The sequence below is a fragment of the Chrysoperla carnea genome, chromosome 3, assembly GCF_905475395.1.
Source record: "Chrysoperla carnea chromosome 3, inChrCarn1.1, whole genome shotgun sequence".
NCBI lineage: Eukaryota > Metazoa > Arthropoda > Insecta > Neuroptera > Chrysopidae > Chrysoperla > Chrysoperla carnea.
In genome coordinates, this window is record NC_058339.1 from 22,001,360 (window position 1) to 22,073,448 (window position 72,089).

General features: G+C 28.7%; 3 protein-coding genes across 3 annotated transcripts; 2 read left to right on the forward strand and 1 right to left on the reverse strand.

Annotated features, from left to right (window-relative positions):
- The first annotated feature begins 22,014 nt into the window (after nucleotides 1-22,014).
- On the forward strand, nucleotides 22,015-24,639 carry LOC123295440 (farnesol dehydrogenase-like). The gene is made up of 5 exons (XM_044876789.1): nucleotides 22,015-22,144; nucleotides 22,209-22,410; nucleotides 22,952-23,214; nucleotides 23,608-23,760; nucleotides 23,952-24,639. The coding sequence occupies exons 1-5, from the start codon at nucleotides 22,049-22,051 to the stop codon at nucleotides 23,991-23,993; spliced, it is 756 nt and encodes a 251-aa protein (XP_044732724.1). The 5' UTR covers nucleotides 22,015-22,048; the 3' UTR covers nucleotides 23,994-24,639.
- A 1,779-nt stretch (nucleotides 24,640-26,418) lies between these two features.
- On the forward strand, nucleotides 26,419-30,431 carry LOC123295922 (uncharacterized short-chain type dehydrogenase/reductase y4vI-like). The gene is made up of 10 exons (XM_044877384.1): nucleotides 26,419-26,618; nucleotides 26,688-26,892; nucleotides 27,368-27,624; nucleotides 27,694-27,852; nucleotides 28,203-28,236; nucleotides 28,868-29,004; nucleotides 29,061-29,268; nucleotides 29,738-30,000; nucleotides 30,066-30,221; nucleotides 30,346-30,431. The coding sequence occupies exons 1-10, from the start codon at nucleotides 26,523-26,525 to the stop codon at nucleotides 30,385-30,387; spliced, it is 1,557 nt and encodes a 518-aa protein (XP_044733319.1). The 5' UTR covers nucleotides 26,419-26,522; the 3' UTR covers nucleotides 30,388-30,431.
- Nucleotides 30,432-31,037: 606 nt separating this feature from the next.
- LOC123295768 (farnesol dehydrogenase-like) lies at nucleotides 31,038-33,383 on the reverse strand. The gene is made up of 4 exons (XM_044877216.1): nucleotides 33,240-33,383; nucleotides 32,569-33,036; nucleotides 31,614-31,769; nucleotides 31,038-31,525 (listed from the first exon to the last, which is right to left on the reverse strand). Exons 1-4 carry the CDS (start codon nucleotides 33,336-33,338, stop codon nucleotides 31,484-31,486), a joined length of 765 nt encoding a protein of 254 aa, XP_044733151.1. The 5' UTR covers nucleotides 33,339-33,383; the 3' UTR covers nucleotides 31,038-31,483.
- Between the last annotated feature and the right edge of the window lie 38,706 nt (nucleotides 33,384-72,089).

A 72,089-nucleotide genomic window follows, 5' to 3' on the forward strand; every position in this document is an offset into this window, starting at 1 on the left:
ACGGACTACAATCGATCCAAACATTGCGATATCTAAGAAACTCTACGCACCCACTTCGCTGGGCAATTGCAATTTTAAATATGAAGACTATTTCGTTGTAAAATTCACTTCATTTGCCATCACTTATTTCCGCTTTCGTGCACAATTTCGTTGTTTATATATATATATATATATATATATATATATATATATATATATATATATATATATATATATATATATATATATATTATATTTTATATATCCAAATTTTTTTTTTTAAATTTACCCGTCTTTGTTGTTCGCTGATAATGTAACTATTGGTAACAGTAATTGAGTTTGGATACCTAGGAAGCATATAGTATGCAATTATTATCCACAAGAATTCTCTTAATCATCTTCTTCTTGGATAAAAAAGAATACACTTTTCTATACCTTCCCAAACACTTGGTATATATAGCAGCTACCGTTGTATTCCCTATCTACTCTGCTTCTACTATTACTGACGATGTTGTTTTGTTTTATATAATAAACTGCTCTACTGATGGTGCTCTATGTTATATCAACGTATACTTTATAATGTCAACATCTCAAAGGTGGAAAGCAAATGCAGAGATATCCTCAGTTTAATTATTCATAATCTCGTTTAAAATGACATATAAACTTCTCATAAACACATATATAAGGTATATTATTATACTTATTGTAAAGTCCTTATGGTTGTTAAGGTGTATATGATAACTATTTAATAATCATATTATTTATCCTTCATGTACCTTTCATGTCTTCTTTACTTAACTCTTGTTTGGTTTTTGAATGTGTAAAGGATTAGTTTTGTTACCATTGTGTGTGTGTGTGTGTATGGATGGGTTTTGTATGTCTGTTGTGTATGAAATAAATTATATATTATTTTTTAACAAATGTTGATTTCAAACTAAGATTAAATCCTCTAATTATTTTTCTAAAACAAAAATGTTAATTAATTTTTAAATAGCTGTATCTTCAATAATAAAAATAAAAAAAGTTTTTCAAAATTAATTATAACAAGTGAAAACAAACATTGACTGAGTTAATTGATGAAATACCATGTATAGACAGTGTTGATTACTCTGTCACATTACACATACATACATGTCACACACATATGACTGATATAATCATATAATACATACTATATAATTTGCGAATTATTTGCGCTCTCACGGGTAAACAGTGATATTTACGATTAAATATTTCAAACAAAAGTTGTTTATTTTTTTATAAGAAACATTTTACATATGAATTTGTTCTATCTATAACGGTTTACAAGGTGGGTCCAACGGATTCAAGACCCAATTGACCTATGTTGCTCATTTACAAACACGGCCTAACCTTTTTACGTCCTTAGCACGCTATAAAAATTTCATCTTGATATCTCTTGTCGTTTTTGAGTAATGACAGACAAACAGACGACAGACAGACAGACAACCGGAAATGGAATAATAAGTTGATTTTATGAACACCTATACCAAAATTTTGTTCATAGCATCAATATTTTTAAGCGTAACAAACTCGGGACTAAACTTAGTATACCATGATATATTTCATATACATGGTATAAAGACACTTATTATATTTGCAATTACAGTGAATATTCGATGTCTCTGAGAGAAACCAATGCATAAACAGTAAAACATAAAAGACTTACTTTTAGATCTTTTTCTTTTTTTAGATTTCCTACTGGTATCAAAAATTCAAAAATATATACTGGTATCAGCAATACAAAAATTCAAGGGCCTCGAAGCAATGGTTCAGAGCACCTAGCCAAATAGACCCTTGGACTCTATCCCCGCTACGCTTTTCAGTGGCTATTATAACCAACTGATGTACTGAAACCCAGGATCTGCCTAGCGCTGAGTTTTCTAATTTCTTCTGGTTCGACTATGGCCGGACCAAACCATTTCCTTCGCTGCCTTATTTGATTTTGAGGCCCAGGTGTCTGAAAGAACATAATATGCATTTTTTTAATAAAATTATTTTTTTCTTAACAATGTATTTTTTTTTAAATTTATTTTCAACTTTTTAGTTTAGCTAGATCCAAAAGCGTGTTTTTAAGTTTTTATACTATTATTTAATAGTATTGCGCTTCCACCGTCAAAGATGATTGAGTAAATTGTTAATCCTGAAGATCCTGGTTTCTTGATAAGTGTCCGAAGTTTCAATTCCGACGTTTTGAAGTGGGTGAAAATGACGTTCAAAGATTCCATTTCATAGACACATATACTACATAAAAGCGTGTTAAAACAATGGTAATTGCTGTTTATCAGAAACTTATTTTTGAATATGTGTACAAAAAATATTGAATTATGAATTGAAATATCCTTTTAAAAAACATGTAAGAACGGCACAAATGGTTCAGACATGTTCCAATCACAAGTTTTTTTTTTCTTTTCTCCTATAAAGTTCAGTTTATTATTAAAGTATGTTAAATATTTATTAAAATCGATAATATACTGATCATGTCTTCTCGATATGAATGAGTGAATGACATAAGAAAAACTAACGAGTGTTAAACTAAAACATTTTTGTTTGTCACATCACGTTCTGATTTGAAACGTGTTCTCATGGGTCTACTTCACAAAACTTATGAAATAGATGAAAATCAAATCGAATAATAGAAAAATGTTGATTGGAATTGTATAGAACAAAATGACACAAATGGTGTATCCTACGTAAATACTTTTTATGTATGTGTAGCGTATGTGTGTGTGAATTATTTTTTTCTATACTTATTGCTTACTGGGTAAATATAGATAGAATTTACTATATTTCCCAATATTTTATTTTAATCAGAATTTTTTTTTTTTTGGAAATTTATGTGCTCAAATGAAACGAAATCTCTCAATTTATTTTGATTAAATTATAAAAACTTAATAGAATCTATCGATTATTTAAACAAATTATCAAATAACAATTTCCCCTCTGAGTTGTTTTCCCACTAGTTTGTCCCATTAAAAAATGATTCTGAAACTACTACTGAAAATTATTTGAACATATATCAAACAATTGAAGGTAAAAAATTGACCTAGATAATTGTTGAAATACTTTAAACTCACGTTTCGCGTCTTGAGCTTGCTTTCAACATTTCCTCTCTTTTTGTTTTTGAATTCTCATGACCACAGACCCACGGGCAGTTGCACAAACGGAAATAGACTAATCAGGTGATTTAATGAGCACCTAATTAAAGCCGTATAATTTTTGTAGTAATACAAATAATGTAAGCTTGCATTGTTTTAATGTGGTTTCAGATAAAAATCAAGTCGGTTCATTTTTTGACATTACGCCTTGGATTAATAATGTTTTGTTTATTTGAACAAAGTGAAAATAGGAAGTGCATTTGTTGCATTTCCCGTTCATATTTAACCATTTCTTGTATACAATAAAACAATAATAATATGGATAAATAAACTTTTAATCCTATAATCTAAGTACACTAAATTTGATCCCCTCTCCATTTTACAGTCACAATAGTATCACAAAACTGTTTATTTCCGTACTTGAACATGGTATAAATAATATTGTCAAATGTCTCATTAGTTATATGTGGTTCGGAAATGCATGATTAGGTATAGAGTTCAACAAGAGAGTTACTTATTTCAATGTAACAAAATTATTTTCCTTATTTACACCGAACGGTACATTGGTAATAATTTAAGTCCTCTTTAAATCATTTACCAACTTTATTTAATATTTACTTAAGATAGGTTGCAAATAGCTGTCTTTATTTTCAGTATTTAGATATACAGGATGATTCGTTAATATACAGACAAACTTTAGAAATGGATATCAAAAGAACCAAAATATTGTCTTAACAAAAAAATTATCTAAAACTTTTCTTTTCGGAGTACAAGTTGATAAAGTTTCAAAACAAAAATATAACGATGGTAACTTTGACACAAGTGCCAACAATCACTGAGCGAATACGCGAATACGAGCATTCAAACTTTTCAGGGTTATTTAAACTAAAAAAAGAGGTACGTTCAGGATTTTTTAAACTTCACTTTATTTTCTTGGGGTTGTATTACTCTCATCCTCGATCATATAAAATTGTTTTGTAATATTTATTAAAACCATTTTGTATAGGGAAGAGTGTAGTACCAGAAATTTATTTATTATTTGCTTATATATAAACTATAGAAATAGCCTCTATGAAGTTATAATCTTAACAGCTCCCTTCTAGGAAATAACATAATATAATGTGTGTAATTGAAACATTGGAAAATTCCTCTTTCAAGTAACCTTCTTTACTGAACGTCAAGAATAACATTAACCAGTATTTCTAATGAATACGGTGCAAATTATACTTTTAGACCATTTTTTCGACTTATACTACGTCTACTTGTACTAAGTAACGTATAAAAACGCGAAAGACAGGATTTCTTGTTCCAAAATATGGCATAACAGAATACCCTCAGTAATAGGATCAAATCCGTGATTGATCAGTGATTGGATCAAAAAAAAGGTATTTCTTTATTACTTGAAAACTAAATAACTGAGATCTGCCATTCTTTAGATGACTTGCCTTTTAAATTTTGTTTTTATATAGTTGCTATTTTATAGATAGCGATTTCAATCAAGAAACTATTAAGAGTATCAAAGTTAAATAATTCTGGGGTACTACACATTACCCTATTATGTAATATGTATCCATTTAACTTTATACTTAATACTGACGACTTATAGCTGTATGTTTGTATGAACCAGCATTAATAATAACACATTGCTATGTACATGCAACTACACATAAAATATACAGACACATATTATAGACCGGCAGCTATTAAGAGAAATTTGATGTTGATAGAACCACGTTAGTCCTTAAGAATTGGAAACTATTGGTTAATATTCACGGCAAAGTAATCGTTACCATGAGATATGAAGAGTACAATACATCTTCCTTTTCAATTTTCGTTTTCTGTTTTTATTGTGTGTTCACCAAGAACTTTAATTTTGATATTTCGTAGAATTGAAGAAAAACTTTCTGCCTCTAACCCTTTATGGAAAGAGGGGGCCCATAATTTTCTTATTTTTGCTTATACAGAAGAAATGAGGCTAAATTAATAAAAATTTCGAAAACATGAGTGACCCCAAATTAAACAAGTGAAAAGAATCAATTGACTGAGTTAATTGTTGAAATACCATGCATAGTCAGTGTTGATTTCTTTATCACATAACACATACAAAAATGTATAGACAGTGTTGATGCGCAATCGTTTGTTTTTTTGACGTCACGTAAATAACAAAAGATATTCACTTTTAAATAGACACACACACAACTGATATTCCTATATTCATACATACTATAAAATTTGCACCTAATTAACGCCCTCGTGGGTAAACAGTGATGTTTACAAAAAAATGTTTCAAACAAAAGTTTTTTATTATTTTATAAGGAACATTTTTTACATTTAAACTTTTTTTCTATCTCTAACGGTTTACAAGATGGGTCCTACGGACCCATGACCCAATTGACCTATGATGCTCATTTACGAACTTGACCTCACTTTTTACGTCCTGAGTACGCTGTAAAAATTTCAGCTCGATATCTTTTTTCGTTTTTGAGTTATCGTGTCCACAGACGGACGGACGGACGGAAACCGGAAATGGATGTATATTTCATATATGCATGGTATAAAAATTGTTCATGTTTTTTTGCAAACATGCTATTTAATATACCATTTTCAATGAAGTCATAACAAGTGAAAAGAAACAATTGACTGAGTTAATTGTTGAAATACCATGCATAGACAGTGTTGATTACTCTATGACATTACACATTAATAACTGATATCCCCATATAATAAATACTATACAATTTACGCCTAATTTGCGCCCTCACGAGTAAACAGTGATGTTTACGATAAAATATTTCAAACAAAAGTTGTTTCTTTTTTTATAAGGAAAATTTTTTACATGTTAACTTTTGTTCTATCTCTAACGGTTTACAAGATGGGCCCTATGGACCCAAGACCCAATTGCCCTATGTTTCTCATTTACGAACTCGACTTCACTTTTTACGTCCTGAGTACGCTGTAAATTTCAGCTTGATATCTTTTTTCGTTTTTGAGTTATCGTGTTGACAGACAGACGGACAGACAACCGAAAATGGAATAATTAGGTGATTTTATAAACACCTATACCAAAATTTTGTTCAAAGCATCAATATTTTCAAGCGTTACAAATTTGGGACTGAACTTAGTATACCTTGCATAATACATATATGCATGGTATAAATATGCAAGTCAATCAGCATATTACTGTTAGTAGCTGCCGGTCTATAATCATAATTTAATACATACATATAGTTAGAATTGTCTGTGACTATTAAATTTGAACAAATTATATTTGTAATTTTATTGCTTTAATGGTGGTTTTACTTTGTTATATTAATGTTGATATTTCAACAAACCTTATATCTAAATTTATGAATTACTTATCTGTTATGTTGTTTTACTAATTACCTGTATTATTAATAATCATGTAATTATTATTTGTTATCTCCAATGTGTAGTCCAGAATATGTCATAACAATATATGATAAAAAATTATAGGAACAAAGTTTATAAACCTCTATTATAAATTTATTTCTTTTAATATAAAATAATTTTTTATAATGAAATTTTATGAAATTAAAATTATATACCGATTGCTGGTTACAGAATTGGTATATAATCTACAAGATCTTATGTAGAAAATGACAAACTTGACGATGATTTCGAGGTTTAGACCAGCTTTGGTTTGCAAATCTTGGTTTGCATATTTTGCTCAAGAGTTGCACCAGAATGTTAATTATTTATGAATAAAAATTCGAACCAAAACCTTATTTCTATTGAATGTATTCTTTTCAGTTACACAATTTTCCGGATCTCTTGCAAGCAATCATTAGTTATTAGAATTGAGAGAAAAGAAACTCTCTTAAATTACTTTCGCCATAAAAACGTTTATATAACTAACTATATACGATTATTTGGTTAATTAAATTCATTTATTATATGAATAATTGCTATTTGAATTTAGTTGTCATGATTTTCATTCCCAGAATGAGGTCACATCTGCCTACAGAAAGTTTCCTCTTCCACTTTCTAGCTGGTTGAAAAATTAGCTTTTATTCAAAATAAATCAATTTATACACAACATTCCGAATCGGAGTATGAATATAAAGTATACCAAACTTAATTATAAACAAAACTTCGTCAACTTACACCATAAAAATTCCACAAATCACAGTCAGAAATATAATATGTATAATCTCTATTTCGAACACAAGAATGTTATCAAAATATGTTATTTATAACGTTTTCATAAAAATAAAAATAAGAAAAACATGAAGAACAAAAAATTGAATTATAAAACTATAAAAAAATCTTTCAATTTACGTTATCATAACAATAATAATCCATTGATAAGCTTTCCATTTTGTCCTTTTCTCTATTGGAAACTTATTTTATAAAATAATATGACTAACAGTCATAATTTAGTATTTGGTTGGACTCAGTCATCTGGAGCGAGCGATATTGGACGTGCTACTTACGAAAATAACGACAAGAGATAGGGCCCAACGGGACTGAAACTAAAACTATTGCTAGAAGTAAAGGGACTTCTGTTTACCTTATATATACGCTTCTTATATATATATATACATTATAATAACCAATATTGTAAAGCACAGCTCTATAGCTTGTATCACTGACCAATGTATAGATACTTATTTAAGTTATTATACTGCAAACATGTTGCAATCCACGATTGAGATTTTTTGCTTTTATGTTTGAAATATTCTTGTATCATGGGCTTTCATTGCTATATGTACATAGAAAGATAAGAAAAAGGAAAAATTTATTCATTTTATTAATGAAAATTATATTATCTTACCTCATTTTATAAAAAGAATTATGTGGTTTTAATTGATTGCAATTTCCGTGGCTGTTACGGTTCGTAGTAATTACTGTGATTTCCTAGTTTGGAATACAATTCTCACAGTCCTGACCAGTAATTTTCTTATTGAAGAAATAATTGTGTGTCTTTGTTGATTAATGATAGTAAAATGTACTGTTTACAAATTTACAGCAACTACTGCAAATTATTATCAGAAGTAATGCCGGGTTTTCACTAAACGGGCAAACAAAAATAAAACGAGCTCGTGTCGAAAAAAAACAAAACTGGAACTTTTTACAAACTTTCTGAAGACTGGCAATATTATGGTCCATTACAGTTTCAATTTTGTTTGAGTTTTGCTTTTGTATTTCAACAAAAACTTAACAAAAACTCAACTGTCCGTTTGGTGAAAAAAAGAGACATAAGTGATGATTATTAGATTAAACATAAAATTATTAATTTTCAATATTAAAAATCCTGGAAGAAATGATTTTGTTTGTATCCAATGTTTTCTTTGAAATTTGATCTGCGTAAAAACATGATTTTAGAGCACAGAATATAATATAGAAAAGATAATAGTTTAGTAAAATACAAAATATCTCTTTACTTCAACTATATTGTATTCTGATTGGTTATATAACGTGTATCGTACATTTGGCTTGTTGTTGTTGTTGTTGTTTGTGTTGTTAGGTGGACAATGTTTAAGCCTAGACATAAACAAAATACAATATCGTTTCGAATCAACTCATAAACTAGAGTGCTCTAGGGGTCATCGAAACCAAAGGGGAATTTTACTAAGGCTTACCATTTTCGGGAATAAGCAACATAAATTCATATTATATGGAAGATTGAATCACCTTTATTGTGGTCACATGTTTCAATATTTATTTTTAAACATATTATGTATGTATTTTATACCTTGTATCATATTATTCTTATCATTTTTATATAAACAATGCTATAATAGATATATTTTTATGAACATTATTTTCGATCGCAACCAACTGATATTATTATTACCTATGTTTTTTAATTAAAATTTTGTAATAAATTTATTCAATCTTAATCTGTTCATTCATTGTATCATCTGTTCATTTATATATATTTCATCGTTCCTGCTGCGTGCGCTAAAATAGTTTTTGCAAAAATATGGCAAACTATACAACCCCCGAACAAAAAAAGAAAAAGGGGGGGGGGGGTTATAAGTTTGCCCGCTATGCATGTGTGTCTGTCTGTCTGTCTGTGACATCGTAGCGCCTAGCGGATGAACCGATTTTAACGGAGAGTGTTCTTAGCTATATTTCTAGCTATTTCTATCAATTTTAGGGTTCAGTACCTGAAAAAAGGGAATATCTCCAAAATGCTTTAAGGAAAAAGGTAATTTAATGGAGATTTTTCTTAAAAACGTTTGATTTACAGCGTTTTTTGAAATTATACTATTTGAATTGAGGTTCAGCCTTTGGAAATGAATAGTATAAAAATGTATAGTATAAGTACTGACTAAATTCATGAGCCTGCAAAAACAATACCACAGAAAAACTTAGAATGCAATCAACTTTACACAATAGAAACACAGGTTATAGGGTAACACCACATCATTTCAGGGGTGATATGATGATAATAATGTTTGCGAGTTACACTCATCCTTCATTTAACTTATATTCAGCAAACAATACTCAGGCGGTTGAATGAATCCCTATCTATATCGAAAAGAAGTTGAGTAATGTCAAGAACGGAAAAAAACCTGTTAATTATGTCACAAAAGCTTACCACCGTACTCTTCAAAATTATCGGCCATAATGTATGCTCCCATATGTAAGTTTTTTGGCTAATCTTATTTGATTCATATAATTTATCTCAAATACTCGTCATTCTTACCTGTCTTCGTCTGTAGATCTTATACAAAACTGCTATTTGTTTTTTGAAAAAAAGGATATAATTCTGAATTGCTAAGCTGCTCTGTTATATAGGGTAATACGTTAATCAAAAATAAATCATGAAATTTGAAAAAAAGTTAAAATTTATATAAAAATAAACTTAAATATTCTGATTTCGAGTCATAAAAGCACATTTTTCTTTTAAAATATTAAACTTAAAAATCGTAATTTTTAAACTGTATATCACGTGACCTAAAACGCGGGTAAGCCCTGCTGTGATGCCATAATAGCAATATGAGTCATAGACCATCAGTTAGTTCAGTATAGACAGCTGGGTATAATATATACAAAGATAATAAGTATTTATATTTCTTATAATCAGATGTCTATGAATATATCTATCAAACTTATTTGTGTTATTTCAGTGATACCCATATTACGTCATCAAATTGGATGCCCACGTTTTTGACAGTTTAAAAAAAGTTTAAGTTTTTGGCAAGAAAGCGTGTGTATTTTTCCGAAATAAATTTTTGGTGGCTTTTAATTAGCAAAATCAACATTTTGAAGTACTTTTTCAAAAATAGTGTAATATCCTATTATAAATTTGGAAAACAATGTTTCAAGCATGAGAAATTGTATAACGTTATTGTATTTTCAATAAAGTTAATTAGTTAAAAGGGACCTTTCTCGTCTATCAGTCTTAGGAAAAATTGTCATTATCGAAACGTTATCTACCTATTGATGATGGCCTATTAGAACTAGAACTACTCTGTATTACAAGCTATAATTTGTATGGAATCGGAAACATTGAACCACATCTTGAAACTGTCCACATTTAATAAACGTTTTGTATACCTTTGTAATTTCACGAAACATCAAAAAAGTTAAATCAACATCCTAAAAATATTCAAATTAAATTTGGTTAGTTTGGTTATTCAAAGTAAATTGGGCTAGTACTAAAATCCTAGTACCGCAAGTTTTGAGAAGCGGTAAAAATTTTTTTCTGATTTGATTTACGCAGCTTCTTTTAGCTTTGTTTTTGTTAAAAATGAAAATGATAAGTTAAAACTTGAACTGTAATCGAACACACACAAATGAATCTTCATCGAGAATAAGAGAAAAGCGTCGGCTTTCACAACTAATTATGCCATTATTTAATATTGAATGATTGTCTGTAAGAACATGTGGTTCTTGTGGTTAATAATCAAACATCAATCTAAAAACTTCTCTATTTCAATTTTCTCTCATCTCATCTCAACTCATCATCTCCTTTATATAATAAACACAACAACAAACACATATATTTTCCATCTAAATAACAAACTTTTCTATTAATTTTCTTCTACACTTGTGAGTGAAATGAGAAAATTTATCATACACATATAAAAATAAATTTTTTTGTACCCACTTAGTTTATTTTTCTAATTAATTAATTATAAAAGTTGTTAATTATTTATGATGATTCTGTTGTTTTACTGTTAATTTCAAAAGAAAGTTTCATCTTCGCTTTTCAATGGGTATCTTGATTTTTTTGAGATTTTGCTGAGCTTGTACAAGCGTATAAATAATAAAGTTCAAATTATGAAGAACTTTTTTTTTCAATAATTACTACAAGTTAATCTTATCATAGGGGCTTAGTAATTTCAAGTTGGGCAGAATAAGAAATACTTTTCGTAATTCTGCGGACAAAAGCTAAATTGGTGCCAAACTGTTTATTTACAGTTACAGTTAGAATAACTAGTAATTCAATTACATATTAATATATTTTAATGAATCCAAGTCATTATAAAAGTCTTTTGAAAATTTTGACCATTGGAATCGTAATCGAGTAATAATTTTCTTACACTTTTTTTAAAGAGACGGTTAAAGAGACTCTAGTCATTTTTACCTTTCTTCCAATTTTAAAGTATTTTCCTAGTCTCATATCTAATTTTTATGAATTGGTTGAACCTCGAACCCTCGAACCAGAATCAAAACTTCAATTTAATTTCTGACAAAAGTTATCTTAACCAACCTTCAAAATACCATACAAAAAAGAAATTTCCCTTTTTGTGTGGGTTTACGGTCTCTGAAAGAATCGCAAGGCTTGAATGTATCCGTAACTGATAGTATATACATAAAAGACAAGGTATATACATAATAAACCTACATCTAGAAACATCACAACAGTGGTGAATTAAGTAGTTTAATACACAACAATTTGAGAGGTTTCTACGCACGTAATTCAAACTTATAAAATTAACTTTCTGTTATATAACAATGAATCTAAAAGGGATTTAATATTATTTTACTTCACATAGTAAGTGTATTTGTAATAAGTGGTAGTTTGAGAGATATGTTATATGCAAAACAAGTCCACTATGCTACACCACACTACCTAAATAATAACTGGTTAGGCAGAAGCTAAAATATACTTAAGTATATAATAAGCAGGTGTACAAGTTGATATTCTAATCCATAAAGAGACTTTGACTTTTCGTTGTCATTAACAAAACTGTTAAGTTTAAAGCAAATAATGTGTTTCACGTGAACAAATAATCTTGAGTCAAATTAAATATACACTTACCTCATATTCTTAACAATTACATTAGGACTTTAGTATTTTAGTTGCATTACATTGGCATAAAATTTCCGGTTTTGTTGTTTTTGATTTCAGCTATCTTGAATGAGAGAGTTTTGTCTATTAATCTTTGCGTGCACTTGTTGTACTCTAAATGCAACTTTAACAATTATTGCTGTAATGGTATTATTTTGTTACACCAATGTTGTTGATAAAACACAATGCTATTAAAGGTATCAACATCGCATCATAATATTTTGGTTTAACTTACAGATTATATGAATGTTAATATACAAAACACAAGTAATCTTATTCCAACTTTAAAAATGTTTGTAAACTTTCAATACTCTAAAACTTTTTATTATTTAGATCATGAATATGTTACCAAGCACAAACCTAAAAAGACACTTAATGTTAATATTTGTACTTTTTTTTAAATAAACTGTCCTAGCTACTACAATGTGAAGTAAAGGTTTTGCTATGGTAAGCCAGAATCAATATTAAAGTTTTTTTTATATTTTAATAGTCTTGCCTTTTTATATGTGTCTATGTGTCTGTAGATATAAGGAACAGAGAAGTTGTACACTTTGCTGGGTACTTTCTGCTTTCTAAAACGAAGACTATCACGTTATAGCCCTCACTTATCCTCCCTTTTGTTCACAATTTTATGGATTTTAATTTTCCGGTGGGGAACTCGTAACTTTTTTGAAAATTAAGTTTTGCACATGATACTTGCTGACATTGTGACTTTGTATCTCAAATTAACTGATTTTTATACTTTTTGGATCAAAATTGCGCTATCCACCGAGTTTCATGAAATTCCAACACAAAATTTTTTTTTGCGTTTTTCTCGATTTTTTCAAAGGGGTACGTACCCCTTAAAAAAATTGCAAAAAATCGAGAAATTTTTTTGATCTCCAATTTCGATAAAACTCAGTTTATAAGGTAATTTTGACCCAAAAAGTGCAAAAATCGAATGCATTTGTTGACTGGTTGAATAGTTTTTGAGATACGGACTAAAATCGATTCAATCTTAAAAAAAGCAGGTAGCAAATCAAGTTAACCCGAACCATGGAACCATGTAAACCGGATTAATACAGGTTAACAACAAAAGTTTTCGTGCCGGGATATTTTTTTACGAAATTTTCATTTCCAGGGATTTTTTACAAATACCACTTACTTTGGCTTGCACCATTTTGTACATGAGGGCTATCAGTAAAAATAGGAAATCATAATCTTACAGTATAAAGTTAGTTAGATATTCATATTAAAAAAAAATATAAAAAAATGTACAATATTAGATTCAAGTTGGTCCATCATAAACCGCATACCAAGTTGATGATTTGTGTTCTCATTTCTACATGGAAAGCGGGAAATTAGATGTTATAGGCATCGAAGAAGGTAAAGTACATAAAAATGATTTATAGATTTCAATATTAGGTAATACGAAATGTAAGAAACAAGAAATCATGTTTAATATTGACGTCACTTATCAATATAACGACCAAACGAAGTAGGTATATAAGCCATGTTGATAATAATAATAATATATTATCTTATATGTTCAAGTATTTTATAGGTAAGTATTACTCGGGTACAATATGTTAAAGGAATCATGGAATAATTTTGAAAATTGCACTAACAAAATTTTGTTAGAAATCATACTTAATTAACTGTAATTCTGTACCTAAAATACAACAGAAAGTACTTACAGATTTATTGTAAGAGATGGTCCGTCACAATATCCATTTCAAAAATTCCATTCTAAAAAGTGGATCCTAATAACCTAATAAACGCAAGTGTGATTTTCTCGTTAAAACATGTACTTGTATGGAAAAATAGTGGCAGACAGCGAAAACTGGTAGTATGACGCTAATTTGAAATCAAGCGGGGATAAATCCCGAAAACTGCTGTAAAAGAGTATAAAATAGGTGTAAACTGAAAAAAATTTCTGCCGCTTGCCAAATATATTCCATAACAAAAGCGCAATACTGGCAGACATTCGCAGCTTTGACATACCGTTTCTTCCAGGCGGCTCGGGTCTACTTTTTTCTCCAGATTTTTCACGGAAATGCAATCATTCGAAAATGTTTGTTTCTTTAATATTTTTCAGTATAATATTTACTGTAACATACTGTAATTAGATAAATTGGGGAGAGGGCGAAAATAATATTTATACCAAAAATGGTATGAAATGACTGTTAGATTTGTGTCGTCCATCACAACCGGAAAATCATCTACACGTCATGGGAATGTTATAAACGGTCACAAGTTGGGGATCCTACTTTCCAATCATATACAAAATTATTTATTATTGGCAGTTATTTCTATACATATGTATTTCCATCTATATAGGGTGTCTCATTAATATTGAGATAAAATTTCTTATATCTAAGGACTTTCCATTTTCCAGATATACTATCGCAAAGCTTTGAAACAAAATGTGAAATTGAATAGCAAATAGGTAATTTAAAAAACTCCTCTCTTTTTACAAAAATGTGATTTTATGAAATGTGGTTCTTATTTTTAACCCCCGAACTAAAAAAAGAAGATTTTGATTTTTTTGGTCTTGTTTGAAAGGTAATTTAATGAAGAGTGAGAAGTTCTTACCTAGGTTTTAAGTGCGATTTTAAGGTTCCGTACCCGAAAAAACTAAAAAATTGGCGTTGATGTTCAAAATCGGTTCAATTTGATAAAGGCTTTAAGCAAAACGGTAATTTAATGGAAAGAGTTCATAGATATGTTACAAGGGCGAGTTTATGGTTCCGTATCCGAAAAATTTTTCGGTAAATTTTTATTTTTTGAAAATTTCACTTATGATAGAAATTTCAAATTAAGTTAAGAGAAATGATTTTTTGTCATTTTTATCAAATATTGACAAATGTTTGCAAACATATATATCTTTTGGGGGTCTTAAACTTTCTTAAATATAATAGCTGATGAGTAAGACACCTTTAAAATACTAGACACACCTCAAGTCAATACATTGTGATGCAGTTTCTTTTCATAAATTATTTCTAATTTTTATACATTTATTTACATTAAGTATTGCAAAAAATAAGACTTAAAAGTTACCTTTTTGAATTTACTTCGCCAATTATCTTTTGTATTAATTAATCACTCGGAAATATTTATAATCCAATAGGTATCACTTTTGGCAGGAAATTGTACAACATTGAATTTAACGTTCAGTACAGTACGTTGTATGAATTGTAGGTATACGATTATCATTCATTCATTTGATGGCAGTTATTACCTTTAATTCGGAATAGCAGTAACTCACAATTCAATGATATTAAGTAATGTTGTAACAAGTGAGTATCATTTTATCAAAGCTCCAATATAGTTAAATAGTTACGTAAATAATACATAGAGCTGACGAATTATAACGCGTGCAGGAAAACAAGCAACAACAGGTAGTTTAGGAAAAATAACACATTTTTCTAAAAATAGAATATTGCATTTTTAATTTTACAGGAATTTTTATTTCGAAAACTAAGCGAGATATAAACTTTAACGATAGTCATTTTTGCCATCTTTAAGATAGGATCGATGAACATTTGAAGAAATTTTTCCAAAATTCCACAATTAGTACAAAAGAAATAGCTTCATTTTCTTCGGCAATTCGCTAATTGGACGACAACTTAAAAACAGCAAGATTAGAGGAAAAAGTCATTGTCCTACGATAAAAATTGTTTAGAAATGTCCAAAATATATGTTCAATTGTATGAATAAATAAAATTTATCAAGGTATACTAAGTTTAACCCCTAGTTTGTAACGCTTAAAAATAATGATGCTACGAACAAAATTTTAGTAAAAATTTTCATAAAATCACCCGGTTTGTCAGTCTGTCTATCTATCCTGTGATTCCGACAACTAAAAACGAAAAGAGAAATTAAGATGAAAATTTTATGGTTACTAAGCCGTTAGCGATAGAATAGAAGTTTAAATATAAAAAATATTTCTTATAAAAAAATAAACAACTTTTTGAAATTTTTTTTTTTTAAACAAGATTTTGGTGCCCATTCTCTCCAAAACAATAAAAGATAAGGAGTTGAAAATTTGCATAAATAAGACATGTTTTATAAAGGTAAAAATTTTATGGTGATTCATCCAATGAATATAATCAAACTCTAATACAACAATACTAGCTTGTAGCCATTCAATTTATTTGTACGAACACATAAATAGATAATGGATGTTGATTCGAGAAGAAGGTAAGCAAGGAATGTTAATTAAAAGCTGATGTTATTTTCTACCGTCCGCCCATTTTCAATATCATGTCTAATTAGTCCCAACACATAGATCATTCTATATAGCATATATTTATCTAACGTTGATAGTTGAAAACGACTGAAATAAATTATTGACAGAAATTTAATCTTTAGGCTGCCATCAAGAATAAGTAAGATGATTTTGTAAAATTTTATAACACTCTTTTGAATGAAATATTCAAAATGTTTATATTTTTATCATGGGAATTAAAACTTTGACAAAAGATGCTTAGAACCTATTTGTTCATAAAATGTTTACCTAACTATCCAATCGTCATCGCCGAAAAGCAGCCCATTAGTCATAATAAATACTAATATTAGAAATAAGTTATTTTCCATACCATTGTTTTGTTTCATATTTCAAAATATGAAACAAATTATTATCATTTGTGAGCTTTATTTATACTTAAAGAACTGATTAGAGCTGTTAAAGTATTGAACAAAAGTCCATTATCTGACCAAAGGTCAATAGGATTGGTATTGATAGTCTTTCTATTTTTTTCCTTTAAACTTTTGTTCCATCTCTAACGGTTTACAAGATCCAATTTACCTATGTTATCATTTACGAATTTAACCTGTTTACTGTATGAATAATCTTTGAAAATTCCAGTTCTATATACCTTTTAGTTTTTGAGTTATCGTGTTTACAGACGGACAGACAACCGAAAGGGGATTATAAGGTGATTTTATGAAAACCTATATCAAAATTTTGTTCAATAATTTTCAGCGTTACAAACTTGGGACTAATTTTAGTATACTTCGATATATTTCATATGTACATGGTATGAAAAACTGATTTTTTGTTTCCTTATTTTGCTCATTTTCTTCATATTAGCGGAAGTATTTCCAAGTATAATAAAATCATGGAATAAGCAAACATGTTAAATTATTTTAATATGGAGGTACTTTTGTGTAAAGAATGATAAAATGTGTTTAAAAATAAGAACAAATGATAACCAACAAAACACGATTAAAATCGTTTTTGTCAATATTTTGTTTATGTAGTTGTGAAATGGATAAGTGTTAGTTATATATCAAGAAGAAGGATCAAATAAATTGTAATCATCAATTTAATTACAAACAATAAATGAAATAAACTGTAGACTTCGTCTATACTGACAATAATGTATGAGATGTATGTCGGTTGATTTATTATTATTCGGCAACGATTCTAAAACTGCAATATGTTATTGGTTGATGTAATTCATTACGTAAACACATCACCAACTTGTACCTTTCACACAAACTGTTTGATGGATGCGCCGGTGTATGGCTATGTAGACCGCGCGCCGCGGTATCATGAGATAAACTTCTCTTGAATAATACCATACATACAATGGTTTTGTTAAAATATGTACTTATATAAGAAGTTTAATTTCGATTCGATAGTAGAATTATAACAGGACAAGCTCAATATCGTGTCATTTTATAACGTTGGGATATCCCAACAGTTCCCATCCGGGTCTCAACAAGGCAAACCCAATTAAGGATCTCATGCAGGCCCCTGCTGAGCAAGCCCAATAGCAAGCTTTTTAGTTTGATATCTGGTATTCCCAACAGTTTCCCATCCACGTTCCAAATTGGCAAGCACAATATAGAGGCATTTCTTTTACGTTGGGTTATACCAGAAGGTTTCCATGCGGATCTCAACTAGGCAAGCTCAATATCAAGCCATTTATATCGTCATTGGGTTATCCCAACGAGTTTCCTTCCATATCTTAATATGGTAAGCCCAATATCGAGTAATTTATTTTTATATTGGGTATATCCAAAAGGTTCCCGCCTAGGTCCCAACTGGAATTGCTCAACTGGACATGCCCCATCATTAACCAATTGGACCTCAATGTGTAGTTTGAGATGATTTCTAGTCGAGTTGTAGATCCATATATGTAGTGGGAACATATTTTGGAACAAGCCTGTTCCAAATATTCAAATTCATTACCAATAAAAGACGACGACCAACTTTCAAAATTTAATTATATGTTATCCATCTCCAGTTTTAGTTTCCTTACCAAGCGTTCAATGGTGACTATAAAGACATCGATGTGATTCTGAGATACCGTGGTATCGAGTCCTTGCACGGTATTTGATCGTAATGAACTATTCTTTACGGAAAAATGAATTTAAAATGATATAAGAATACGTTGTACTCACGATAGAATGAGTATAATTGAAGTACTCAGTATTCGATCAAAGAGTTAGTAGTGATGTTAGTACCTCAATATCTCTTCTATCTAGAGAGTCTACTAAGTATAGGTATATTGGTGAAGGTTCTTACTTTATTGTTTGGTATTTATTGCCACATATAAATATAAGGATTGTCAGTCACTACATAAACCAACCAATCAGTCCGTCTGTCAGTTGTAGACGATGAAATAAATTTGCAACAACAAATATACATATATTTGACTTCACTTCAAATACTATCATCAATTAAATATATTTTCTACACTTTAAAATACACATTCATTCTCTAGTAAATTAATTTCAGTACCTATTCTTTATTTTTAATTAATAAATTCATACGATTGTTAATTGAAAACTATGTTTAAAGTAATGTATCTTTTTTATACCTTGTAGATACATAAAGTTTTTATAAATATAACGAGTTTGTAGAACTTCAAAATGTTAATTTTGGAAAAAGTGTTTGGAAAACCAACGAGAGTTGGTATAGTAAAGCAATCATGCACTTTGTAAAGACAAAATTTTTATCATGGCGAGGTTCTGAAGTCTTGTGAGTGTAACCCCTGTACTCCACAAGACTAACTTCACAGAGAGGTAAAAAACATTAAAAATAAAGGTTTTGTTATTCTTCATAGATTATTCTTTGAACATGTACTGCAGCTTACGCTGGAACGATCATTATCTCCATAAATAAATGATGTGTTTAATCCACTTTTCAGATTCTTTTTATTCAATTTTTTCCACGTGTTAATGTCATAACTGGTTTGCGAGATAATCGAGGGGAAAGAATCCGAACGAACTTACGCACATACGTACACACACACACAGACTATACATTGAAAAGGTTTGATTAGGATATTAAAACCTTAAACTGCGGAAATATGTAAAGCTGGAGATTTTCAAAATCGGTCCCATTACATTAACTTCCACTGGGAAGTTAATTATAAGCATACAAAGATTGTTGCCTTCAAAAAACTTCTTGGTGTGGTTTACTTGAAAATTTGTTAGTTATTAAAAAATTTGCAGATTAAGTCTGACTACTAATTATTTTTTGAATTAGAGGAAACTTCGTTAGTAAAGTAAAAATTCGTTGAAAATTCATATTCTAATTCTTTCGTTAAAAATATTACATCTACATCACCTACTACATATATTAACAGAGGTAAGAAAGTAGTATACAAAAAAGTAAGAAAATTAAATTGGCTCAAGGAGGCTACTTTTTCCATAGTTCTCTGCACCCAAAGACATTTGTTACACACATTGTGCCCTAACTGTGATATAATATATTGGTAATATTTTAGATAAAGTTATATAACAACATGAAGTATGGATGACAAACTGTCGCTATTTCTTAATGATACTGTCAAAGTGTGCTTGATTTGTGACGATGAAATTTCGATTAAAGACATCACTTTCAGCCCTTACAATAAGAAAATATGGCCTCAATATCTACCTACCGTATGTACTTATATATGTTTAACACATACAATATATCTCTCATATAACATATAAATTCTTCTTACAATACGTTCGAATCAATGAACGCCAACGGCCGTATTTGACACATTTGAAAGATGGGTACTGCATTTGAAACATAATAAATTTTTTCCTTTTTCTTCTCTTTTGAAATAAGTATATAAAATTTTCTGGTTATTGTTCTTTCAAAGATTATAGTAACAGTTTTCAATATAAATTTATAATTCTATGGCTCAGTATCTATTAGCTCAGTCGGTTAGGTCAGACATATATGGTATCACAATGGGCTCTGTAGCCTAAGTGTGACCTTCGTGAGCAGCCAATATAACCTAACCTAACCATGGCTCAGTATTTTGATAGCAGTTTAAACTAGAAGCTCACTCTATTTGTAAGTAGAAAAGGAAGTCCTTATAATAGACAAGATAATACTATCCTTTGCTTTTTCAACTTAGCTCAACTTTTAACTGCTGTTAAAACACAGAACTTGAATATTTTGTTATGCCTTATACTTTTAATTAGTCTAAATAAAACTAAACAGTAGGTATGGGTTGATTTTCCCATTGCCAGATTTAAATTGAATATGTGAATGGAAGTTCAATATCGCAGGACTTAAGCAACTTTGTGGATTTCAAAAATTTATGCAAATTCGTAGCTCCGGAGCTGCGTTTGCTAAGCGAGTTCCCTCAGAGATAAAAAGGAGCACTTTTTTCTTTAACGAAATATTGCAATTTCAGTTTTCCAATACTTTTTATTTCGAAAACTAAGCGTCTAACGAAAAAATAACATAAGTACTTTTTTGCTTAAAACTGATCAAAAATTCAAAATTATTTCAAAATTTTGTATCTTGCGCAATAACCTAAGGACATAAAAAACGTTTTAAATCTTTCTTCACTATTATTATTAGTACATTTTTTAAATATTTTTTTATATAAGCTTTGTAGTGATTTTATCAATCACAGAATTAAAAAATTAATCATCTATTTAAATGATTGGATAATTTATAAGCCATCTGATTATTTACTACTGCATAATTAAACTTTGCTAATTATGACGAACGGCAGCGCATTGACAATAAAATTTCATGCTTCCAGAGGATTGTATGACAAAATGCTTGCTAAATACAGAATGTATGGCAGTTTTTCCCGTCCAAAAATTGAAGGGGTCAGTGTATTGACTGTTTTTTTTTTTATTAAAAATGCATTGAATTCGATGGTAACAACAAAAACTTTGTAAAAAAATTGATGTTTTTCCATTATTTAAAGAAACGGTATGACAAAAAAATCAGAACACGACATAAAAAATTCTTTAACCGCGGTCATAAGTTATTGTTAAAAAAGAAACAAAAGTATGAATTTATCAAAACTAGTTTGATTATTTGAATTTTGAACCTTAGCATTATTTTATTTTATGACTTTTTTGACAATTTTTATAATTTGTAATTTTTTCAAAATCTTCTGGGCCTTTTGATTGAAATGCGAATACGTTGTAAAAAAATATTAAATAAATTTCAATCGGAAGTGAGTGTGTGCAAAATTCACCTATTTTTCGCTAGTGTCAAATATAAAATATAAATCAAGATTTATTATTAATAGTTAACAGATCAAACGAACCCGCCCATGGCTGGCGAAGTTCGATTGTAATGATAACATTATTAATAATTATGAAAATAACATCAACTTTTTAACTGATAACAACAATCTGTACTTATATAAACAATCTCTATTCATACTTGAGTTCAAATATTAAACATTTTCAATCAAGTGATTGAATTGTTAAGACAAACATGAGTCAATGGATCGGGAGAGTAGCTGCTGTGACAGGTGCCAGTACAGGAATTGGTGCTGAAATTTCTGCCCAGTTAGTAAAATCTGGCTTAAAGGTAATGTGTAATGAAGTATATTTTTAAATAGTATATTAATAAGTAAAATTGGTCTTAAATGTAGGTTGTTGGGCTTGCACGAAGAGTCGATCGTTTACAGAAATTGAAAGACGATTTATCGAAATTTGGTGAATATCATCCTGTTCAATGTGACGTCACTAAAGAGGAAACAATTGTGAAAGCTTTTAATTGGATTGATGATAATTTAGGTGGTGTTGATATTTTAGTTAATAATGCTGGAATTTTGAAGAATTCGTCACTAACCAGTATGTATACGTCAAATTTTCTTTAAACCTCACCAAGCATGCTTTTATTTGAATACAACAAAAAAGAAATTCATATGTATTGATTAAGACGCATTAATTGAAAATTTAAGTAAAAATTTTTTAAATTGTTTTTATTTTATTTTAATTATTTAAAAAAGAATAAGGTCACAATTATATTCAATGTTATTGAGATAAAAGCATAGTGCAATAGTTTTTTTTTCAAATGTTTTATCAAAATAATAAATTTACAAAGCCAATAAATTTTCTGATAATAATATGCGAATAATCCATACTATTAAAAAATATTATTATTATATTCAATATTTTCAATTATCAAGTTTTTCATTATTAATCAATCTAAAGCTGTTAAATCACGTAGTATAAATTGGATATGGGGCTACGTATAAACTGAGCTCGTGAACAGTTTATCCGTATTTAAGTGTCGTAAGCTTGCAAATAAATTCTTACAAAACATAATTTTCAATATTTCTTAAGTAATTAATATTTTGCTTAATTAATATTTATATTAATATTTTTCTAGGAGGAAAAACGGAAGACTGGAAACAAGTATTTGACACAAATGTGTTAGGCTTATGTATTGCATCACGTCAAGCGATAGCTTCAATGGAAAAACGTAATGTTGCTGGATATGTAATTCATATAAACAGTATTGCTGGTCATCAAATTCATCCGCAAGTTGCACCTGTATTAAATGTTTATGTTGCATCAAAACATGCGGTTACTGCTTTAACCGAAACCTTGCGATTAGAATTACTTACTAAAAACTCCGATATTCGTGTATCAGTAAGTATGCATAATCTAAAACCCTCTTTAAGAAAGAGTAAGAAAATTTTCATAAGACATCTTTGAAGCACCAAATTGCTTCAATTTCTTCGTAACTAGGTTCGTTTGTATGTAAACGACTTCCCGAAAATTCCTATCCTAATTACTTTTCCTTTGAAAAAGACTTGTATATTTGTATATCTAACCGAATTTAACGCAAAAGAAAAATTTGTGTCTGTATAAGTCTACAGACCAAACCTATTCTTGGATGGAAACCGATTTATTTCGATTTAAAAAAATATTTGCGAACATCAAAATTATTGCTAGAAGTTATTGTTTTATTATTATTTCATACTGATTTGTACTAACCTGACTTCATTCATACTTTAATATTTGCATTTATTTGATTTTTAGAGTGTAAGTCCAGGTGCTGTGCGTTCAGACATATTGGAGGCTTCGCAATTACAAAATTCTAGCTTTGTTAATGAAATCAACAACTGTGTTTTACAACCAATTGACATTGCTAATGCAGTTTTATATTTACTATCTACGCCACCTTCTGTGAATGTAAGTTTCTTAATAGTTAAGTTAGCTAATATTACTAAGCAATCCATGAGACAGAGTGTGTTACCAATAAACATCCCCGAATGAAAATTATAATTTAATTTTCCAATTCGATATTCGTAATATAATTGTAACTAGAATAATTTTTTGCGTCACTTGAAATTTTTAATTTTTAATTTTTTTTTTTTTTTTAGGTAACTGAATTGACAATTATGCCTTTGAAAGGAACTACGTAAGAATAGGAAAGAAACTAAGCACTTTATAAAAATTGTCTGTTTATCTTGTCATAAATAAATTAATATTAATAAGTTAACTATAATTTTAAAAAGTTAATAATTTTTTCTCTCTTATGTTTTGGGAAAAAATAGCGGCAAAATTTTCTACTCAATTGGAAGCAAAGGAGCTGGCAAAATACAACCTTATATTTAAAAATTCTTATTATTATGAAATGACATTTTGATGTCATGATTTGAAAAAACTGTTTTAAGTGATTCAGAGATACTACAAAATAAATTTTCTGGGTTTAACGATGCCTTGAAAGGCTTATACAATTTTATATATACACTTTTCCTAAACACTAAAAATGGCGAATTTCGGCTATACTCACATGAATTCGAAATATATTTAAGAAACATCTTATATATATAAATTCTCTTTCATGTCCACACGATATCTTCCCTATTCCTTTATCAAATTCCATGATTGATCCGAGGTTTTAAAGCTTATCGTGCCAGCTGCTATAAAAAAATAGATTCACGGTTTAAAATAAACCACTTAAGAAAAACCAGGCTAGAGAAATTATTTAAACATTTTATTTCATTATGCAATTTGTATATCAGATCTGTATTAAAAATGCCTATAAATAAAAATAAAATAAATTACTGTTGATGTTTATTACTGTTTTTAACCTCAAGTACCTTGCACTGCAGAATTTCAAAAAATTCAATCAAGTTTTCATTTATTTTATGTGGTTGCATAAGTCTCTCTTTTTGTACAACATAAATTTTACAGAATGTCTTGCAAATCAAAATATTAACGTTTTACCAACTTACTTTAGCAACTGTCTTGAATTTAGCAAAAATCTATAGAAATCACCAAGAATTCTGGTTCACCGGTTCTGAGATTCAAAACTGAGATAAATTTTTCGATTAGAAACTCATTATTATGCTGTTATTAATTTTTCACAAAATAATTCTTTGAGAAAAATGGGTACAATTTTATGAGAAATTTAAAAAAACCAAAAAGATAATTCCTAATTCACAAACCACAACACAGACCAGTTTTTTATAAAAATTTGTTCTTAATATTCTTTGTTTTATTTTATATATAGGGATAAAAACAATTATTGATAATAAATATTATTTTGATAAAGCTTATCAGTTTCAATATAATTATTAATATGTTAAAAATTTTGTTATTATTTATAATTAGCTGTTAATTACATAGTTTAATAATGATTGATCATTTTGAAACTTAGCATTGTCAAGTACAGTTTAATGATAATTTTAAGTTATCTACATATACAAAAAGAAACTGACTGACAAATAGATCAACGCACAATTTTCCTGAAATGACATAAATGTGTACTAAGAAGGGGAGGTGTAATTTTTGAAAAGTCATTCCCTAAGGAGTAAAAATGTTCAATCACTGGGCTTAAAAGTAAAAATTACTGCTTAATAGTCTCCACCTCTCTTGATCTCACTTATTCCCCTTCCATAACACTCGAAGGAATTGCTTTACGCAGCTTCAATATTTCCACAATTTTCGATTGTTTTAGTGTAAAACAGTCGTAATTCATTGAGAAAAGTATATAAGAAAGGAAGGCCACGAATTATTTGACATTTACTATTATATACTAAATTTTTCTTTTAAATATCTTTATAAATTAAAGTTCATGCTATATTATTTTACAGTTTCATTCAAATACATTCGCTTGATTTTGCATGAAAGCCTAACAAACAAACAATCTTTACTTTTATACTTAAAATATATATAAAAGCAATTAAAGGCTCTATCCCTTTTTCATACGAACGGAGAATATATAAGTAGGAATATCAGCCATATGAAACTACCAATACAATCGTAGTAAATATTCAATCAATATTTAAACATGCAGTAATTTTAATTTGTTTAAATTACAATTAATTAATTAATCAAATAAAATTAGGGGGACATTTTCATAAACACTTACATGTTAAGTGCTAGAGTTATATATTTATTTTAAGTATTTTAACAGCCCAACGGACTTTTGCTACATGCGTTTTTCACAGAAAAATGAAGTACTTTCTTTCACCTTTCATTCATTTAGAATCCTTCTATAATTTACCGCAAATAAAGTAGAGTATACAGAATGTTATACAATTGATAGCCGAAAATTATACCTGTGAATTTAGCTTTAGCTAAGTACAGTTTTGTAAATCAACTGCTTTATTCTTCATATCCAATTGCATTGTATGACCACAAGATAAAAGACTGAGATCTCTACAAGGGATGCTTGAGTATAGAAATATCGAGAAATACGTCCTTTTTAATATGACACAAAGACTTCAAATATGCAATGGCGGGCATCAGCTAGTATTACGATTAATTGATATTCAAAGCCATCCATACATTGTAAACACTGTGTATGTATGCACTTACTTATATGAAGATGTCCTTGTAGTATTTTATCACATTCTTAAGAACTACACACTAGAGTCAAGTCAATTCTTTAATTGTTTTAAAAAATAAAAATTTATTTTTGTTACTAACGAAATATATACAAGATGGAACGTTGGGTAGGTTCGGTTGCCATTGTTACTGGTGCAAGTGCTGGAATTGGCGAAGCAATTGCTATTGAGTTAGTAAAAAAGGGATTAAAAGTGAGTAAACAAAATTTTTTCTATTTGGTGAAGAAATTTTACATTATATTAGCGTTAATTCCAAAATAGGTTGTTGGTCTTGCCAGAAGAATTGATCGTCTAAATGAGCTCAAAGAAAAGCTAAAGAATGAAACCGGTGAATTTCATCCAATTCAATGTGATTTATCAAAAGAAGAAGATATTTTATCTGCCTTTGAGTGGACTAAAAAAAATTTGGGTGGTGTTGATTTACTTGTAAATAATGCTGGAACTACCAGAGCAGCTACGATTTCGGGTATACTATATAGATATTAATATGTTGACCATTTATATATGTTTTTGAAATTTTGTTTTCCGATATCGAAGAAAATGTTTGTGTGCAACAAAATCATACTGAGTGTTGTTTTTTTTTTCATTTACCGAAGTTTCCGAAACCGAAAGATCAACTTATCCAGACAAAATCTAAAAATTCAATAATTTTATTTTGGGATATCATATTTTGTGACTATTCTAATTTTTTTAACTGTTTTGTAATTGCATTTCAAATTTTTTACGTAACTCGGATAAATTAAATTTTCGGTTTTGGTACCTAACTCCGATTATTAAAAAAAATCAGCTCTCATGAAAATGATATTTTATAAACAGATACTCGTGTGAACTTTAAACCAGGTCTCATAAAAATATAATATTTTGTGTTGCGTCTTAATCCAATTTCCAGTGTAGTACATTAACAAATACAACATTTAACTAATCTTTGATTAAATCTACAGAAGGAGCAACATCCGATTGGAAACTGTTATTAGAACTTAACATATTAGGAGTACTCATCACAACTCGTGAAGCAATTAAATCCATGACTGAACGAAATGTTGCGGGACTTATAATACAATTAAATAGTATAGCTGGACACTTTGTTCCAATTACATGCTCATCTGGTGCTTATCCAGCAACAAAACATAGTATAACAGCCTTGACAGAAACAGTTCGATTGGAATTAGCTGCCAAAAAATCACCAATAAGAGTATCGGTAATTGATGAGTTCTAATTTTTGATTTAAAAAAATATCCCGAAGATAATTGTTTATTTTATCTTGTAGAGCATTAGTCCAGGTGTGGTAGACACAGAAATATTTGAAGTTGCTGGGTTCACAAAAGACGAGTATTTCACTGAGCTTTTTAAAAAGTGTCCACCGCTAAAATCAATTGATATCGCAAACGCAGTACTTTATTTAATGAGTACACCACCTAATGTCAACGTAAGATTATTTATAAATTATTAAGTAAAACCACTGAGACACTTTATTTAGCTAATGATTTAGGTTGATTGCTTGAATTGATATAAGTCATTTTTATATACAAATGAAAATTTGTGAGAATTTTCATGTTTTATTGCTAAGTGTGTGAAAAAAAGTTTTGCTGTGAATTTTTTGTAAAGTTGACCGTTTTCAAATTGCATAAAGTGATTATTATTTAATACTCTAAACTCCCCACCTTGGTGTGTGTGCTTTTTTTTTTAATATATCAAAAAACTACTAAAATTGTCTTGGTGGATAAAATAGTTGACAATCACAAAAAAATTGTGTTTCTTTATTGGCTTTTTTTTTAGGTTACCGAATTAACTATTCGACCAACTGGAGAAATTCTTTGAACACAAAATAAAAAAATACAATTATTTGCAAAGAAACTAACACACAAATTTGGCGGAAAGCTATGGAAATAACACATCATAGCTTGGAACTCTTCATCAATAATACTTTTGACTAACAGTGGAATTTTCCTGATTGGTTGTTTATTTTTGTACGTTTACTAAAATAATAAAACAAATGTTTTTATTCTTTTAATGTTTCATTAATTATATTATATTAATAATCCAATTAATCTGCTTAACGGGGGACAAAATTGCTATCTGAAAATAAAAAAGACGTTGTTATAAAAGAAAGTAAACCAAGAAACGTAGTTTTTATACAATTGTTTCAGAAAGATAGGTAGGTTTTTCTAAGTACACCCGGGAGTAATTTATCCAGAATATTTTTTATATAAATATTTTTAAATAAGACAAGGATTTTTCTTTTAACTACATATTTATTGCTGATATGTAGCTTTATTTTGGCCATAAAAAGAAGAAAGGACCTTATCGGAATATCTATGTTCAACTGACAATAAGACAATATTATATTTTTATTGATAAGCAATTAACATTTGAAAAAGTACTGATAAAAATTTTATTTAAAAAGCATTTCCATTAAGTAATATCCGTAAAAAGTTTTTAAGCGTTTACTTTATTATTTCGTGTAACCCACATTTATAAAATGGTTGAACAATGGAGAGATTGTGTTGCTATTGTTACCGGAGCAAGCTCTGGTATTGGTGCTGAAATTTCTATACAACTAGCTAAAAATGGATTAAAGGTTTGAATATTGTAATTTCTCGATTGTAACAATATGTGATTTAAGTGCTGTTTTAGGTGGTTGCACTTGCAAGAAGGCTAGATAATATGCTGGAAATTAAAGGTAGTTTACATAATTTTTCCACAAATTATTATCCAATAAAATGTGATGTTACTAAAGAAGAAGATATATTAGCAGCGTTTCAATGGATAGAGACAAATCTTGGAGGTGTTCATGTATTAGTGAATAATGCTGGAATAGCCAAATTTAAATCCAATTTATATGGTAAGGGTATATAGAATGTCCCCGTTAAATTATCCGTGCAAGCTTTTGGCTTTTACCTTGCCAGCGGAACATTAAAAAAAAGGTTTTTACAATAGTTGTGTCATTAGAAGAGAGAAATATATTTTATCATTAACAGTTTCAACACTGTAGAGTTTCTAAAACTTCCATTATTTGTGAGCTTTAGATTTCTTGAACCGTTTCCCTTATTATCTGTTCTAAATGGTTTACATTTCTAAAAGACCATTAAGATTCACATCGAACTTTTTGAACTCTGTACATTCGATGTCAAAAGTGAATAGCTGAATGTTAATATTTTTGAAAGAAGAGATTTTAATAAAGAATAACTTTTTAGCGTCAACCTTATAATAAAAAAGTTTTACATATGTAGCCAACTGAAGTAACACCCTGTACATATGTGTAGTGCAAAATTTATTAGATTTTGGCCTAGTCAAGAGTATCTATTTTGTAGATGGGAAAACGAGTGAATGGAAAGATATTCTTGACACAAATTTGCTGGGATTGTGTATTGCATCACGAGAAGCAATTAAATCTATGATGAAAAATAATATTGCTGGATTAATAATTCATATTAACAGTATAGTGGGTCATGGAGTATCACCAATCACTGGATCATATATAAATATGTACGGTGCATCAAAAAATGCTGTAACAGCTGCTGCTGAAATTTTACGCCTGGAATTAGCTTACAAAAAATCACAAATTCGAGTTTCGGTAAATTATTAATATTTCCAAACTATATTCATTTCAATTTAGTACTTATTTTAATGAGTTCGCAGAGCATTAGTCCTGGTGGCGTTGAATCTGAAATTTTGGAAAAAGCAGGTAGTCCAGTCAAGTGTTTTTCAGAACATTTTACTGGTGCTGTTCCTTTGAAACCTCTTGATATTGCAAATGCAGTGTTGTATTTGTTAAGTACACCTAAAAATGTAAATGTAAGTTGTAAAGGTTAAAGTATCGCATTTTCAAATTGTTTTTAAAATTGGACCAAAATTCAATTACCGCGAAATTAAAGTGAGATTTTCTTAGAACAATCAATTCATTAATATTTCTTATTAGGTAACGGAATTAAAAATTCGACCTACATGTGAAAATATGTAGTGCTGATACAATTTACAATGAAGAAATATTAAAAAATTCCTGCAAGTTCACAGTCTTTCAAGTGTAATAACGTATAATAATGTAATTTATATTTTTTATGTAATTTACATATATTAACCTGAAATTGTTAACAATTACTTCGCGTATTTATTTACATTATCCAATTTTTCCCACTCACGTTTCATCACACCAATTCATTGAAATGTGTATACATTACAAATAAAATTAGCTCCAAAAAGATTTCAAAATGAAATGAAATTTACAAATATCTACTGATTATCATTGCCTACTGGCTCTCGAATGATAGTCAGTTAATGAACAAATGTATCAACTTTTGCCATACCCATCTCCCAAAGTAGGCCTCAGATCCAAATTTGGAAAAGAGTTTTTTTGTTGTTGCTCTTGATGAGCTTATTTTCGAGAGCTAGGTTTCTGCAGTTAATAACAGAACACGTTGTGTATATCTGTTTCAACACTGAGAATTGTGATATCAAACTAATAAGATTTTCATTTTTGACTAAATCTCTTGAAATTTCAAAGTAATAAAAGTGCACGTTGACGTAGAAGTATAATGAAAAAAAAAATGCATACATTAATTATTTTATTATTAAATACATCAAGGTTATATTAATTATATTTTATGTGGGGGTAATAAAATTGTGTACTTTGTGTGGCTATAAATATTAACAACTCATTATATTTAAATGCATTTTTATTCATACTCAGTCGGATCTAATGAAGTAGAATTCGTTTATATTGACGGCTCTGATAATGTCAATTTATTTAATATGACATAATATTACCATACCAAATCCATCAACTAAAATTCGCCAGTTTGGAATGACTTTTGTAAATGAGATAAAGGCATCCACCTCTTTTCATTGCATTCATATCGAACTCAACAGGTTTCGGGTGACAGTTGAACTTTCCGATGAACTGTAAAAAGTAATTTTTAATGATTGAAAAAATTTGAGTTAGAAAAACAAACTTTGCATATGTATTTTATGAAAAAAAAAATATTTTATAAATTTCACGAAAACTTACACTTAGTTGTTGTAATTGTAACGAAATAATTAGGATAAACCAGGAATAAAACTTAAAAAACCTCTCCTGTTGAACGAATCATTAGCTCTGTTATCTAAATCAAAAAACACAATAATAATAAAAATCAAATAGTTCAAATTGAAATATTCATTTTAAAAATTGACCTTATATTGACTATTTACCTCAATATTTGGAGGAGTTTTTATAACATACAATATTGCCTTAGCGACATCTTCAGGTTCTAGAGCCAGAAAATCATTCATCGGTATGCCTAAATCTGATCCCAAAACACCACATTTCTCTAAAAATTCAGTTTTCACAAGTCCGGGACTGATACTCTAAAAAGATAAAACAATTAAGTACCTGGGTACATGCATTTTAAAAACGTATAAATCAAAATAAACGAATATCAAATATTTTACACCATTTGAAGGTAAACGTGAAATAATATAAAAAGTAATGAAACTAGTAAAGGTAGCACCAGGATTTTCAAATTTTCCTTTTGAAAAAATCGCTGATTGAATTCGTTTCTTACGAAATAGGTGTGACCTTTTTTGTATGTTCTTTTGAATTCGTTTTGTTTTGTGAATAACCACGCAAATTTTCTTGTTTTATGTTAACGTTTATTTTTGAAAATTTCACTTATATTTTCGCTTTTATTTGTCAACAAGCTGGGTACCCGCATCGCTGTATTTAAAAGTAAAGCCTAGTAAAGACCACGGCATTATAGATCCCAGCTCCCTTGCTCTCACTTATGCGCCTTCCAGAACACTCTAAATAGGGGTAGAGATTGTTTTACATAGAATATATGTAAAGTTGTCACTTTTTGTTAATGTAAAATAGTCATAATTCATTGAATATATCAAAAAAATGTCAATTCAAATCAATTTTTAAATTATGGTTCAAAACTATGCTCATAAATGGTGCAGTTAAAAGTCATTAAATTATTTTTTATTCATATATCTTTAAATACAGATCTAATTTGTTATTCTGATGTATAAGCTATATTTTTTGAGTTTCATTCAAATCCATTCTGTATTTTGTGTGTGAAAGCGTAACAAACAAACAAAATACATTCTTACTGTCACATTTATAAAATATAGGGATGATATTATAAAAAAATTAATTTCTACTTACAGTTACTTTTATTTTCTGTTGTGTTCTTGCCAATTCTAATCGTAGCGTTTCAGCTAAAGCCGTCACTGCATGTTTAGATGCAACGTACATACTTAATAAATGCCCAACCGTAATTGGACAAAAATGACCACCCATGCTATTAACATGTATTATATGGCCAGATACTTTTCGATCATTCATTGAACGTATCGCTTCTCTGGTTGCGATACACAATCCTAATACATTAACTTCCAATATCATACGCCAATCTTCAGTGTTACCATTCAATAAATTTGTATCTCGTGACAGACCAGCATTATTTATCAATATATCAATTCCGTTTAAATTTTTCTTTGTCCATTCTATTGCTGATATAATTTCTGATTCTTTACTTAAATCACATTGTATTGGATAGAATTGGCCTGATGCTTTTGACAACTTTTCTTTTAATTGGTTTAGACGATTTATTCTTCTTGCCACTCCCACTACCTAAAACCAGAAATATCAAAATTTTAATATTACCAAGCCAAATTTTGAAAGCTTGAAAAAAAAGTTGCTAAAATTATTTTGCTGCATAGAGAACTATACTATAACAATAACTATACTAGCACGGCTTTTTAAAAAATACCCGTACAAACTCGTTAACACGGACTTATTTTTAATGAATTATTTAACACCTGATTAAAGTTTACCTTCAACCCGTTCTTTACCAATAGTTCTGCAATCGCTGCACCAATTCCAGCACTAGCTCCAGTTAAAAATACAACTTTACCTTCTAATTCTGAGTCCATTTTAATAATTTCTTGTAGAACTCAAACACACTATCTGTCTTCAAGTGTAAACTGTGTAAAAATGACTGATATTAATAATAATATTTTTATATTTAATTTCATTTGTATTCTATTGTTACTAGAATCACTACAAAACCAGTATATTCAAATAAATATCATATTTCAGTTTTATATCAGCAAAATTCAACAAGAGGTTTATATTTCAATGACATTGGTAATATCAACGTGGTCAATTGTTAGATACTTTTTTTATGTTAAAAAGTCATAATATTCATATTTCGTTGTATCAAATTATTTCACTTGTCTACTTTAGTGATAGAGTGATAAAAAAAATTTTAATTTAATTTTCATACCACAGCTCTCTTAGTAATCAACGAATAACGTCGCAGTTTCATCGAAATTTTGAAATGAAAACTTCTATATATGTAAGATATGCATAATAAAAAATATTTGGTAGGATAAAATTGTATGGTTTCACATCATCAACATTCTATGAATATAGCTACAGGTATAACACACCGAAATCTAAGAAACTACCCGAATCTAATTTTTTGTAACTTCTGATAACTGTTCATTGATGGCGTTTTACAAATTCATTCAATTTACAAATTATGCTATTTTAATTATTCATACTATAATTAATTTAAAAAAAACACAGTTATTCCAAAGTTTTAAGTTTTCTCTTTCGTCGGCAGTATCCATGCCTGACTATCTTTTTTTTATAAAAACAATTAAGTTCAGTTCCTTTAAATATTGGATGAAAGTGGTCCCAACCTAACAAAATGCTTAAACTAATAGTTTAATGTTGTAGATGATTTTCCACATTATCGTAAAAATTTACTTCTAACCAATGTACCATAATATCCTTCACATTGCTTGCTTCACTTAGTCCACCCCATAATATTAGCTTTAGGTACTTTTATTCCTTGAACAAAAGATGGTTTTAGAATGGTCTTAAGCCTCCTGCCTCAGAGTTAAATCTCTGTTTAACAAATCCTTCACCAAAATCTATTGTGATAGGTAAACAAACAAACACACAGACAGGCAAATATAGAACATTTTTGTAATAGTACAGATACAGACACAGATGCAGATGCATTGTAATCGCATCTAGTCTATAAATAGAGACAAAAAGTGAGATGTCTATCTAAATCTTGTCGTAATTTATTTATGTAGTTGCTTTTCAAAAAGCAAATTCTACTTTTCTCATTTTAAATGAAAACATTTAAAAAAAGTGAAATAATTATGATAATAAAATGACTTAACCTTACAGAGTATAACTTTAAATACTAATTTTAGATCATATTTAATCCTCAAAATGTAAAAGCACGTAGTTAGAAAACAAGAAGAAATTGTAAAGCGATTCCTTATGATATAACGAAGCTTATGTATTCTCGTGTACCTTTTATGCAGTTGTTATATTGTTAGTTAGTAGTGGTAGTTCTAATCCAACTACAGAAAATGTTTATTTCTAGAAATTAGCTTGTATATTTGTAAATTTTGTGTTGTAATCATCAAATAGATTGGCTTACACTTACTTAGGGAACAAACTTATATATCTATCAAAGAAAAAATGTTTTGAAGAAAAATGGTCATGGACATCAGATGAGATGAAAAGGATACTTAGAGAGCTATCATTTTTTGGGACAATTTTTTGGAAATATTTTAATTGAAATTGAAATATTTGAGTTGACTTTGTTCTTTTGAATTATTGTTTTGAATTACTTAATTATTTAACCATTTCACTCTTCGAAATGAATTGAGCCAGGTTTATTTGAACATTCATTTCCATAGTAATTATTTATATGTTAAAATAATACGTCATGACTTTTCCAAGCTGAATCGATTTTGACGATCATCGCCAACTTTTTAGTTTTTTTCGGGTACAAAACACTAATCTCGTACTTGAAACATACTACACTCTCCGTTAAATTACCTTTCAAATGAAACCAAAAAAATTAAATTCGGTTCATCCGTTTAAGCGCTACAATGCCACATACAGACAAACACACAGACACACACAGAGCGGTCAAACTTATAACACCCCTTTTTTTTAGTTCGGGGGTTAAAAATGGACTTTTTCACATTAAACTAGGTAAGAAAACATTGATGATAGAATTAGATTTCCATCCGTACTACGTAAAGTGACCTATACTTTAAAGTTTACTGCCCGGACATTTTGTACAATTGTATTCATAATTATCAAAACAAGCATGTACAGTACACAACACACTTACAAATATAATATGGCAAAGAAAGATTCAAACATCAAAATATTGTGGAAGCTTGATCTTTTGTTAAATATATATGTATATTTGTTTCATATGGATTAACATAATTTTATATTTAGTATCTTTGTTACCTTTTCGTTTTTCTCGCTTGATGGTGCATTGCAGGTACCTACCTATACCTATGGTTGGTTGTACCTTATAACTTGATACATAGGAATTAGCATATAAGTTTGTACATGTAGTATATATGATGGTGTTTTTTGGAAAAGCGAAGAAAGACAACCATGTGTAGGTTCTTTTCTATGTATGAATGGGTATTAGTCTATTTATTTTATTCTTGTGAACTTCCTGTCAGGAAGTTTTTGTTGTCATCACGAAAAAAGAAATCGAATGATGATATTTTTACTATTTAATATGTCTAATTACAATAGCAAGATAACTTTTTGAAGAAAAAATGTCATTTTAAAATTTATAAGGCAAGATTCTCTTTGAAATCAATCAGCCGTCAAATCGGAACATACCAAAGAAAAGTTTTGCTATGGAAAACAAATTTGTAATTTCTCGGTTGATATTTCTCAGGAGTTTTATAAATTTCGTTATTAACTTTGAGTTTTGCTTTTGTTTGTCCGTTTAGTGTAAAACCGGCATTACATTTGTTTCATAATTAATAGAATTTTTAATTATATCCAAAAGTTATTGGTCTGGCCTAAATGTCATATTCATATGGCTTATTTTACTTTTGTTTTATATTTATAATATGATTGTTCAAGTATAATATAAGTAAGATTATCATTTTAGAATGATCATTTTTAATTTTCGTGCGTGTATCTTTTCTAAGTTAGTAGAATAACTTTCATGTTCAGAAGAACAACTAAACAAATGTCTATTAGCATTAAACCCTTTTCTGTCTGCTTACAGTGTTTTCATTTTTAATTCGCGTTTTCAAGATATATATTGTCAGAAATTGTAAATATAAAATAATAAGAAATAAATACAATGGTTTTAAGATTATTGTTGGAAACTATTTGGACTTATAATTGCAAATTTTTACTTTTCAACCAACTTGCAAATAGAATGAATCTTCTTGTATTAATAAGGGAAAATCGGCTGCATACGATTTAACATTGGCCCTTCGGCTGCTATTAGTATTTGAATAAAATAATATATAAATTTTGTTATAAAATTCGTTTGCGGAATCGTAACTCCAAAAGTATTGAACCAATTTTTATTTTTTGTTTGAAAGGTAATTGAGAGTGTTCTTAGCTATGTTTCAAGAAAATCGACACGGCCGTTTGAAAATCATCGTCTTTTTTCTAGTTGTTTCGGGTGCGGGATTGTGAACTCGCACTTGAAACATAACTAAAATCACTCACAATGAAATTGCCTTTCAAATAGTTGATAATAATTTCTTCAATCATTCTGTAGAATAAGATATTAGTTTTTGTTTCAATAAAAAGAATTTTACTTTAAAAAAAAGAAAAAATAACATTAGTTAATAAATTATTAAAAGTTGCCAAGTGACTCGAAAAAAGCAGTGAAATACAAATATAAAAATGATGTATATTTTACAGGAAGTCTCAGTGTACATCCTTATTCCTTACGTTAAAAAATATAAAAAATACAATAAAACAAAGCATATCTTACTACGTATATTTTTACCCGTTCCATGTTCCAAAAATTTATTACACAAAAAACTGCAAAAATTTCCGTTCTATTCGTACATGGATGGCATTTTGCATAGACATTTACGATCACGCCGTGATTAATATCAAAATTACTTTTAAATGAAATAAATACGTAGTAAATTAACGAAAAAAATCCCCTTTTCCAAAATTAAAAAACAAGAAAATAAAAAGGACAAAAATTAAAATAGAATTGACATTGAACTGCGTATGTCACAAGTGAATGGATTCTAAGTAGCTCTAAATTTTTCTCTATCAGTATAAATAAAAAATTAAATAAATACGTACTAAGGAGAAATTAAACAACAAATTAGATAACACAAGCAACACTCTTTCGAGGGAGTGAGGAGAGGTCGTTCATTTTCTTATTTTCTCTTAAAGAGGGCGGCGGATACCTAAAGTATTCTTAACGGAAAACTCACACAATGAATTTATGTCAATTATATTCATTTTTCTAGTGTAATTATATAATTTTTTTAATTGATGCTAGAAAAGAAATTGGTCAATTTTTAATTGTTTTATTTTTGATGGGGATTTAACTTTAGGAAATTTAGATTGGGGATTTAACTAATAGAATAAAAACTTAAATTTTAAACCAAAATGATCACAGTATATAACGAAGGCAACCCAAAAATTAACCCATGAGGACAAGCTTACACATACATCTATACATCGTTTAAAAATAAACGAAAACTAATCCGTATCCAACATTCTTTTGGAACAACATTTCCATCTTGGTTCAACTAATATTTAATGATAAACTAAAAACTTGGGCTACGTGAATTTTCCAATAAAAAAGTAAAATATGAACATTTTTGATGCACCGACCACAATGTTAACAGTTTTTCAACTATGCAAACTATGTGCAAGTATACTTCTAACATTCAATAAGATCAGTAAATACTTCGCAATTGATGATTCTTATTAATTTCACAAAATAACATAATAAAACTGTTTTGGATAACCTCACGACGGTCTATGATGTCGATGAGTATCAATGATTTGTGGGTACATAAAACAGTAGATACACCAACTAAATAACAAGCAAGTATCGGAAGTACTTCATAGTATTTGGAAAGCGACGCTATTAAAAGAAGACATTATCGTCTTCTGTAAAAACAAATTATCGAGCTTTAGTTTAAATGAATAAGAATATGAAGTAGGGGATGATAGTATTCATACCATCCATATACCGTCTTTAATGTACACAAACTCGCGTCCTCGATGTCGTTGTCGGTGCGTTGACAGTAAAGCGTCGGTCTTAGTGATGTACGACCACACTAGAGTAAGAGAACGAAATGTTCTTACAGCAGATAAATACTGTTGTTCTATGTAAATAAAGTAACCAAATCTTTTTTGTACTGTTAGCTTTTATTACAATTCATTTATTTAATAAATTATTTATTTAAAATTTATAAAATGTTCGGGATCGTTTCGTCTTGTTTAGCCGTTTTCAAAACATTGTTTTCATACAATTCGTGGCCACCTGTTCTGATACATACAATGTATCAAGACTATATAATATTTTTAAAAAACTTTTCGATCTGTACATATATTTTACCTGTGTAAAACAATCCCAACCCCCATTTCGAGTGGTATGGAAGGGTGATAAGTGAGAGCAAGAAAGGGAGAGGCTATTTCACGGTAGTCTTCACTTTTAAAGTAAAGCCAGCGAAGCCGGCGGGTATCAAGCTACTATTTTTCATATTTTTGGCTGCAATCTTTTAACTCCTTTAATGAGAGAGGCTATTGAGAGATTGCTAGGAATATTAATGCTTGTTAAACGTAAGATATATTTTCAACTTTTTATGGCAAAACTTTCATGGTGAAACAATACTCTGAAAATTGGTTAACTTTCGAATTTCAAACAGAAAATGTTTTTGTGCTTTAATATTTCTTAAGAATGCTACTAGACAAAAAGAATTATATAATCTTATCAGTTTCTTAAAATCTGAAATATTTTTATATAATTATTTCCTTAAAATACATGAAAATACTTGTCATCATTTTCAGAATGTTGCTTCTGGTTTTGCAAATTTAATTTCATATGTGTGGTTTTTATATATGATACTAGAAGATACCCGCCCATATTGTTATAGCTCTCACTTATCCTCCCTTTTGTTCACAATTTTATGGATTTTAATTTTTTGGCGGAGAGCTCTATCATTTTTGAAAATGAAGTTTTGGCCATGATACTCGCTGACATTTGTAACTTTCTATTGGTTCAATCATTAAATTAACCTGATTTTTATACTTTTTGGGGCAAAATTACCCCATTCAATGAGTTTCATCAAATTGCAAACAACATTTTTTTTTCATTTTTCTCGATTTTATCAAAGGATACCCCTTAAAAAAATTGCAAAAAATCGAAAAATTTTTGTTACCTCCAATTTCGATAAAACTCAGAATATAAGATAATTTTGACCCAAAAAGTACCAAAATCGTGTGCATTTGTTGACTGGTCGAATAGTTTTTGAGATACGGACGAAAATCGATCAAAATATTGCGATATTTCAGAAACTCTGCATCCAATCATTAAATTAACGATATATACTTTTTGGATCAAAATAACCCCCTCCAACAAGTTTCATCAATTTCCAAAAAAAAATTTTTTTCCCGATTTTCTCGATTTTTTCAAAACAACAATTAAATATAATTTCAGATTTTAGATTTATAAAGATACATTCATACCATACCGCTTGAGAGACGAATGATTATTTTTTGAATATTGTAAATATTGTATATTAAAAAAACCTTGGTAACATTATAATATGCGTTGATCTATATTTGTCTATAACAGAACTAACTTTTTGACCTAGGGTCTCAGCAGATCTTAGTGAACATATGTAATCAAACAAAGCAAAAATCTTTCACACACAGGACAATTCTACATAAAACAGTAACATTTATAGATTTGCTTGTATTCAGATATTATGGGATTCAGATTAAATAATAGTCATAGTCTGTGATGGCTCAATAAGAACAAGGAGAGATATACGTTTAACCAAATACATTTTAAATAATCATCTCTCTGTTACTCAGTTGCAGTAGGAATGACTATAAAATGAAATCATTGTGCATAATTCGACAATCATTCACTGCAAATTGTCTGAATTTTTGCAATAAGAATGAGCAGTAACTTCCTTTCATCGAAATTTATTACTTAGTTCAAAATCATACGATGCCACTTGAAAAGCTCGTATATATTATTATTAGCAAATATTAGTATTCAAAGTTTGTAAATTTGTCAAGGCAAAATAATATATATTTATATATAAAAAAAAATAATACAAAAATAACTACTGCTGTTATTTCAAGTTGGTGGAAACACGATTACAAATTATATTCAAAATATTTAAATTTTTCCTATTTAACTATTGTTAATGGTTTTTCTTAATTTTTTTTTTATTTTGTAAATAAATTTTATTCAGAACAAAGAAAATATATTTTTAACCATCTACAAAATTGTGTTTTTCATTTTATATAATTGAAAATGGTCTAGATTTGTATATATTTTACATTTTACACAACAAATTTGGAAAAATTGTTTAGAATGAAAATGTAATAAATTTGGAAAAATTATTTAGAATGAAAATGTAATAATTAATTATGTAGCAGGTCCTTAATCATTTATTTATGAAGGCATCGACTAATTATGTGTCACATTTTACAATGTCGATCCAATTATCTTCCTAAAATATGAGTACGATAAAGGGTTGTCTAATATAAACGATGTAATTTTAAAATTAAATAAAACAAGAATTAATTATTTAAGATATCAGCAACAACTCATGACATTACTGCTTTGCTATTTTTCCACAAAAAATCTGATATAAATTTTAATCCTGAAAGGTTATGAGGATGGATATCTAGTCTGGAAGTTTGTTACTCTTTCACGCGAAAACTACAGAACGGATTTAGATGAAATTTGGAACACAGATGATTTATAACCTGGATTAAAACGTAGCATACTTTTTATCACGAAAACATGTTCCCGGGAGACAATTATTGCTGACCTTTTCTTTTTGGTACTTTTTAATAGGTACTTAACAGCTACTTATAATAATTCCATGACAGCTTGAAATTAACCTATAGAAAGTTACATTATCAGCGAGTATCATAGTCTTAATTTTATTTTCAAAAAAATTTAAGTTTGCGCCCAAAAATTAAAATTCATAAAATTGTGAACAAAAGTGAGGTTTAGGAAAGTGAGATGAATGCCAGTTAGTTCTTATGTGTCCTTGTCTATTCTATATGTCATTGGCTAGATATTGTTTACATTACACAAAATCTCTATACATCATATGATTATTACATATGAGTATGGCAAAGACACACAGGAACTAACAGATAGTCTTCTCTCTCATTCATCATATCGCATCCACTTACAGGCTAGCATATCCCTCGCGTTATCTATGTATAATATTCTATGGCTATAACACGGTAGTCTCTATATCTGCTAGTAATATAATAATGTAAGTAGTTAGAATACACTTAGTAATTATAACTTAGTAATTATAGCATTTTCGTTTAACCTATTAACAATTTTTTTTATTTAACCTTTAGGTAATAATCACTACCAAAAAACTTTCCAAAGTAAAATGATTCTTGAAAAATGTTTCAAATAAAAGTTTTAAGAGTTCAAAAATCCATTTACTCAGCGTATGAGTGTGACCTTCAAATGGCCATGGGAATCCCCTTGAAGGTCAACTTAAAATAGAAACCAGAATTTTTTATCGTTGATTCGTAAAAAAGATACTTTCAAAAATATACTTTTCTCGAATTATTTTTTGTTAGCTAAAAAATTAGAGCAAAAATCGATTAATTCATTAAATATGTAATAGCTGAATTATAACACACTGATACTCCTTAAAGCTACCCCAAACGTAAAAATTTTAAATATTTCTATCCTTAAATAGGTATTTAAAGAAATAAACCAAATTTTTCTACTGATTTTGAGTACCAATTTAGAACCTAACTTCATATAATCGTTACCACATACAAATAATATGTACCAAAGTTATAAATAATATTCGCCATAAAAAACCAAAAAAAATAAAATAAAATTAGTAACCCAATATTACTTCACAAATAAATAAATTTAAAATAAACGACATTTTATCATCGTATATGAGAGAATTTTCTATGTATGTACGAATGCTGTCGCATATAGAACATAGAAAACTTTTTGAAAAGTTACACATTGACCGGTGCCCTAAAGCCACAAAATACGTTATTTATATCAACTGTTTGATATAAGTTTTTTAAAAGTAGGCGGGAAATAAGACAAGTTATGTACAACATAAATATATAATATTTTTCTTGGAAATGGGTATGAGTTATACTAAATGGTTATGGTACTCCAAGTAGAACACATATCTACTTGAAAGTTGTATACCTTCAAAACATATTTCAACTTGACTTCTTCGTCTTGACCAGTCAAACTCTTCTAGTATCCCGTTCTAATACGTTGAACAGGAACATACTCATGTACTAACATAACATACTTTTATAAAAATGACCTTTCTGTAGTATTATGGACATCAATAACATTACAAAATTCAATTCTATGTATTATTTACCAAAGTTTTACAAAATATTTGGATTAAGTTTAAAATTTAAAATTTTGTCTTTTATGTTCAATAATTTAAACTGAAGAATTTCAAATCAATTCAAATTCAACTCTTTTCTCACCGTAAATTCGCATTTTTAAGCTAAAATTTTGTCATCTACAAAATTAATGATTGTGACCAAATATTTGATTTGTAATCGATTGAAATTTATATTTTGGATTACTCTAAGAGCTTTTTGTGTCTTGTAATTTTTCAACTTACCTGACCGTTCCGCGCTTTTTTTCGAAATTTAAGCGCTTTAAGCTTTTTTTAACGCTTATGTCTCGAAAATGGTGAGTTAAGGTGAAAAAAGACAAGACACAAAAAGTTGTTAGAATAGTCCAAAATATAAATTACCTTCGGTAGGTTGAAATCAAGTTACTTTGCGGTAGGTTTAAATCAAGTGAAGGTCAAACTTCAAACAAAAGGAGCAACCAATCAAATTTCAGGATATATGTGACCCTATTGAAAATATTCCAATAAGTTTTACCGTTCAAAACTTATTCGTGGAAGGAGTTAAGCCTCTACTGTTGTAGATATTAAAACCCAATGTTTTAATAAATTTATCTCGTTAGATAATAAACCAAAAGTCTTAAAAAGAGGTAAAGAGTGTAATTTTTTAACAATAATTTAGAAAGAAAATTGAATTATGAATTTTAATTTTTTTTTTTCAATAATCTACCACTTTTGTATATAAATTCTTAAACGTTCAATAATCGCCTGACTCTCTAGTTATATAATAAAAATGACATCAATAAATTTGTAAGTTTTATTAGTAACAAATTGTGAGTATTTGCAAATACTCACGTTTATATGTATCATAACGAATGGACAAGGAATATTTTAAGAATAAAATATTGGTAGATTCGTTTGAGTCTTAATACTATGACTACCGATCGTTTTGAAGTGTTTAGTGTGGTAAACACCAAATACATACAGCGGGCGAAAGATTTTATGAAAAAGATGACACTTTAGGAAGTTTTATATCAGTAGGTACTATTGCTACCATATAGCTTAAAGTGTTGTACCTTGAAGGCAAAATACCTTGTATCATCTTTGAGTTTTTAGAAAGATATAAAACACCGAGAGAATGGTTTTCTGCATTTTTCTTTTCAAGATACATTACCAATAAAATTTGTTTTTACAAAAAGTGAACATTTTGTTTTAATATTACATTAAATCACAAATTGGTGATTATATTTTGTATTTCAAATCACATTCTACCTAATTTTTGAGATAAAGTTTAAAAAGAAAAGCATCATCATGTATACTCAATGTCAAAAAAAGTGCTCGTTTTAAAACATTCTAAGTGTTACTATTATAACATAACATATGATGAGTGCGCTTAGAATGTTTTAACTGTGGCATTTTTTTGACAGTGAGTATACCTAAGGCCAACAAAAATTAAATACCACTAATAATGCGTTGTTATAGGTTAACATGCATGAGTTCCCGGTGCTGTGTCAGGTAAAATTCATATTGATACTGGAGGATCATAGAAGATGATCCCTATAATTAAATTTTGTATTGTTTTCAAAGTTTCAATTCTCATAAGTTCCCTGATCCTTCTTCTCTTGGTGAACTGTTATTTGCTCCGATACAATCGCTATATAGATGATCTAGGGTACATTAAGGTTTGATGAATAATAAATTATGATATTGTTCTAAGTCTTCATATATTAATAAATCAAGAACACACACAAATGTAAATTTTGATCAAAGATACAACACTTTTCCGTACTATTTATTGGTAGAAACTTTCATAGAAGCAAGCAAAAACATATATGACACATAAAACAATAATAAATCAATGGTTTTATTACTATCAGATTTTTATGAAATGTTTGAGTTTTTCAATCAATAATATCAATTTACTTACTTGCTACATGCTACATGCAGCAGAGATAGCATATAAGCAATGCTTTTGAAACTGTTCACATATATTTTATATTATATTATCCGTTATTTATGTGTTCAAGAATATTTATACATTTTTTAGGATGGTGGTAAATATTGAATCATATACAATCATAATATGTGTTTATTTTATACATTTTATTTCATATTTTTGGTGTTGCATTTAAGAAATATCAATTTTATAACTTGAAATATCTATAATATAAAAATGAATCGCTGAATGTGTTGTTAAGCGCAAATCTCGAGATCAGCTGAACTGATTTCGCTAATTCTTTTTTATAATATTCCCTGAAGTACAAGGATGGTTCTTACGGAGAGAAAAATTAAAAAAATTCGAAATAATAATTAAAATTCAATTTGAACTTTAATACCATACCATAAAGTTTAAGTGTTAGTAGAGAGGTTCCGGGAAAGCAAAACAATTGAGTTTATCAATATTTATACTATTGTAGCATTACTCAAAAACAAATTATCTTTGATAATTTTTAAATTGTCTATGGTAAAATGTCTATAATTATTTTATGTTTTAAAATTTTTATTTTTGGACATAATGTAATTGTTGAATTATTAACTTTTTTCTTTTTTACCTTACTAGCTGACCTAAACTAAAAAGGTAAAAGTGCCTCACTTAGGTTCTATTTCATAACACCAGCTTTATTTCCTTTCCAAAGAGTAGTGTCACTTATAAGGACATATAAGGATAAACTACCTGCAATCTGTCTTTTGTTATTGACATTTACCTTTTATACTAAATTTTATATATACCTCCTCCTATTCAGCAAAAAGCCTTTTTACATATTGCATTATTAAGTTTAGAATGTAAAAGTGTAAATGTACTTATTTTAAGTGCTAATTATGAGATGGCTTTAAGGTATATTTTTGGCTACTGTTATCGCAACTAAGTTTAAACAATACTGCTAAAGGACAAGCAAAACTTTTCAAATATGTCATTAGAATAGTAAAAAGATATACAAAGATTCATCATCAAACTTGAAACTAAGATAAAAATTATTTCAACTCTAAATCTACCCTGCTCGTACATCCCTTATAAATGGAAACACTTGGTTTTTTCTTTTCAGTGTCATTGCTAATATGTTTACTTTCTATTAAAAAGTGTCTTTCAAATTTTCTTTCATTCGTTTCAATTGAAAATTATCAAAAACTTTCAAAATATGTCGTTTTTGAGATTTCTCCACCAGAGCAATATATTTTATTTTGATTTTCAATGATATTTTTCTTAATAATTTGCATAGATACCTAAGCTGAATGATTTTAACACATATTCTTTGAGTAAAAGTCTTCCTATAAAAAAATTTTGAGTCTTTAAATCAATTATTGTTGCCATGCTCATACATCCTTAATATCAGCAAAATTATTTTCTAAATTCAGGGCTATAATCTTCTATTTTGACCTGAAAATAATTACTTCGAGATTAAGATATGATATACTAACTATTAAAATGTAGAACTTAAAAGAAATATACACAGAAATAATCTACCAGGTATTTCGGAGGTCATAGATTCATTTCTGACTGAGATTTATATTTAAAGGTATTTCTTCATATTTAACGTTGATTTCTAGAGTATTAAGAAGTTTGATTTAGAGACCTAAATTATTACGGTACTTTTTTCACAAAAACCTCATATAAAAATATGCATATATATAAAGTCATAATACAATAGTATTTAGATGGTTACAAATATTGTGTAGTTGAACAAATACCACATCGAAAACATACCATATTAGGAATGGCGAATGTGTGTTTGTACGAATATATTCAGGAGGATGGCAGAGATGTACAGACATATTTCTTCTCTTACGGTGGTGCTATTATTGTAATCCTCTGCATTTAATGTATACATTTTATACATTATGTATTAATAATAATACACAATGTCTGAATTTATATTTATAACAAGTCCTAGTGGATTTGTCTTTAACGGGCCAGACCAATAACTTTCTAGTTGGGTTCAGTATTGTATTCATTGGAAAGTTATGGTCTAATTTGTTTTTTACAACTTTGGATAAGATAAAAATAATTATTACAAGCTTTTTATTAACTGTTCAACTGTACAATTTTGACAATTGAAAATTAAATTACCCACCAATCCGATACTGAGTTGAAAAACTCAGGACACAACATTTATAGATAAGATAATATAATGCCATAAAATTAGCAGAACAAAGGGGAAGTTTTGAAACTTAATTGAATTTTTCTTCGCTTCCACCATGCCTTTCATATGAACATTTTTTGACAGAAATATACAGAAAAAATTATCAGAAGAAAAACTCAATTTATAATAGAATGTATTCTCTATTCGAACTCCAAGAAACTATATGTTTCATATAGAGATAAAAATTACATACTTTCTATCTCCATGGTATAAACAAACGAAAAACAATAGAAAATAATTTGTATCATTCACAACTCTAGCTCGTAAGTCAATAAGTAGAAATTCCTTTTTTATGTCATAATTTTATGACACATAAGACATACAAATTACATAATGAACAACATTAAATATTAATATTACTTCTCTAACCTGTTACTTCCTAAGCGGTACATTTTTAGACTATTAGTCAATTATATGTCAGTAAAGGCTTTCATATCATTATTTTTAACCGAGATTTTCCAATTTTTGCCCTGAAATATTATTAAAACTACCGAGAAAATAATAAATTCAAGTAAAATTTAAATCAAAGAATTTTCCGTAATTTAACCTTTAGATGGTGAGAAACAGAAGCAAAGTGAGTGCAAATTAAATGAAGGCTATAACGCGGTGATTTTTACTCTTAAGGTCAGCGAAGCGAGTCAGTATGAAGCTAGTAACATACATTATTGAAAAGTTATCATAAAATATTTTATTTCGTTTTTCGAAGTGAAAAGAAACACACTCGTATCAGAAAATTAATACGTATGTGTATACTAAAGTATGGTTTGGTGTGGCGTGGGTGCAAAGAATGAGGGATAAATGAATGTATTTAAAAGGAATATTGGTGGAATGAGAACTATAACTGGTTGGTTATCCTGTGGATATAGTAACGAAAATTCATTGTAGCTACTAGATTGGACGTTTATCTTTGATTTATACAATAATTCTGAAGCACTCTCTTCTCTCATAGAGAGTTAACTTTAAATCCAGAGAATGGTACTAGATATTATTATTATTATGGATATCATATATGTATGTATGTCTGTTTGGTTGGTTATATTATACAACAGATATATTTATTACATGAAAGAAGATAGCATACAAGTAGTTACTAACAAATGAATATGTAGAAATCTCTAAAACTCATTTACAAGTTTATATCAGATACATATTAACAAAATATATGAGAGAGAGGAGTACACACGGAGATGGAGAGAAGGTATATTGGTAAAATATAACGTTTTATTTTATTTTTCATTAATATTTCATATTAATCCATCTGAAATCTACTAAAATTAATATTTTATTTTTGATGTCTTTTATAATAGTCCAGGGGCCGCAGATGAGGTCAATTTCGTATGAAGATGTATATATAACGATGCTTCTTTATTTTCATTTGCCACTGAACCATACAGAGCCAAAATTTTAGCGACAGTGATATGCTAAGTTGGATCTAGAATTTTGGGATGCAAGCCGATGATAGGCAGTTTAAAACGTTCACGCAATTCAGTGTCACATTATGTTTATAAGAAGATTGTTTAATTGTTTATTTCATAATATGAAATAAACTCATTAAGTTTTCATGAAACTCATTAACCTCTAAAACTCCGGTCATGCGTTTGTAGCTTTGATCATGGCTCACTATTTGCTCGATGAACATTAATAAGTTTATCGTAAATGTTAAGTTTATCGTTAATGTAATGTGCTTTCTAAATATTTTTAGATTATTCCTTGGAATGCTATACAGATCTTCTTTTGAAGAAGTTGATGTACGAGTGTTTTGGATTTCCTTCACTTTCCACAAAAACTACGATGGATTAGAATATCACGATAACTTCAAATTGTACATTAGAGTAAAATGAATTACTTATAAAATGTGTTCTAGTCCATTTTGAAAAGAAACTTTGAAATGAAGTTATGAATGATGAATTAAATCCCGATTGAAAATTTGTAAAATTCCTTGAATGTATTCAGTATTTTAAGAAAAGCAAACTAGAGGAAAGCTCTAAATTATAAAGTTAATATTTACATAAAAGAAGCTAACAAGTAACTAAACTATTTTGATGACACACTTTATCTTACTTTTGGTCTTACATGTTTGCAACACTATTTGTTCAACTGGGATCAGCTCGCAACTTTGAAAGCTGTGACGGCTTCATTCCATTCAGTAACATGTAAACAGCCTGTTTAAGATAATTTTGACAAAGCGATGGATCTAAAGATAGGGGATGGGCGATCTCGATTCTGCTAAGATCCATGAGGTCTAAAAATTGAAAGTTTTTTATCGATTCTTTATTGTCTTAATTTTACATCAATAGTTTCTTCATGCTAAGAATTGACTAGGGGCGTCTATTGACGAAATTGTGAATCTTCGACTATGCAAAATGGCTATTTCTTACGTTTTTATATAACATTATAAAGAGTCTTCAAAAATGGTTTTATATTTGTAAAAGAGTAAAAGGAAGCAATTTTTTAGATAATTTTTTTTGTATTATGAATTTCAACAACATTTTAGACCATTCTTTTTTTCATTTTTTAAGATTTTTAAGATCGATTCAATGCATTTGATTTTTAGGGGAATAGATTCTCGATAAGCTAGTTCAAGATCGATTCAAGAATCGATTCTTTTAAAAGTATCGCCCAACTCTACTAATTTTTTATACATGACATAACTACTTTTTTTTATATATGACGATAGATAATTTGCTTGTGTCAAGCCAAAAACCGTTTAAAAAATACACGGAAGTTGAAAATTATTAATTGGTACCAATTAAAAATTAATAATTTTTAAGTAAATACTTTCCTAAAATGCGTACCTTTGATGTAGATTAATCTGATATCGCTAAATATTTTGTAACGCTAAAATAACGTAGGTTGAGCGTTCCTATTATGTAGGTACAAGTCCGTTATACCTCTTTTCTCCTATAAATGATTACGAGATTATTGGAACGTATTTTACTTCATTGGAACCTTATGAATAATATATGCAAGTAAATAACAATAAAAGATATATTTGATTATAAAATTAAAGAAAGAAAAAATAATAGCAAGAAAACAGATGAGTAAAATATATAAAAGTATATGTATACGAATAAGGTATCTTACCTTTATTTTAGCATATTTCGTAATTCACATTTGAAAATACGGATTTCCCTTGATATGAATAAACGGTCGTTGTCATATAATAGAAATTGAATACGTTGGTACGTAATTCAACTTGAAAAACCGTTGAAATATCAAAAATACACGACTTTAGATAAATATTTCACAATTGAAATTGGTGTTATTGAATTAACCGAATGCAATCTTGGGCTAGTTGTTCAAAACTTTTTCAAGATGCGATCTGTACTTAAATTAAAAAATCTCGAATTAATTAACTCTTACTGTAATATTCTAACATGTACAGTAAAGTTTATGTTTAATTCTGAAAATAGTTTGTTTTCAATCGTTTCCAAAGTGTTAACAATCTGAACCAATTTTTTGTTTTAAGGCTTCAAATATTCATTTATCAATTTCTTAGTAAAAACACTTTTTTGTTGGAGATGTTAAAGGTTTATAAAATTTACAAAGACGTGCCTATAAAGGGGTAAGTAGTGTTATTTGTCAAACGAATCTTCAACAATTTATCGCTGTTTCAAGCCTTAGTCAAATTTTGGTACTTTTTCTCAAGAATATATACTACTTTCTGCCCTGTATATATGTAATATATATCAAGGTATACTAAGTTTAGACTCAAGTTTGTACGCTTAAAATTATTGATGCTACGAACAAAATTTTGGTGTAAATGTTCATCACCTAATTAGTCCATTTCCGGTTGTCCGCCCATCTGCCCGCCAGTCTGTGGGCACGATAACATAAAACGAAAGATATCAGGCTGCAATTTTTATAGCGTGCTCGAACGTTAAAAATGAGGCTTAGTTCGTAAATGAGCAATATTGGCCAATTGGTTCTTGGATCCGTAGAACCCAGCTTGTAAACAGTTAGAGATAGAACAAAAGTTTGAAGATAAAAACGTTTCTTATATAAAAATAAACAACTTTTTATTTAAAAATTCTTTCTAAAACGTCATTGTTTATCCTAGAGAGTGCAAGTTAGGACAAAGCTTTTGTGTCCATTTTTTCCAAAGCTATAAAAACAGATAGTTGAAAATTTGCTGGTAGCTTCAAGTAGTGATCTTGTCTTGCCGAAAAAAATTCTAGAAAATACGAATTTTCGTATTTTTTGAAAACCGTATAATGGCCACCTTTCGACCATAAATTGTATTGGTTTTTTAAACTCATCGTATTTATTAAAAAATAATGCAAGCACTGATATTCAACACTTTCTATACAAGGCCTTTCAAAAATTAACTCAGTCAATTGTTTGTTTTTACTTATTAGACATGAGACCATCTATTTGAGTTAAACATTAAAATATTTTTTGTCCAGTTATAAGCCACCAATTCTTAGTCAAAAAAAATTACTTCCCGAAATTATATTTTGTAAGATTCTATTTTAATGCTAGCCTGAAGCTATGTGAAGTTATCTGTACTCAATGTCATGACGATAACTGAAAAGCACTCTAATTTTTTATAAAAATATAACGTATTTATGATGAAAGGACAAAACATACTCAGTAAAGCCGTCATGTCAACTCTCATCATTAATTTGTACCGTTATCGCATCATTGATACTCTTAGCTCGATTTGACAAAGGCTCGAAATCAGGTTTAAAACAAATAAAAAAAGATAACAAATACTTAATTTCTTGTCCTATAAGGCCGGTGCTATAGCGATTAACAATATTCCTATGTGTTTATTTTAATTTTCTTAAATAAATTTTTTTTTTTTAAACATCCAGCATATTGTATAACAACCTGTAGGTTTACCGAAACACTAATATATGTAAGTTAACAAATGGAAGTAAGTTACCTTTCTGCTAACTCCTTCAGGATGATATCTATATGAAATGAAATAGAACATCTAATGAATTCAAATAATACATACATACCTTGTTGGTAAAATCTTATCGTATAACCAATTGCTGCAACTTGTATATAGAAGAGTATTTTGTAATAAAGACGTTTTATTATAGACATAATATTCGGTATGCGAACAAAAACCATCTTTAAAGAAGAAGTTGTATATTTTAAAAGTATAAGAAAATCAAGCAAGTCATTCTCTACTGACTTTAATCAAATATATTTTAATAATTGAATATTGTATACCGTCTTGCCTAACACACACATACACACATACAACATATTTCCCCAACATGTACATATTCACTTCTTCCTCCTAAATTTTCATCATATTTTTTATTATTGTTTTATTTGTAAAAAATGAATGTACTTACATACATTTTCAGACGGTAATCTCATCCATAAATGTGTTTTTATTTGTTTGTGCTTTTTTATGTTTTTCGTTTTGACATTAATTTTCATGATTTTTCTAAAAATTTAATTTAGAATAGACTTCCATATTTCTTTCATATTATTTGACTCTTATCGGTTTTTGATGAAACAGCATACATTTAAAGATTTAAAGACTTAATAATAAAAATATAATGTTTACTCTGTTTATTATCAATGTCGAAAAAAATATTAATGAACCAACTGAATATGAAATGAAATTTCTAGAAAATGATATTTGTATAAAAGGAGTATATAATCAGCATTTTCAAGTGAATTAATTCAGGACTATTTCAACGAGCAGGGACTTGAAGATTTAGATAAGGAAATTTCACAGCCATATCAATTTACCTACCAAAGAAAAATGATTCACACAGGGCAGAAAAGGTGCTTTGTTAAATGATTAATACATACTTGAAACTTCAAGAGAGGCTTCCTTTACACGAATCGATCAAACCTTGTCCACGTCTTTTTCGAAAATACTGCGTTTTTTAACATGATAACGGCATATTTAAAATATCGGCATGAATAAATAGGGCAGGGAATTTGTCGGACACAATGACCATTTGATATCATTAATAGTAATAGGGAATATTTGTGATTTTTTTTCTTTAATAAAAGGTCGGACAACCTATTTTACTGTTAATAATTGTTAATTTTATCAAGTGGTCATGGTTTCCCTTGTTTGGTAGACAGACCAAAAGAAAGTCACTAACAAACTCAACTTGGGATGTTGCTTGAAAATATGACGGCTGACTAACTCAAAAATGATACATAAATGGTAAATATAAAACATCTAATTGATAGATATGGTAAAACCTATAATAGTAGAAAACGGTAATGTTATCATACATAAGAGATCCCTAGTGGCAAGATGCAAGAGCCATACTATTCTCCAAACATTTCACACACATGAATGAAAACGCCGCGCCATACATGCAATAATAATAATAATAACTGTCGTGGATATGACTCTCAGAAACGCTGACTACTTTATTAATACCGAAAAATTCCAAAGTTTGTATTTTTATCCGACTGTCAAGAAGTAGTTATGTTTTTATGTTATGTAACATGATACTTTTCAGAATAATTAAGGTAATCAAAATAATAAAATCGACGAAATTGTGAACAAAAGGAGGCTAAGTGACGACACATGAAATGAACGTTATCACACAATAGTTTTAGTACTTAAAATTGAAGCTGCCCAACGCCCGAGAGATACGCCCTTAACTGTTCGATTAATAAGATTTCCAGATTTCGATACAATTAAGACCCCCACGGTGTCTTTAGTACCAAAAATAGTATTTAATATTCTCTTGTTATTAAATTTCTTTATCATGGATATGAAGCAGTTATGTAATAAATGTGCGATGCCATTTATTTTTCTATTACGGGATTAATATAATGGCTTTCTATCAAAAAGTTCAAGCACATTGTAATCTGTCTATAATAATATCTACAACATACAACTCCTCTTGTGCAGTAACTTCGTATACCTAATAGTAGATTGTACCTTTCAAAATATAATATAAATAAGGACACTTTCTAGATACTATATTCGGTCACTAAGTATATGATATTCAGTTGGTTGAGTTAGTTACTCTTTACGATGGGTCGGTCCATTGTGCTTTAAAGATACATAAGATAAGAATAATACAGCTTATACAAATAATGATTCACAATTTTGATTTCAAATTTATTAGTGTTATACGTTTCCGAAATTTGTCAGGCGTAATTTAAAAAATTGCTTGAATAATGATTTTACTAAAAAATTTTATTATCAAACTAATTATCAAAGTTTAACCTAGTACTAATTATTAAATTATCAAATATATTATACTTAGAACTCACAAAGTGATTTTTTTAACTTCTCATTGTTAGTAAAAGTTGATTAATATACTTCTATTAACTTTTTTAATAACGAATTTTCCGAAATGAAAATTGGCATGCTGCTGCTGTTGTATCGTTGAAAAAATTGACGATAAGCTTTTGTCCACTTAGGATAAATCGGATGCATAAGAGTTTTCCAATGATTATTCATGATATGTATAACAAAACACAAAATTATTTTTAATAAAAAATAAAGATTATTATTATTTTTGGAAAAAAAATTCAGTTAAATTAGGTATTCAGTCATGTGATAGCAAACACCAATCAGAAAGTGTAACGTTGCGTCATGCCAAACATTATTATTGTTGCTTACATTTTAATAGAACGAAGCAGGTTTATTACACATGATTTATTACACATACATAATAATGTTTGTTTACTTACAACTGCTTGCAACTTTCATAAACATAAAGAATTGTTTGACAAGTCTTAATGTCATTCAAAACGCTCTGTTTTCGAAGAAAATTTGAATTGGTTTTTGAAAATGCAAAATGCATAATGGAAATAGTGTCTTTTTTAACAGTATTCTTTTGGTGTAAATTAGATATTAATGTAACGTATACACCACTTTTTCAAATTTAGGACAAATAAAGCCTATTTACTGCTCACTCAGGGTGCCGGGACATTTTAAAAAGAGTTAAGGCAGAAGTAAACGCAAAGTTTAGAATTTTTTATTAACCAATTATCACTATCAGAAATAACAGCCAAATCAATATTGGTGTAAATCTGGCAGAAGAATATAGCTCCGACCGTGGTAGTTGCCAGAGATTGAGGGAAAATATCGCCGTTATTTTAACTTCCAGTAATATATCCTAAATCCACAATCATATTCTAAAATATTAACAAGACACTCTGTACACATCCTCAGTTAAACTATAACCAAACGTTCTCTTTTCGTAACATGAGACGTTAAGAGATGATATTTTGTAACTACACAGAGATATGTTACACTGTAGTACATACATGTATCTATATTTATATAACAAATAACCCTTTAGAGAAGACCAAATCCTGACCAATCTTGATTTACAGTATTTACAAAAGGCTTAATATCATTTCTATACAATCAGAGAAGCTGCCTGCCTCCCTCGATACTATACTTATGTAGGTACTATATAATACGTGTATGGGTTATGTATTTCTCCATGTTATTCTTGCCTTTTACTCTTCTCCTCTTACAAACACCACCAGAGTAGTAAATGCCACTTAGTTTCTGCTTCTCATATCTATTAGTTAACGTTCGTTGTTTGTTATATTATTTTAACGCATTAAATTCATTCATTATAAACAATTGTTAATATTAAAGTTTATAAATACACTAGAAAGGTATAATTAATTGGTAAGATTTTGCGCAACACGAAATACGCAACAAATGCAAACATGCATTAATCTTGATCCTTTTATTTGCAACTTACAATTTTTCACCAATTTGGAGATTAACTCTTAAACTGTATTTTCTATTATTCTTTTAGAACTTGCATTTCTGCACATCCTTCTTGTACCTTCTCTTGACCTAACTTCAAACAGCTTTTAATCTTCTTCCCAACAAATACACTACTTTTCACAAAAAGATACATATTTTAAGTATCGTACGCTATTTTCTTAATTTAAAAATTAATTTAATTCTAATGCTCGGTTTTTCCGTTTTCCCCGGGGATCGCGTAGTAGAAAATGTAATTTTTTGAATTTTTCTGTTAAGGATGTATGAGCATGGTAGTGGGGGCACAAATTTAAAAATAGATATTTTCAATTTTGATGATAAATTTATATTATTACTTGACGATATAAGACGAAAAGTAAGAATAAAATTTTTCGATATCCAGCTTAATTTTCAAAATATCGAAAATTGAAAATTTTGTTTAATTATTTAGCTTTCCATATTTCGAAAACCAAGACACATATCGAAAAATTTTATTCTTATTTTTCGTCTACATTCATGAAGCTATAACAAAATTCGTCATCAAAGTTGAAAATAAGATAAAAATAATTTCAACCCTAAATCTACCCTGCTCTTACATTCCTTATATGGACGGTGACACTTAGTTTTTTTCTTTTCTAATTTATTGCTAATATGTTTACTTTCTATTAAAAAGTTTTTTTTAAATTTGTTTTCATTCATTCCAAATGAAAATTATCAAAAACTTCCAAAATATGTCGTTTTTTGAGATTCCTCCATAAGAGCCAATGTATTTTATATCGATTTTTAATGACTTTTTTCTTAAAAATTTGCACGGTTCCCTAAGCTGAAATTTATCCACATATTCTTTGAGTAAAAGACTACCTACAAACAAATTTTGAGCCTTTAAATCAAACATTGTTGTCATGCTCATACATCCTTAAATGACTTACAAATAAAAATTGTATACATATTAAAAACCTGATTTTTTCATACAACTTTTGAGGAATGAAATCTTGTTTTTTTAGATTTAACGTACGTACGTACCTCTTTTACATTTTTCCTGAATAAAATTTATCAAATAAACGAAACAAAACATAAGCATAACTATATCCAGTAGTCGTAGAACCTTAAAACCTTTCTAGTTGATAAACTTTGGTAAAGATTACTAATAATATAAATAATATTTATTAGTATACTTATTGTATAGTAATGTACACGGCTTGAACAATAACTATTATGAAAATTCATACACAAATAAATATTTCTCTCTATAGCTTTGAATTATATGCAGAAATTGTCATATTTTACAATAATTACTGCTTCTTGTATGTAACTTTGTTATTAGATGGATTGTAATTATAATTTACGATCTGTTTACATTTCTGTATATATATAATATGGTTGACGTTAATCGGAAGTAGTTGCAACAATTATTGTGGCTAAATATGTTTTTTGTTTGGTGGTAGTTTTAAATTCATGAGAATTTTTTAATACGTTATGAAAATTTTCACTAGCAAACTTATGAATCTAATTTTGGTACTAGCACCTATTTGAAGAGCTTAGAAACAAGATCCCGAAAAAATCCAAAGTTAAATGGGGTTTCATGTTATCACTCTTCTCTGGAGATATTCCTAAGAGCCTTCTTCCGATTGGATTTCAAAGCTCATTGGCTTTGAGCTCATTTTTACTAAGCTGGTTACGAGATTGTTCGTGTGAAAGCAACTCTGTAACAAAAACAAAGGAGTAGAATAAAAACAAAACAAAAGATTAATAATTAAAAGTTTCTTGGTACACAAACTTAAGGTATTAAGCAAACGTACCTTTCTTGTGCTTATGTGCAACCGGTATAAAATTTGTATGGATAAGGTAGTTCCACATTCGTACAATACTGGACAAGAGCGATATTGAAAGTGCTTCCCCTTTGTTAATTATCCCAGCAGATAATTTTTCATTAACACACTAGCTTAAAATTGATGAGCTTGACTTTCCCAGACTGTGAATTTTGGTCTGATACAAGTATCCTAATATTTCGGATATAGAACAAAAGTCTAGAGTGTCGGAAAGTGAAATGTCTTCCTATTAAAATAATTATAAAAAGCAAATATTCATCAATCTAAGGTGATGGGTTACTTAGAAATTTGACAATCTCATAACTTAAAAAGTGCAGTTCTGCCAATATCACCCTTTTTCAGTGTTGTTAGATTTCTTATGAACTACGCATAATTTATGATTTGCAAAGAGATCTTAAAAATATGTGTTAGCTTCACACCCATACTTACTTCAACATTAAAATATCACATGTAACAATTTTATAAAATATCATGTGACATTCTTTAATGAAAGACAAACATATATTTGTAAGACGAGAAAAACAATGTTTGATTTCAAAATTTATTCTGACAATAATTACTATTTTGATATATAATTGAAACTGTTTGTTCGAAAAATCATGACACCAAACTATCATGTTTCATCAAAATCACAGTCAGTTATTCAGTTGTATCATCTATATATAATGTGCTGTAATGTTATATAATAATCATAATCATAATAATATATGTTGTTTATTAAATATGGTTGATAATATGGTGGCAGCCAACAAGGAGGCATTATTATACCAATACTATGTTTATGTATTATAGCACGGTTATAATGAAGAATACATACAAGTAAGTGTCATTCAAGATTATTTCAATGGTTGCAACGTTTACCGTCATTCGTACATGAACTATGAAATACTCTTGCAGATTTAGATTATATAAAGTCTTTACTGAAGATTACTTCATTTTCAGGCAGCAAATAAAAAATTTAATTTTTGACTTGGCAAAAATTGAAACGCTGGCTGCACAGCGTAGGAAAAATTTTGTGAAACATGTTTTCAAATGGATCTGTGCAGTAGGTTCTGTGCCACAAGTAAAGTGCGTATGTATAATTGTGGAAATAGCAAAGAAAAGGATTTGCACAGAACGCAATTTTGTTTTGGTTTTAAAGTTTTGTGATCAATATAAATGACAGGTGGCATGATGTAACTTTTTTTAAAATTCTACGTCTCTTGTAATGCAAAATTAAAATTTGGGAAGATCTAGCTTTTCTGGTTAGATAACGAATCCAGTAAACGAATCTCTAAATTCATTCCTATTGCTCTGACTGACCTGGAAATTTGGGATTAAGTTTTGATCTTGCTCTAGATTAAAAGTTATATGGTTTCGAAGAAAAAAATTCTACCTCAGTGTTTACGTTCTGAGCACGCTATGAAACATTTAGCTTGGTATCTCTTTTTGTTTCCGTGTTATTCCACCGGAAACGGACAAATTAGTTGATTTTATGATCACCTATACCAAAATTTTGTTCGTAGCATCAATATTTTTAAGCGTTACAAACTTGGGACTAAACTTAGTATACCTTGATGTATATTACATATATACATGGTATAAAAATATTGAAGAAAATGAAGTACAAGTCTTGTTAAGATATTTTTGTCTAAAATCACACAATTCAGAAGCAAGAAGTATAAGATCTAAGATGTTATGTTTATAATTTGATTCATTTGCAATATGTCACCTTAGATGATCCTGACGTTTTATACAACATATGATGGTAGTAAAATATAACATCAAAATAGTATAAACTCAATCATATCACAACTCACAAACATCACCAAACATTATCATATTATATTATACATTATATACATTTATAACATATTAATATATTATATGGTATATCTTTACAAACACTTACATATAATGTTATATATATTCTTTAACAAGAAAATAGAAACAACAAAAATAATGTCAAAGAATAATCAGGTTCAACTAAATAATCATTTTTGACGTATGTTTTACATATTTTTTTTTGTATAATAAGAGGTTCTCAAATACAACTGCTTTTATTTTGGTTGGCAATGCCACTTCTACTATTTTTCTTTATTTTAGTGACTTAACTAAAAAAAAAGAAATCTAGAAATTAAAAAAACTCACTTTTTTGACTTCCCTATAAATCACAAATTCATTTTAAGGATAATTTAAAATTCAATCTTAAAAAGCGTGGGATGGTATTTTTACATTATATATTCTTATAATAAGTGTATTTATCAGATATCGAGTATTGAAACCTTTTTAGTCCCCGAATAAAAAAAAGGGTTATAAGTGTAACCGCTATGTGAGTGTGTGTCTGTCTGAATGGTAAATTAATTTTTATACCATGTATATATGAAATATACATAGTATATTAAGTTTAGTCCAAAGTTTGTAACGCCTAAAAATTTTGGTATAGGTGTTCATAGAATCACCTAATTAGTCCATTTCCGGTTGTCTGTCCGTCTGTCTGTCAACACGATAACTCAAAAACGAAAAGAGATATCTAGATGAAATTTTTATAGCGTACTCAGGACGTAAAAAGTGAGGTCGAGTTCGTAAATGAGCAATATGGGTCAATTGGGTCTTGGGTCCGTAGGACCCATCTTGTAAACCGTTAGAGATAGAACAAAAGTTTAAAGGTAAAAAATGTTCTTTATCAAAAAATAAACCACTTTTGTTTAAAACATTTATTTGTAAACATCACTGTTTACCCACGAAGGCGCTTATTAGGTGCAAATTTTATGGTATGCATTAATTTGGGAATATCAGTGTGTCTGTAGCTATTTAAAAGTGGATATCTTTATTTATTTACGTGACGTTCAAAAATAAACGATTGCTTCATCAACACTGTCTATACATGGTATTTCAACAATTAACTCAGTCAATTGTTTGTTTTCACTTGTTTTTAGAACAATTTAAAAGCCAAAAAAAAAGAAAAAAGGAGAGTTGAAAAGTTTGTACTCCAATTGAGATACTCTTGGAACTAATTACACTCCCATACCAGGTTCCAACACTTTAGCTTAGTGTAAATCCTTAAAAACCTCAGGAAAAAATGTTTTTGTGGTAAAAAGTAAGAAGTAAATGTTCTGGAAAGGCACATCCTCTCAAAAGGCACATCCTTGTCACTATTCCAACTACATACTGATTTACAATCTTCTAGCTCAATTTGGATTAGCTGTACAGATGTGCATAACAATGAAAATGTCGAAAAAAAATGTTTTACTCCGGGGAATACCATCCCAGTTCCTGAAAGGATACAGATTCCATAACATCGACAATACAAGTAACTAATCTTACATGCCCAATTTCAACTAAATTAGCGTTTTTCTTCTGAAGATTAAAAAAAGATCCTCTAGATGGCATCACTAGGGGGGGGGCTCAAATATATCCTGCCATCTAGATTATCTTTTTTAATCTTCAGAGGAAAAAGGCTATTTGAACAAAACACACATCTCCTGTCTTCGTTCACGTTTTATACAGGGAATAAGTTTACATTTTCGGAGAAAATATGCCTAAAAATAATTTGATGGACAGTTTTTAGCATTTGGTACGAAAGATTATCAAATTCGGTCCGTCTAATAGTTTTTTTTTTAATTGTAGGTTTGTTTCTGCAATATAGTTATTTTACAGACCATGGACATTGAAAATAAAATGAATATTATAGTTAATAGATTTATCGTCGTTTAATAATTTGACATGTAAGAAAACTTTTAACCAAGTGAATCAAATTATATTTTCTATATAATAATTAAATACTTAATAAAATGTTCTGTCATACCCAGTATTTAATGCATTAATATTGTATAAAATGATCTTATGTAGCATATCCGTTCCGTATAGCATAGAAACACAGACGATATATAAAATGGGTGTTGAATTGCTGGCTGGCCACTGTTGGACAAGTGGTCTGTCACCACTCAACTCAACTATCGCATGTCCATTTAATAACATATAGAAATGAGGTAGAAATGAGGAGATGTTGCTTACTCTAACTTGCCTATATGTTTATGTTACAACTAGTTTGTTACAGTTGATAATTCTGAATCGTTCTAATTGTATGCACATCTTCTAACTATACTGTAATGTAAAAGAACGTTTAAATTTTTATATTATCTTCTAACGAATATTCATAACATTTTTTGTATAATGAAAATTTTAGGGGTGACTTTATACATTCAGAAACTTGATTTTTGCAACGAAATAAATTTTACTGTTTTTTATTACTTAGAAATTTAAAATAAATAAAACACTATCACAAAAAAAAATGAATGTAACTGTTGAGAGTTCTTCCACTTGTAGCTGGTTGTTGCAATAGCCTTATAAATGTTCCGATTAGCTTTATTAGAATATAAATCTAATATGATATGATTCCAAACGTCCCTTAAAGAAAGTGCAAAAAATCGAATTTTTTTATATCCAATTTTGATGAAACTCAGTATATAAGGTAATTTTGGCTTAAAGAGTAGAAAAATCGGGTGCATTTGTGGAATGGTGGAATATTTTTTGAGATAGGGACTAAAATCGATCCAAATATTGCGATATCTCAGAAACTCTACATCCAATCATTAAATTAACCCAATTTTTGTACTTTTTGAATAAAAATTACCAAACCCATCGAATTTCATTAAATTCCAAATCAAAATTTATTTTGCGTTTTTCTCGATTTTTTCAAAAGGGTACTGTGCGCTGAGCGATCAGTCAGTTTCCATTCTTATATATATATAGATGTATAAAGTTCAAAATTGGTAATAATCAAATTCCTTATATGCACTGTTTTAGTAAGAAAGGATATTTTGCAATTCAACTCGCCCGGCGAGCAAATGAGTCATAGATATTAGACATAGGTACGGGACAATGGGATAAAGGACAACCTCTAAGGGCGGGAAAAATAATTAATTGTAGGTGTTCAAAGTGGGTGGGGTCAGCTAGTTTGTTTTTAATCCCGAACTAAAAATAAAGGGGTGTTTTAAGTTTGACCGCTATGTATGTGTGTTTATTTGCGGCTTCGTAGCGCCTAAACGGATGAACCGATTTTAATTTTTTGGGTTTTGTTTTAAAGATAATTTAACGGAGAGTGTTCTATGTTTCAAGTGCGATTTAAGAGTTCCGTACCTGAAAATTAAAAAAATTAGTGACGATATTCAAAATGCTTTAAGGAAAAAGGTAATTTAATGGAGAGTGTTCCTATATATGTTTCAAGTGCAAGTTAAGGGTTCCGTACCCGAGAAATTTGTCGGGGGATTTTTAAATTTGGTAAATTTCACTTGTTTATATGTGATACATTATGCACATTAAACCAGCCCTAAGAATAATTCGAAATTTTGAACATGAACAAAAGTGTTATTATACTCCCCATGAAAGTAAAGGAGGTTATTTTACAAGTATGCTCGCTAGTAGTAGCCATACCACATCACCATACCAACAACAATGTGTCGTACATAGATTATTATGTATAAAAGCATGTCTCAACTTATTTCACAGCTTCAGTTATGCACCAATGTTGTTATATAAAGTAAAATGATGACAGAATTTGAGTCACCGACCTTAATATGTACAATATATGTGTAACATGGATGGCATGCCATGCCATCATCATCATATATATGTACCGAGAAGAGAAATATGACTTCACAATGTTTTGTATCGAAATCATGTTGAATTAAATTTCTAACTACATTTTAAACACTAAAATTAATTATGAAATGAAGGAAATGTTATATAAAATTATATTAAAACGTGATGTAATACTACATTTTATTATGTACTAGATATTATGCATTTTTTATGTGTGTCTTTTTTTTTAATTGAAACCAATCAATTAGCCTTTTACCGCATCCACACATAAAGCAATAGGAGGCTGTTAAAGTTTCTTATCTTTTTCAACATGTCAAAAAGTGTGCTTTCAAAAATCTGTTAATCTGTATTGTGTAACTCATCCTGTACCTTGGATATTGAAGTGGAGTAAAATTAATGACACCTTTATACTTTCAATTTCCAAAATCATCACATTTTTATTATTTTTATACCATGTATATGAAATATACCAAGGTATACTAAGTTTAGTCAAAAGTATGTAACGCTTAAAAATATTGATCTTACGAATAAAATTTTAGTATAGGTGTCCATAAAATCACCTAATTAGTACATTTCCGGTTGTCTGCCTGCCTATCTGTCCGTCTGTCATCACGATTACTCAATTGAGGCCGAGTTCGTAAATGAGCAACATAGGTCAATTGGGTCTATGGTCCGTAGGGCCCATCTTGTAAATCTTTAGAACAAAAGTTTAAACCTAAAAAATGTTCCTAAACAACTTTTGTTTGAAACAGTTTTTCGTAAACATCACTGTTTACCCATGAGAGCGCAAATTTGGCGTAAATTGTATAGTAGGTATTATATGGAAATATCAGTTATATATGTATGACATATATGTATGTGTAATGTGACAGAGTAATCAACACAGTCTATATATGGTATTTCAACAATTTACTCAGTCAATTGTTTGTTTTCACTTGTTTAAACAGTACATTTAAGTATGTATTGTGAATAAAATTGAAAAAAAAAACTGGTAAATCAAAAATTTTCAAAACAATATTCGATTACCCCTTATATCAACCCCTTATATCAGGTATGTTATAAAAATTTGGCAGATTTGTCTTTATAAGGCTTAAGCAAATTATATCTGCCCTGATAACAAACAAATGGTGAGAATGCAGTTTTAATATACGGTGCATTATTTATTTGCGCTTCCACCATATTTCGAAAGAATATGGTATGAAAGAAATACAAGAGACCTGTTCTGTAGAAAATTGATTGAACTTTTTTTACCTGCTCTTGTAACATTTTGAAATGAAAAACCTTTTTTGGATGCAAAGCCAATTTTTAACTTTATGCGATACTACCTACCTCTCCTCTTAAATCAAGTGAAAAAAATTTCTGATCGAAATTTGAAAGAGATAGTATCAGCAAAGTAATTTGACTATTATGTAAAATAGTAATTTTAAAATGACTTGAATGATATTTATTAATACTATAAAATAATAATTATTGCCATCTCATATTCTTCATTTATATGCAGAGTGGAAAGTTCTGTCTGTTAGTATTTGACATAGGTCTTAAAATATGGTTAGTTATGTTTATCCTTTTATATTTTGTTCTATAACTCTTCTACTAACTCATTGAAGGTAGTACATTATCTTCCACGATATTCTCCTACATTCGGATGATATAAACTCACTAACATTACAGCAAGGCATCTACTTGACTACAACACCAAAGTCGTCGGCAACCAACACGACAAGTCACGGTGGAAACTGTCACACCAAATTATGATTTAATTTAGTATTTAATTATAATTTATATTTTATTAATTCTGTGTCCTTTTGATTAAAACATTGCATAATACAAGTACAAACCCGAAATTTATAAGAGTTCTCATAATATTTTTTTAATGGTTACATGATTAATAGTTTTTAGGATGTTGTTACTCTATTGCATTGCATACTCAGGAGCATCTATTTTGCATAATAATGTACATACATATTTTGAATAACACATAATGTACTAATGTTAAGGCTAAATTTACCGTCTTCTCTGATCTTCACTCTTCTATTTTCTCTTTTTTGCGTAATATACATAGGTACATATTTTGAATCAGATCCATATTGTACCATTTGTGTTTCATTCACGCTCTTTACTGATATTTTTGAATAATTTTAAACCCATCTAAGAACATTTTATGGCCATTATCTTTGTTTATAGAATTAAACAATGATTTAAAATCACCCATTTTATCGAAACTGACCACAATATTTCTACTGATAAATTATAAAAGACATTTTTTATTAATTTAATTACTCAAAAATACAACTAAAATTAAAAGTAGGGTTGACCGTTCTAGTTGAGCAGGTTGGCTTTCAGAGTTGTAGCTTCTAAACGAGTAATCGTATTTATTTGATTCATATAGCAATAAATACCCCATTCCTTCCTTTCGAAATTTTTCGTTTTTTGTTACAGCGAAAGCACGTTAACTCTGTCAACTTTGTTTTAGGATCTGTAGTTCTATTGGTAAAATTTATTTTAAGCGATTTAGGGAAAATTTGCCCTTAAATAGAACTATAAGATAACAGCTTTAGGCTGAATTTCAACAGGCGTTTAATATAAAGAATAAATATTAAGTAATACCTACTTAATTGTCTTTTATGGTCTATTGATTAGAAATACATAACATTTAAAATCTCTTTGTCACTTTAAAATCACCTTTTTATGACAAAATTCCAAATGTAATGACTATACAAATGAAAAGTTCATAGTAAACAATTGTTATTTGGTTATACATAAACATTTAATGAATTTGACGTGCATTTTACATCATACTTACACAAAAATAAAAATACCCATAAAGCAGCATGTGAGTATGAGTTAAAAAGCGTGTAATAATATTGATATATAGATATTTTGTTGATAGATACAATAATAATTCATGCCAATTCCAACCGCCATTTACTTTATTTATGTCGTGTTATTCATCATATACTTTGATTAGTTTATAGCTTTTATTATTATTGTATGATGTGATATTGTGTGTTAAAATGTTACTACGTACCACACTACCACATAAATACATTACATATATATAGAATTTCTGTATGTATTTCAACTAAAATGAGCGAGCGTAAAAGCCGGAAGGGCGAGGTGTTGAGAGAGCTGATCATGCAGTACATACTTCATTCATGATTCTATCATATTACATAAATTACACCAATGCAGGAATGTATTTCAAGCTTAATTTTTTGAATCTATTTATTGGTAAACAAAATATTGAATTAAAAAAAAACTCGTGGCCAGCAAAGCTCCATTAAAGTAAAATTTCTCCCTCTTTATATCTTATATATTATATCCCTAGCCTGTTTTCTGTTATATCGCGAGGTCTTCCCTATGCCTTTATCAAGCACAAATTTTAGTAGGATTATAACACTTGGCTTATCAAAATTTGGATATGATAAAGCAAAATTAAATTTTTTGGATTCTGATGACGTCATAAAGTTGAAAAATTTGATTTTTTTAATAACACAGGCAAATTTGATCCGATCTTATTGGAATTTTTTTTGAAACTCACTAATTTTGGGTCACTCTTTTTAGCTGTTATGTCACTTTTTCGCTAGCTATCATTTATATACTTAATTCCGGGACCAGGACTCTATATTCTTAAAACCTTTTAGAGCTAGGTTAATTTTGATCACAAATGTGAAAATTATGACCCCAATTTAGTAGAATTACATACTTCATTTATCAAAATAGTATAAAATTTGGATGTGATAGAGCGAAATTAAATTTTTTGGATTCTGATGACGTCATAAAGTTGAAAAATTTGATTTTTTTTTAATAACACAGTCAAATTTGATCCGATCTTATTGGAATTTTTTTTGAAACTCACTAATTTTGGGTCATTCTTTTCAGCTGTTATATCAGCTTTTCGCTAGCTATCACCAATATGCTTAAATCTGGGATCAGGACTCCACATTCTTGAAATCTATTAGAGTTAGGTTAATTTGATCACAAATTTGAAAAGTATGAGCCAAATTTAGTAGGACTACATGCGTTTCAGAAACGCATAAATGTACCTTATTCTAACTTCTTAATTACAATTAAAGAATCGATATTAATTAAGTATATAATAAAGTTTTAAAACGGAGCAACAAAAGTTCTGATGTAAACGAATTTTTCATATTTCTAAATGAAATTCTTAGAGCATTGGTAAATTTTTTTAATACATAATATTATGGTCAAAAAGATATAATTATGAATTATGAAATATTGTAATAGCTTTTTTTTGCTAAATATTAAATACACCCCTAATGTACACACATTGAGCTACAATGTGAATAAGCATCTCCCACACCCCCTTATATAAACATGCAATAATGAAATGAAAATTGTGAAACTAGAATGATATAAATAACACACTTTGAGTAGTAATATGGTTGATACCAATTTTACTCGAATAAATGCTGATGTTTGCAACTTATTATTATTATGGGCTGAAAATCATAAAAGTTGGATTATTATTATAGTAGACGAATACAATGTACATGTGAACTAAAAAAATAATGAACTATGCTTCAGGAGATATGCAAGGATTGGATAATACTAGCGATTTCAATAAAACTTTATAAATACATTTTTTGATTAACAAATATTCCAAAAATCACTCAATCAATTCCTAGGTCGTCGGGCTTTTTATTATTATTTTATCGTTCAGAGTTGGCTGAAAAAATGATGAATCATATAGGTAATCCTTTTCAATTGGATAGTTCTATATCAAAAAATTTAGAGAGGGTGATAAAAAAACTATCTAAAATATTTAGACAATCTTGTAGTTTTTAATAATACCATAAAAATATAAGGTTACCGATGATATAAAACATAACAACAAAATTTTAATTTAATTATGAATTCATCGAAGATCCATCATTTGATGAACAGAGACGACTATAGTAAGAGTATTAATGATTGAATAGACATATCTATTTTATCAAATTTATAAGCTTCACTTGCACACAATAAATTGTATATTTTTGTAGTTACATGGTATTGTAAAGCCAAAAATAACTCATTATTTGACTATAAAACATGTATTTGGTTTATATGAATGTACCGTGCAATAATCCAAAACTTTTTTGCAATACTGTAGGTTTACAATCATATTAAATTAGCTATAAAATTAAATTATTTAAAGGATCAAACAAGTATTTGACTTCTAAAATGAATATCTTAAATTTTCAGAAAAAAATCTTGTAAATGAAAAAAAGTAAGCGCTACATTTTATAATGTACCAAGGTACAAAAGGAATATAGTTTCAACCAGGTGTCCCTCATCAATTATCGATCTTTTAATCTATATTGTAAGTAGTGAAGATACTTGGCCTGTTATATAAATATTGAGTTAATTGGGCGATAAACGAACCTAGTGGTAAGAAGTAAATATTAGAACTTTACAAATCATTCGGTGCCTTATTAACAGATAATCCTTGCTACCGCTATACGAAATTCGAAAACCTTTCGAAGCAATTGTTACACATCTATATTAAACTTACTTTATTTGAGCACCAGTGTACATGCAGTCGGTAGAACATCAACTAATAATCCACGTTAGTATTACATCGCTTAAATTGTGAAACAAATAATTATTCGAAAACTTGGTGGAAGTGAATAAAGAATATAGTAGTATTATGTAGGTATGTATTATAACTATATTATGTTGTTATTATTAAAAAAAGTAAATTTTGATTTTCATAAACATTTATTATTTTATCAAACCGAGTACGAAAGATATTTTCAGGTGTGATTATTATATTGAATACATAAATTCTCATATTTTTGTCTAATTAATAGCCGAATACAACCATTATTACATAATTCTATAGTCAAAATATATTCCGTTTTTTTTCCCAGTTCGTTAGTATATTTCTTATTTTATTTCATTTATTTTGTGATAAACAAAAATGCTGTGTGGGGTAGTACATATCCCAGACCTACAAGAAGGTAAGAGACTCACCTCCTAAAATACTGAAATATATGCAAGAATGGTAAAATTGGATAAAATAGAGTGATTGAATTTTTATCTCAACTCTGTTTTTAACCCCCGATCTAAAAAAAAGGGGTGCTTGACCGCTATGTATGTGTGTCTGTCTATCTTTGTCATCATAGCGCCTTAACGGATGAACCGTTTTCAATTTTTTTGGTTTTATTTGAAAGGTACTTTAACAATTTGGAAATGGCATGAAATATAATTTCAACATATAAACAATGACTATGGAAATGAATGGTCAAATAAACCTGGCTCAATTCATTTCGAAAAGTGGAATGGTAACATAATTAGATAATCAAAACAATAATTCAAAAGAACAAAGTCAACTCAAATATTTCAATTTCAATTAAAATATTTTCAATAATTTGTCCCAAAAAATGATAGCTCTTTAAGTATCCTTTTCATCTCATCTGATGTCCTTGAGCATCACTTTAATATTGATTTCAGTAGGAGTGTTATAAATTTAAAGTTTTCATCATGACCGACTTGATTGAGAACATTTTATAGCTTAAGTTTCCAACACTATTACATAACGATGGTGTTTAGCTTTCTTTTTCCCTACGCACATTTTACTACAATAATTATGATTATTAGGTGTTATTGAAACAAAGAACAAAAAATATTTACAATACAATAAAGGTTGAACTCTTTTCAAATAAATAATTTTTTTAATAACAATAAGTCGGTTTTTATTTAAATACATTAATATTATTTATATTTTAATATTTTCATAATTTACTTTTTTTTAAATTTTCATATTTAGTGTACATATTTTTAATTTTTTTGGTGATTATTTTAAACCATAATTTTAATATATTATTATACAACAATATAAACGCCGTAAAAATATGCTACAATTAAAATTTAAACACTTTATAAATTTTATTTTAATTTTTTACATGCATATCGAAATTTATTAATAATTACTTACAGGTGTAACTAAAAATTCATAAACGTTTGTCTCTAAGGCCTTCCACCTTTACTAGGAGGTTGTTTATATAACCCATTTTTAGCATTTTTTTATTTTACAAAAATTAATTTGCAAAACATCATATCGATGGCAAAATATCAGTATAATTATTCTATTTGCATTGTCTAGATACTTTTGTGAAAGCATGTAGAATTCTTTGCCTATATATTCGAACGTTTCTATGAGTGCAGTTTTTTCAGAAAGTATGTTATACAACTTATTTTTTTTTTTATTATTGCACTTATACATTATTTCTCAAGCCTGTTTTTCCTGTCCCTACAACATTATTCCTTTATTTAATTCCATGATTACCCCTTATTTACAAGCTTAATTTGTTGGCTATTGGCGAAAATATAATTACTGTCTAAAGATGTACCGCTTAGAAATAAATAAGCTAGAGAAATAATATTAACATTTAATTTTTTTGTATTATGTATTTTGTATAACATATCTGTAATAAAATTACCTATAAATTTAAATAATGAGTAAATACTGTTGATTTTTATCAATGTTTTTAGCCTCGGATACCGAACTGGAATTCCCCACCGATCGAGCTAGTATTAAACTATTTGAGTTAATGTTGGTAAACAGAAGAAATGAGTAAATCATTAGTTTACTGAATGAGATATTTTATTTTAAAGCAATAAATTGAATATTGCCTAAGATGTTAAGAATCAAGGAATTTTTACAGTGAAGCCGATAAGTAACGACTTACCGCCCCCTCTAGATTCACTCCTTTTTAAGGCTTCGAAATTAATTTTTCATTAATAATTAACAATATATGCATATATACATATACAATTTATCAAAAAAAAAGGATAAAAATTTTATTATAATAGGCATTTATTTCGAAAACGAAAGAAGTCAAAAATTGGTATAAATGCCCAATTCGAGCAATAAAAGAAAAGTTCCAATTTCTAGACGAACAAATTAAACAAATTGTCGTTTAAAAACTAAAACCATCTATTCAAAATTAGTTGCTACAAAAGTTATTCATTAAAAACACATTGACAAATAAACTAAATCTCTATATATTATAAATGCAAAAGTAAGCAAGTTTGTTTGTTTGTTTGTTACGCTTTCACGCTTAAACTATCGAATGGTTTTTAATGAAACTGTACAGCAATATAACTGATATATCAGAATAACACATGAACTATAATTTATAAAGATATATTTAAAAAAAAATAAAAAAATTTAATTCAATTTGACATTCAACATTACCATAAATTACATATTTCTGTAAAAGCAGTCATTTGACATTACCATAAATTACAGATTTCTGTATAAATAGTCAATATAAAATATTTCACGACCATTTTTTCTGATACACTCAATGAATAATTACGACTATTATACATTTAAAAAAATAGAAAACCATACATATATTTTACCTGTGTAAAACAAGCCTTACCATTAGTGTTAGAGAAAGGGGATAAGCGAGAGCATTCTGTATTAATCTTTACTTTTAAACCCAGCGAAGCGGGTGGATATCACTCTAGTGTTTTCATAAACACACAATTGGCATTGAGGTTTTTACTGAATACAGATAATGTTAAAACAATCCGTTGAAGAAAAATTATGTTATATTTATAATAATAAAGTTATTTCCAAATGGTTTTTGTAAATCTTTTTAACACAAATGTTTTATAATATAAAACAAACTAACAGAACAGAACTACTCTAGAGAACATAATTATTTTAAAATTGCGTTAATCAGTACATTTTCAACAAAAACATCTGGTGCTAAAATTTTTCATTATAAATAGTAATAATAATTGTATTAGTGAAAATGGTTTAACTTTATTATACCATGCATATATATGAAATATACCAAGGTATACTAAGTTTAGTCCCAAGTTTGTAACGCTTAAGAATATTGATGCTACGAACAAATTTTTGGGATCATCACCTTATTAGTCCACTTTCGGTTGTCCGTCCGCCCGTCTGTCAACACGATAACTCAAAAACGAAAAGAGATATCAAACTGAAATTTTTATAGCGTGCCTAGGACGTAACCAGTGAGGTCAAGTTCGTAATGAGCAACATGGGTAAACCGTTAGA

Excerpts from the sequence above, each read along its gene's own strand:
- LOC123295768 (XM_044877216.1), bottom strand. The coding sequence starts at position 33,338 with ATGGACTCAGAATTAGAAGGTAAAGTTGTATTTTTAACTGGAGCTAGT. Across the intron at positions 33,037-33,239 it reads TGGTAAAGAACGGGTTGAAG|GTAGTGGGAGTGGCAAGAAG; the intron begins GTAAACTTTAAT and ends TTCTGGTTTTAG. Across the intron at positions 31,526-31,613 it reads AAACTCCTCCAAATATTGAG|ATAACAGAGCTAATGATTCG; the intron begins GTAAATAGTCAA and ends TTTTTGATTTAG.
- LOC123295440 (XM_044876789.1), top strand. The coding sequence starts at position 22,049 with ATGAGTCAATGGATCGGGAGAGTAGCTGCTGTGACAGGTGCCAGTACA. Across the intron at positions 22,411-22,951 it reads GAAGAATTCGTCACTAACCA|GAGGAAAAACGGAAGACTGG; the intron begins GTATGTATACGT and ends ATATTTTTCTAG. Across the intron at positions 23,215-23,607 it reads ACTCCGATATTCGTGTATCA|AGTGTAAGTCCAGGTGCTGT; the intron begins GTAAGTATGCAT and ends TTTGATTTTTAG.
- LOC123295922 (XM_044877384.1), top strand. The coding sequence starts at position 26,523 with ATGGAACGTTGGGTAGGTTCGGTTGCCATTGTTACTGGTGCAAGTGCT. Across the intron at positions 26,619-26,687 it reads TAGTAAAAAAGGGATTAAAA|GTTGTTGGTCTTGCCAGAAG; the intron begins GTGAGTAAACAA and ends ATTCCAAAATAG. Across the intron at positions 29,005-29,060 it reads TAGCTAAAAATGGATTAAAG|GTGGTTGCACTTGCAAGAAG; the intron begins GTTTGAATATTG and ends GTGCTGTTTTAG.